The sequence below is a fragment of the Saccopteryx leptura genome, chromosome 4, assembly GCF_036850995.1.
Source record: "Saccopteryx leptura isolate mSacLep1 chromosome 4, mSacLep1_pri_phased_curated, whole genome shotgun sequence".
In the NCBI taxonomy this organism is placed as follows: domain Eukaryota; kingdom Metazoa; phylum Chordata; class Mammalia; order Chiroptera; family Emballonuridae; genus Saccopteryx; species Saccopteryx leptura.
Window position 1 is genome coordinate 23,026,440 of NC_089506.1, and position 71,191 is coordinate 23,097,630.

General features: G+C 43.3%; 3 protein-coding genes across 4 annotated transcripts; 2 read left to right on the forward strand and 1 right to left on the reverse strand.

Annotated features, from left to right (window-relative positions):
* The first annotated feature begins 2,226 nt into the window (after positions 1-2,226).
* On the forward strand, positions 2,227-15,282 carry LEPROTL1 (leptin receptor overlapping transcript like 1). The gene is made up of 4 exons (XM_066380273.1): positions 2,227-2,691; positions 8,223-8,298; positions 11,929-12,115; positions 12,949-15,282. Exons 1-4 carry the CDS (start codon positions 2,676-2,678, stop codon positions 13,063-13,065), a joined length of 396 nt encoding a protein of 131 aa, XP_066236370.1. The 5' UTR covers positions 2,227-2,675; the 3' UTR covers positions 13,066-15,282.
* A 9,517-nt stretch (positions 15,283-24,799) lies between these two features.
* Positions 24,800-48,993, reverse strand: MBOAT4 (membrane bound O-acyltransferase domain containing 4). 2 transcript variants are annotated; one of them, XM_066380275.1, is made up of 3 exons: positions 48,940-48,993; positions 27,936-28,160; positions 24,800-25,778 (listed from the first exon to the last, which is right to left on the reverse strand). In XM_066380275.1, exons 1-3 carry the CDS (start codon positions 48,942-48,944, stop codon positions 24,815-24,817), a joined length of 1,194 nt encoding a protein of 397 aa, XP_066236372.1. In that variant the 5' UTR covers positions 48,945-48,993; the 3' UTR covers positions 24,800-24,814. The 2 variants fall into 2 exon arrangements, with proteins under 2 accessions (XP_066236372.1, XP_066236371.1); XM_066380274.1 differs by lacking the exon at positions 48,940-48,993 and adding an exon at positions 30,998-31,152.
* On the forward strand, positions 35,986-56,535 carry DCTN6 (dynactin subunit 6). The gene is made up of 7 exons (XM_066380282.1): positions 35,986-36,101; positions 39,342-39,406; positions 48,656-48,761; positions 50,081-50,169; positions 52,079-52,126; positions 53,664-53,806; positions 55,996-56,535. Exons 1-7 carry the CDS (start codon positions 36,079-36,081, stop codon positions 56,092-56,094), a joined length of 573 nt encoding a protein of 190 aa, XP_066236379.1. The 5' UTR covers positions 35,986-36,078; the 3' UTR covers positions 56,095-56,535.
* The last annotated feature ends 14,656 nt before the right edge of the window (positions 56,536-71,191 follow it).

Sequence of the window (71,191 nt, forward strand, 5' to 3'; positions counted from 1 at the left end):
CTTCCCACAAAAGTTCTGATTTAGAAAGTCTGACGTGGGATCCAGAAGTTTGCATTTTTTAAGAAGCATCACATGCCCTGGCCGGTTGGCTCGGCGGTAGAGCGTCGGCCTGGCAGGCGGGGGACCCGGGTTCGATTCCCGGCCAGGGCACATAGGAGAAGCGCCCATTTGCTTCTCCACCCCCTCCCTCCTTCCTCTCTGTCTCTCTCTTCCCCTCCCGCAGCCAAGGCTCCATTGGAGCAAAGATGGCCCAGGCGCTGGGGATGGCTCCTTGGCCTCTGTCCCAGGCGCTAGAGTGGCTCTGGTCTCCGCAGAGCGACGCCCCAGAGGGGCAGAGCTTTGCCCCTGGTGGGCGTGCCAGGTGGATCCTGGTCGGGCGCATGCGGGAGTCTGTCTGACTGTTTCTCCCCCTTTCCAGCTTCAGAAAAATACAAAAAAAAAAAAAAAAAAAAAGAAGCATCATAAAGAATTCTGTTATAAGTGGTCTTTGAAATACATTTGGACACACTGTTCCTCAGGTCTCAAGTAACTCTAGACAACATCTGTAGACCAACAATAGTCCTTAAGGTAGTGAGTGTTTTCTTCCTAGAAATACTGTTTCTCATGGAAAAGCCAAAGGAGCACAAACTCATAGGATTCAGTGACCATGGAACTATCTTCAGCAACCTAAAGAACTATCCTATTTGCCCATAAATGTCATTAAGGACGAATGTCCGTGATGCCCAACCCATTATATTCACAAGAGGAAACAAGGGGACTAGCACTTAACTCTGCCACTGGGGCTTTTAGGATACTCCAAAATGCTTCCTAAAATGTGTTTTTCCTCAGGAGCCAAGCCATGAGCCAATGAGATGAGAACCTATCACTTCCCAACACACCACCGCTGATCAGCTATCTATCTCCTCTGTGTCCTCAAGCACCACACTTCTAGGCTGGACTACTGTGGAACAAAACAAAAGGTGTCGGTGGCAGTGACTGTTTGGGATGGAATGATTTACCCATCCCTTTCAAGAATGGTTGGAGAGCAGGATGCATGTCTGCTTCAGTTTAGAAAAGAGCTAGCTAAGTGGTTCACAGACTGTCTACACAGCAACATCTCTCCACAACACAGGTTCAAGTGAGCCTTGTGGTTTTGCTACCACAGTCCTTAAATGGAAACTTCCTTCATGGTACAGAAGATGGAAGAACTTTTTGCTCTGACTTGAATGGAAAAAAAAATTCTCCTGCACAAACACCTATTTGAGGTGTGTGCAGTAAACCTCAAGAAGAGACCTGTTTTAAATTTTATTTTTTTAAACGTAACAATGGCAAAAGAAATTTCGACAATGCAAGTAGCACAGAGAAGCAAGTGGACAATACCTTTAGTTCCCCAGTAGCTCTCATTTTAAAGCATGTTGTAAGTATCTCCTTTATTCACTCAACGTTTCATATGCCAGTTTATCTTAGTCTTAGGACTGAAAAGATCTAAATTCAAATCTTACACCCACCTCCATTAATATCATTTAAAAACCCTTCAAAAAGATTCTCACTGCTGGGGTGGGAGGGAGGGACCTCCTTCTATAGGACCCTGCTGTATAACCATACTGCCCATCCCAAACCCCAGCAATCCCACTGGCCTTCCTCCTCTCCAGTGGACCAAGCTCCAGGCTCCCAGTTTGCCACCCAAGCTCATTACCGCCACCGCCTACACAAACACGCAGTCCTCTCCCGGCTTTTCCCTCTTCTCTAGTTACACACCTGTTCATCCCTCCGTTGTCCTTCCCTCGGGAAAATCTTTTCACTGATCTAAATCCGAAGCTTTCATGGGACTAGTTATATCATTTCCTAACGATTATCACTGTTGCAATTTCACGCTTTTTAATGTCACTCTCACTAACTTGCAAGCTCCGGAAGGAGGCTTACCCAGAAACCGTACCCAGTTTTGCTGACCTCAGTGCCTAACCCTGTTCCTAACACTGTAAATGATGAATAAATTTCTACGATGACTTAAATGAATGTATTTTTTACCTCTGCTTTCTCCCTTTCTTTCTAGCCCTATTAGTATTCAGAAAAACCAGCGATACTCAGTTTGCCAAAAGATCGGGGTAGTGTTAAACCCACCCTTTCCCGGGCCCCGCTACTCCTATCCCTGGAGGTGGGTCTCAGCAGAACCCTAGTTCTGTGTCGGAAACCGAGGAGTCAAGTGCGGACCAGCCTTACTTCTTTATTACAGGCTGGGAGGAGAGAGAAATCGATGCGCTTTGAAGATCGCAGAATTCTCCCCCGAAGCCATCACACCGTGCCTCCCAGAGGTCGGCGGCTGCGGGCGCTCCCTCCTGTCATCAAAGACGACGGGACGGAGCAGGATCCCGGAGAACAGAGCTTCCGCCAGCCGGAGAAGCCTCTGAGGCCGGCGCCGGCACGCCCCGGAAGCGCGGCGGGGGAGGAAAGCCTCCGAGGGCGGCGATCTGCCGAGGAGCCGAGCGCGGAAGGAAGGGGTCGGCTGCCGAGTCCCAGGCCCGCGTGTCCCCGGCCCCTGCGCCCCCCGCGCCCCTGCGCGAGCGCGAGCCGCCGGCGGAAGTGCTGCGCAGCGCACTTCCGGGTGTTGTCTGGTCGCCGCCGCCGCGCGTCTCTGGTCTCCCGGCCGCCGCCGCCGCCGCCACTTGGGTCCTGGGGCCAGGAGCGACGTCACCGCCATGGCCGGCATCAAAGGTGGGCCCGGGGCGCAGAGCGTGGGAGGGCTGGGTGGCCGCCCGGAACCGGGGGTAGGCGCCCCGCGCAGGCCCTGCACGCCGCCCCCCGCCGGATCGCGCGCCGCGGGGTCCCTGCGCCGGAGGCCGACCCCCGACCCCCGCCTCGGCGCTCGCTGCCTGGGCGCGGAGGTGGGCTCGGCGCCCTTCCCGAAAGGATGGCCGGGACCGCGGCTTCTCCGTCAGCCCCCGCTTTCAGCTGATCTCGGCGGCCTCTCGCTCTCCTCCCGTCGACCCCCGTCCAGCCGAATGAAGAGGTCTGTCTGCGCGCTCTGTTAAAAGTCCCGCAGCAACTCGTTTTGCAGGAGTTTGCATCCGAGATGGGGCGGGGGCTGAGCGTGGGTTTCAGGGGGTTGAGCCCACTGGAAATGTCAGTTACGGGAAATCAGTGTCGTTTCCCACTTAAAGGCGCGAATGCGATCCTCGGGTGCTGAGCCCCACCGAGTCGCTCAGGAACGCTCTGGAAGGGTTTAGGAACGGTTCTTGCCAAAAGCTCAGCGATCACAGCCACTCTCAGGACCCGTGATCACAGCCACTCTCAGGACCCGTGCTCGAAGCTTCCCACGCTCCTGAAACTGATGCGTTCTGATTTATGGCTTTTTTCCCTTGGGCTAGACGACCACGGTGTTCCTGCTCTCTGCCAGGTCCACACTTGCACGTCGAGGCTTTTCTACATTTCAAAGTTTTTATTTAGTTAAGGTTTTTAAGATAAAATAGTGTTAAACTAAATGAAAAGTAGGTCGTTTGATTGTATATGTAGGAATAGAAACGTCGCGTTCTTTCCAATGGGTAGTTTTGTTCGTGTGCTTTGAAGCAGGTACCATTAACAGCGTTTTCAACTTGACAAGGAACTTCATTGATTTCCTGACCTGCGGTTTTGTAAACGGGACAGCAAAGTAGGAAGTGAAGAACTTGGATAGTAGTGTTTTTCTGTGTATTTTATTTCCTTTAAGAAAAACTTTTGAGCTTCTTTCCCAGAGTCACAATTTTTTTTTACTGTTTCTTGTTTATTTTTAATTTCTGAAAACATTGTGTTTCCCACTTAAAACGTTGTCCTCTGAGCAACTAGAGACTTAATAATCTCCTTTTGAACCACAATAGACCTTTTTAAATCCTTGTGTGAAAGGCAGTTATGGTGGAATGCTGTGGTTTTTAGGTTGTTGCCAGGTTCCCTGTTCTTCTCCATTTCTTCAGTGACATTAATGCAGGAGTCATTTTTTTTTTTAAATAATTAATTTCTGTAGTCTTAGGTAAATATTAACCAGGTGAAAGTGTCTCTGATGGGATTGTGCTTAACACTTTTGGTTTCAGTAAAAGTATCTGATTGTTATGATGATGATTGTTTATCAGGATCTTTTCTTCCTGTTGGCTTATTTATATTTATATTAAGGAGTGTTGCTGTTATTAGAGTCCATTACTTATTTCTTGAATTTACTGCCTTTTGCTTTATCACATATTGGGTTTTTCTGGTAACACTTAGGTTAAGGGAACTGGTCCCCTTTCCTCTAATTTCTTTGTAATCACAGAAACAGCACCCTGCCTTAGAGAGTAGATAATTGGGCTGCTCCATCCCTAATCTGTAGCATAGGGGTTTTAGGAAGAAAAACCAGACTCAACTAAGGTTTGCTTCCAAATGTTGCATCACTCAATTACAGTATAAATTCTTGTCTTACTGATGTGTCATGTAGGACAAGCATTTATACGCAAATGATGAAATTTGTATATAAATTAGCCTAATTGCTGATTTCATAAGACTGGAGAAACTTGCAGGTTTTGGGAACACTTTTAAACAATTTATTTAACCCCATTGGCTTTTATCTTATATGAATGGGAAGTAAGATGATGTCACGTAAAATTATTTTTTGATATCTGAATCTTATCTCATTTTAGTTCCTTGATTTTTAAAAGAGATTGTATTTTATTAAGTATACTCAAAGATTGTAGAGTTTCTTTTTTTTAATGATAAGAATATAAATAATTGTTCTCTGTCATAGAACAGAACAGAGTTGCCCTCAGAGACTGAGTCCTAAGGCTACTTGCTTCTTGGCCAAGACTGTCAAAAACTGATAGTCTTTATCAGAATTTTCCTGCCTGAATTAAATTTTTTTTTTAGTTTCCTCCTTTCTGTTAGAGGGCAGTTCTTGTTTATATGCAATTCTACCTCCTCTTTCTCATTTGAGTCAATATGGGGAACAAGATAATCAAACTTACAAAATTTTATGTCAAATGATACAGGTTACTCATTTTTTTCTGAGAGTGGAAGTTACAGTTCACTTAATTTTGTTCTGGGTACATGAATTGCTATTGAAAAAATATATATAATTGAGCAAAGATGATTCTTTAAAATAAAAGTATTTTATTCTGCTGAAATTCAGACAATACAATTGTATTACAAAACAGGAATAAATAACCACTGAATAAGAGCCTAAGGGTCTGTTTATAAAGAATGTTAGCTTTGGTGTATGGACTTTCTGGCATCTTTTGTCTCTTTAATGATTCTAAGCTATATTCTGGGAAATAGCTTCTGAATAAATAAGGTGTTACTATATAGTGTTTATAGTGGTGAATTTAGCTATTTGGCAACTACATTCAAAAAGTAGAGATAGTTTTTTTACTTCTTCAGCACATCTTATAACAGATATCTTTAGCACTCAGAGGATTATTTGAGTTTCAGATCTAGTTCATCTCTCATAGAAGAAAGATCTGACACTCAAATAGAATTCTGTAGACAGCTAGTAGGAGGCTGGTAGGGGATAGGACCCAGCATCTTCTGACTTGCAGTGAAGTGCTGTTATCTACAGCAGGCACACTATCTTCCCCTGCCCTCCCCCATCCCTTCCCTTTCCCCCTTCTCTCCCCTCCATTTCTTCTTTCCACTCCTTTGTTGTTATTGTTTTTCATTAATTCTACAGATATTTATTACTGAGTGTTTAAGAGCTGGGGCATGAGCATCAACAAGAGAGCAAAACTTGTTCCCTGTGGAGCCATCAGTTTAAAAGGAAAGACGTCAATATAAATTACAGTGGTTATAACTGACCAAAGAGCAGGTGCACAGTGTAAGGAGAGCCTGTGCACGTGCATGTCCATCTCCAGAATCAAGAACAGTGAGTGTGTGACACACCTTAGGTGCTCTTAGAGATTTGTTGAATGAATGAATGGAAGGATGGATGAATGGATGAGTGAGTGAGTGAATGAATGAATGAATATAATAAGGGGAATTTTTCTAGTTAGGAGGTTTGAAAAAAACTTTACTGAAGAAGAATTGATTGAGATGAGATCTGAAGAAGTAGAAGTTAACTTGAGGAAAGAGGACAGGAGTAGGACAAGAATGCAGGCTCCCTGAATGTGAAAGGGCCTTATCTCCTGTATTAACATATCCCTGGCACCTGTTACATATTTGGTGCATGGAAGATTTTTTTTTTCTTTTTGTGAGAGAGAGAGACAGGAAGGGGATGGGGATGAGCAGCATCCACTCATAGTTGCATCACTTCAGTTGTTCATAGATTGCTTCTCAGGTGTACCTTGGCGGGAGGTGAGGGGCTCCTCAAGGCGAGCCACTGACTCCTTGCTCAAGCCAGTGACCTTGAGATCATGTTGATGATCTTGCACTCAAGCCAATGACCTTGGGGTTTCGAACCTGGGACCTCAGTGTCCCAGGTGGACGCTTTATCCTCTGTAAAACCACTGGTCAGGGAGTAAATATTTTTTGAATGAAATGAATGACTGAAGAAGTGTCTGAGGTAGAAGAGACAACATGTGCGACCACCACGTGGGTGAAGGAATCTGCTTATTTCCAGAATAGGAAAGAGGGTCATTGTCACGGGAGTGTAGAGAGCAAGGGTGAAGAGCCTGCTGGGATTGGTAAGTGTCAGGGGAAGTAAACAGGGCAGATGATGTGGACCTATTTTGAACTGACCAAACCAGGTTGCAAACTCAGTATTTTCATCATCGTTTACATTGCATTCCTTGTGGACTTCCTCATTTTCTGTAAAATAAAAGTGCAATTTTTTTTTCTTTCTGTAACTGAAAATATGGCAATAAGGATTAAGTAGCCTGAACAGGCGGTGGCACAGTGGATAGAGTGTCAAACTGGGACACGGAGGACACAGGTTCAAGGCCCCAAGGTCGCTGGCTTGAGCGCAGGCTCATCTGGTTTGAGTAAAGCTCACCAGCTTGGACCCAAGGTTGCTGGCTTGAGCAAGGGGTTACTCGGTCTGCTGTAGCCCCCCAGTCAAGGCACATATGAGAAAGCAATCAATGAACAACTAAGGAGCCACAACAAAGAATTGATGCTTCTCATCTTTCTCCCTTCCTGTCTGTCTGTCCCTATCTGCCCCTCTCTCTGTCTCTGTCACACACAAAAAAAGGACTAAGTAAATGTGTTCAGGGTTGACATGACCTACATAAGTGATCTAAATAAAAACTAAATCTGCCATGCTACCATGTCACTGGAATTCCTTGATTATATCCATTTTAATTCAGAGAAGTATATCAGTATTACTTGGCAGCATTTAACCCTTTACGGTTAATTTTGGTTTGTATGTATATATGTTAGATTTTATCTTGGTAACTTTTAGACCTACAAATCTTTGGAATTTTAATTACATCACTATTAAAAAGGACATAAGTTATTCTCTTAGGCATGTAGCTGCAGAAATACAGGTTATATAGAACTCAAAATTATTTTTTTTTTTTTTTTTTTGCTTAATTCTAGGCCATTGATTATGTCTATTCAAGAAAAGTTGTTTCTATTCACTTACATATGTGAAAATACTTTGGAAAATATGCTTTGTGTGCATGTGACTTTATAAACTATACCTCACCTGTAGAGTGCATCGATTGTGATAATGTCTTTAAATAGTGTTACCACAGAAAGATGTGCACATTATCCTGCACATTTTCTAATGTGGAGGAGATTAGGGGAGGAAACCCAGTCAGCTTTGTCAACTGTTTAATGACCTGTAACAAAATTAACTGATTAAAATTATTCACTGCCTAGGTCCTTGGATACTTTTTTCTTATCAGGTTTTGCACAGTGGGGTGCCCATGTGTACCAGAAGCTAAAGCTGAGCGGGAAAGGTTTTCCCAAAGGGCGAGGCTTCTGACGTCCAGCAAAGCTGACAGTGCGGAGTTGTCCACACTGCTTTTCAGAACTGTAATGATCTGTGGAGTAAATATAGTGCCGATGTCTGCAGGAGCATCGATCTTGCAGATTGAGAGTCTCATCAGAAGTGGATCCAGTAATTAGGGAACGCTGTGGTGTGCTAGCAATGGGTCAGGCTTTGAAAATCAATGTTGCTTCCTTTTGCCTTGAGGATGCTGCAGAAGACTGAGCCTGAGCCTAGGTACCTTACACTTCGGAAGATAACGCACTTTTAACACATTTGGTGTTTTGTGTATTGCTTTGCTTTTTGCTTCGGGATTACAAGTCATGTTCAGACTAATAATAATATTAATTTAGTTTAATTAATATGTCTACTTTTTATTTTGCAGCTTTGATTAGTTTGTCCTTTGGAGGAGCAATTGGGCTGATGTTTTTGATGCTTGGATGTGCCCTTCCCATATACAAGTATGTAAAATTTTTGTCATTTGGCGTATATAAGGATAAAATGTTTCTACTTTTAAAGCTTAAAATTTTTTTTTTACTATGTTTATTTACTTTAGACAAATCGTTTTTTAACGTCTTCACTTAAAATTTGTTTGTAGCCTGACCAGGTGGTGGCACAGTGGCTAGAGCATTGGACTGGGATGCGGAGGACCCAGGTTCGAGACCCCAAGGTCGCCAGCTTGAGCGCAGGCTCATCTGGTTTGAGCAAAGCTCACCAGCATGGACCCAAGGTCACTGGCTCAAGCAAGGGGTTACTCGATCTGCTGAAGGCCCATAGTCAAGGCACATATGAGAAAGCAACTAATGAACAACTAAGGTGTCGCAATGTGCAACGAAAAACTGATTGATGCTTCTCATCTCTCTCCGTTCCTGTCTGTCTGTCCCTATCTATCCTTCTTTCTGACTCTCTCTCTCTCTGTCCCCCCCCAAAAAAAAAAATTGTTTGTAAATATTGTAGGACACCCCTGACCAGGCGGTGGCGCAGTGAATAGAGCATCGACTGGGATGCGGAAGGACCCAGGTTCAAGACCCCGAGGTCGCCAGCTTGAGCGTGGGCTCATCTGGTTTGAGCAAAAGCTCACCAGCTTGGACTTAAGGTCGCTGGCTTGGTCTGCTGAAGGCCCGTGGTTAAGGCACATATGAGAAAGCAATCAATGAACAACTAAGGTGTCGCAACGAAAAACTGATGAATGATGCTTCTCATCTCTCTCCGTTCCTGTCTGTCTGTCCCTATCTATCCTTCTTTCTGACTCTCTCTCTCTGTCCTCCCCCCAAAAAAAGAAAGAAAGAAAAAATATTGTAGGACACCAAGATGCCAGAAAGATTTCTGGCTGTTTCTCCTAGACTCCAGCTAAGTCTGTTAACAGCAAGCTGGCAACCAGGAGCGCGCACTGCTGCTCACTTTTGAGTACCTACTGATAAAATTAAATACAAGAAAATTAAAAGTGTCTTTTCAGCAGATAATACCAGAAAGCGAGTCAAGGGTCAGTTAACTAAGGAAAAAAGTTATGTAAGCAATTACTTTCCTTAGGTTAGAATAAATTAGTAAAAAAAATGTAGGCAACTGAATAGAAAAATTAAACAAATATGGAAAATGAAAATGTATTTTCAAGCGATATGTAAAAGGACTGCACATTGCTTTTAAGCCCAAGAAAATATACTCAGCCTCACTCAAAATTAAATGAAATTCATGGGCAAAAAGAAAAGATAGAGGCAAACAGGCATTGTCCTGGACTGTGAGTGGAAGTATAAAGTATACATAAATAAGAGCAGTCCTTTCTCAACATGTCTACACTCTTTAAACTGGCCCTGCCGCTTCTTAGAGTTTCTCACGGAAATCTGCTTGCAGCTGTTTACAAAGATATGTGTAGTTGGGGGAGAGAATGGATGTTCATGGCGACCTTGTTTATAAGAACAAAACAGCTGGAAGCATCCTAAAGTTCTGTCAGAAGAAAACTGGTTAATTCATCGCACATCCATCAATGGAAATATGAGGCAGTCTTAAAAAGAATGAGGAAGAGCTGTAATTCCTAGTATGTAAAGTTCCAGATATACTTACTGTTAAATGAAAAAGGGCAGTGGTTCATATTTTTAAAGTCTGGCTCTATGGAAATGTGGAAGGATCTCCAAAGAGCTCAATGGGAGGGTCAGAACGAGAGAGAGGAGATGGGGGCCACTCATCTTTTTGTGCTTTTGTATTGTTTGAATATTTGTTTATGCATATGTTCATTTGTAATTTTTTTCTATTCTCAAAATATTTATGAAGAGATATTTAGTATAAACATAGGTTTATACTAAACTTGTTATAAGTCTGTAAGTATAAGCAAATCTCTACTCTGCTATGTATTTTATTTTATGAAAGTTTTAAAGGCTTTATTTTTATTTTGAAATAATTTTGGACTTTCAAGAATTTACAAAAATAGTACTGTTGTAAAGTAACATTCCGCTGAGTTTACCTAGAGACACCGAGTCAAATGAATTTTTAAGGAGTTTTATTAAAGGAGATTTATTAATATGCCCGCCGCATATGACAAACACAGGGCACAGCTGACCCAAATCCTGCCGTGCTGATTATAGCCCTGAGACAGGTTATATACCTCTGATCACACACAGGTTGGCGGGGAAAGGAGGAGGAGGGGAAGATAACACAATTCATTAGCAAGCTTATAACATTCGTCTATAGGATTTATAAAAAATAAAACATTTCGACATGTTAAGACTTATAAGGTAATACAATAGCGAAAAATGTTGCTTTTCATATTAAAAGACATTTCCAAATCTTTCAGTGTTTATTTGCTATTTCTTTGTTTAGAGGTATATACATTAATTATACGCCTTCAAGATGGGACGGGGAGCCCATATGGCGCCAGGGGATAAGCGTTTGTAAATGGCCCATTAAAGAAGGAGAGGAAGAGGGAAGGCCTGCCTAATCCTCCCTTCCCCTCTTCCTCCACAGTACAGTGCCCTGGGCCATCCTGACCTGGTGTGACTCACACACAAGTACAAAGTCGTATTTATAAAATCTCTCTGTATGTTTAGCCTAAATTATAAAATATCCTTTAAGCTTCCTAGTAAAAGGGGGTTTTCTACACCGTATGTCTCTGCAAGCCTGGAAATTCCCACATTCCTTTTCCCTCATTCCCTACAGAAAGGAGGGGACAAGAAACCTGACTTTTTCTCCTAAAATATTAATATTAATTTTTCAATTCTTTGGTACTTTACTACAGTACAGAGCAGTCTTCTATACCCTTCACAGTTACCCTTAGCAGTACTATCTTACAGAACTATAGGTGTGTGTGTGTGTGTGTGTGTGTGCGCGCGCGCACGCAGAAAATGACTACGATAGCCAGACTGTGGACTAAAAACCATCTATTTTTATTGTAATAAATTCTATATTCTGGCTGAAAGTTTTCAATATTACTTTCAGTCATTTTCTCTACTTTGATTTCAGTATTTTGGGAGTTCCTAGTGACCTAAGAAGCTTGGAGGTGTTCTAGCTTTATGCTAAAGCAGGGTATCATTGATGTCAAGGGCATGAATTTTTAATTTTATAAATCACTGCAACTACATTCCCATTTTATATATGCCTCCTTATTTATAACCTAAAATAATAAGTATTTTAAATTTTGGGCCTTGGTTCCAACTGTTAGAATTTTATCAAACATTCTCTTTTAAAGTAAGAAATGTTTTCTAATTGTATCATAATTGACATTAGGAACACTGTGACTCTAAAGCAGGCTTCCCCAAACTACGGCCCGCAGGCTGCAATGCGGCCCCCTGAGGCCATTTATCCAGCCCCCACTGCACTTCTGGAAGGGGCACCTCTTTCATTGGTGGTCAGTGAGAGGACCACTGTATTTGGCAGCCCTCCAATGGTCTGAGGGACAGTGAACTGGCCCCCTGTGTAAAAAGTTTGGAGACCCCTGCTCTAAAGGTTACTCTTTTTAGTTGTCAGGTTATAGTTTATTTTTAAGCTGTATCATGTTTTGTACATGACAGTATTCCTTTGGTCCTTGTTTTTAAAAAACATTTAATGTGTAGGGAAATGACATGGGTAAGAAAACCGACATTAACTTGTTTTTCTTTTTCCAGCCGCTACTGGCCCCTCTTTGTGCTGTTTTTTTACATCCTTTCACCTATTCCATACTGCATAGCCAGAAGATTAGTGGACGACTCAGATGCCATGAGTAACGCTTGTAAGGAACTTGCCATATTTCTTACAACAGGCATCGTGGTCTCAGCTTTTGGACTCCCGATTGTATTTGCCAGAGCGCAGCTGGTAAGTGCGTTCTTCACTAATGGAAAGTGTTCCTCAGGAGAAAGTTTTTGTTGAAATGACATGAAAAAGAGATCAGCGATATGGGAGCCTGGAGGATAGAGATAAAAAACTTACTTTTGTTGTTAACTGATGAAAATGATTTGGGAGAGCATGGCCGAGGTTTGCAGCCGGAATGGCTTCCCACTACTTTGCTGTCAGAATTGGGCACAACCACTTATCGACCCGGTGCTGCCCTGTCCAGCTTGAAGCATGGAAGGCCCAAGTAGAGTGTGGAAGACTCTACGAGTGGGAGAGTACAGAAGAGGAGAAGGCTGGGGCACGTGTACTCCGGTCTTCCTCCCAAACTCCCCAGTCAGACTCACTCTCCATCTCGGGGGAAGTCGAGAAGGCAGAAAAGACAAGGCCTGGCCGCCCTTCTATACAGACAGGGCACTTATTCCTCCTGCCCCTTTAAGAGAATGGAAATGAGTGTTTTCACCTCTGATACTTTAAATTTAATCTGCTCTCTAGATACGATTTTAGATTCACTACAGAAGAGTTGGAGCAATATTCTTTATAAACAAAGCTGTAGGATTCTATGCTGCCTCCTTGTAGCCCAAAACCAGGCTGCTTTTGAATAATCATCTTTCCATGACTGTCTTTTTAAAGCTTCCAAAGGTAAATACAAATAATGACACAGAAGTACCATTAAGTGTTCAGTAGTGTGAAAGCCATTATTACACATCTTGTTTTATGTCATGATTGGCAATACGACTATAGCCTTGATTTGCTTTTCACTTTCTTTTTGTTTTCGTACGTCTATTAACTGAAAGTTTATTATCTTATTTCCATAGATTGCATGGGGATCTTGTGCACTTGTTCTCACAGGAAACACAGTCATCTTTGCAACTATACTGGGCTTTTTCTTGGTCTTTGGAAACAATGACGACTTCAGCTGGCAGCAGTGGTGAAAGAAATGTCTGAACTATTGTCAAATGGACTTCTTGTCATGTATCGGCCATCCGTGCACACAGGAGATGGGGCAGTAACGCTGAACCATATAAAGCCTCTTGGGGGTATTGTAGGTGCTCCCTTCTCACTCTTATTGTAAGCATACTGTCTTCACAGAGACTTGCTAAAGGATTAAAAGGATTTTCTCTTTTGGAAAAGCTTGACTGATTTCACACTTATCTATAGTATGCTTTCTGTGATGTCCTGCTGAATTTAAATATTTATGTGTTTTCCTTGTTTAGTGTTTTTTTTAATCGGTATGCAATGTTAAACATTTTTTAAATGTAATAACCATTCACATTGGTTAGGAATTAGATTTCTTCTGGCTATTACTGGGCTAAAGTATATCTTTTCTCTTAAAATTATGTAACCTTCATTATTACAAAAAGTTATAAAAGTAAGTTTTCAATCAGTCAAGATAACATCACTCCCAATTTTATGCAGACATTCAGACTGTTGGCATACCATATCGACTGCAGACTCAGTGCAAATAGAGCTGCGTTTATACCTCAGAAGGGCCCAGTACTAACGCCCATGCCCTCCGTAAGGGTTGCTGGGTTTTCCAGTAAGCAGGTGTTTTGTGAATTGAAAATTATTTTATGTAACTGCTACAAAGGAGTGCTTTTCTTCTCAATTGTTTGAAGAATTTGTTGTTCAAATTTAAGGTAAGGGTATAAAAACAGATTTTTGAGATATGGTTTTTATTTATGTTTATGAGAGTTAACGAGTTGCATTGTGGGAGGAAACGCTGTTGAAATTTCATTTTTTGAGTCCTGTTTCTATTTATAAAGGAACGTTTTGATCTTCCATCCGCCTTTCATGTTTTGCATAAGTGAGGTGGACATTCATGGAACTACTACTGATTAGGGAAAGTTGTATGTTTGCATCATATATACCAGAAAACTTTTCCCTGTTCCCTCCTTTTAACTTATTTTATACAATGTATATATTAAGTAAAACAACTTTTCAAATATAGTTTAATAATACTTTAAATTAGAGATGTTAAAGTCACCTGGACAGTAATTGCTATTTAAATGTAATAACCATTCAGAGTGCCCCCTGCCCCACAAAGGCCTTGACATGATTAACGAGTGACTTGTTAGTCTTGCAGATAAATCATGCATTAACCATTTAAGATTTAGACTGTGGTAATTGTAGTTCTTACTCTCTAAGATTATATCACATGTAATTTGAAACTATTTAAGACAGGTTTCCTGTATACCTCTCAGTTGTTTTCATTTTTATTTCATCATGCTAGAGCTGCTGTGTCCTTTTTAATGGCATTTATTGTGTGAATTAATGCAAAGTAGCCCAACCCAGCTGTGCAGCAGCTTCTGACACAAACCCGACCCAGGAATTCCCAGTAGCCAGGCCTGATCACATCATAGTGGTTATTCGCAGCTCACAATTATCAGTACTTTCTTCAGGAGCTAGTTATGAAAATGTTCAAATTGGTTTGACAGTGTTTTTTTAAGGACATTTGTGTGTATGTTTATTCAATACACTTACGTAAAAAATTGGTTTGGTTCTGCCTTCAGACAAAACTGAGCAATCATGACAGCTATCTTTGTTATTTTATGAAGTTTGTTTTTCAAGAAAATGGGAACACATTTTAGATATGGTCACCTTTTTACTAACGACGGCTAAAGGCCACCGGTTTTAGAGCTGAACCCAAGTTGTTACTTTTAGCTGTGAGATGGGAAGCAGAATGAAACACGTGCATGTGGCCGTCCCATTTACCCATCAGGCTGAAGATGGCTTGCAGTGTACAACTCGGAGGAGCTGGGACTCAGAGGAAAGTTCAGGATCCCATGTGTTAGATGGTGAAACCTTTGAGGACTCAGTGCCTGTGATCTACTTGATTTTTTTGGCAAGACGTATATTCTCTGGTCTTTCCCCATTTTCTGTTCTAGAGTGTCATTGCAGTATACTGCAACTGTTTTATTCACTTGGCCATAGACTCTTTTTCTAACAACTGCACATTCTTTCTGTATTCTAACTGCATTGGCAGCATTGTGTCTTTGATCTTGCACATAGCTTGACATAGTGCTGTCTCTGATTTCTAGGCTAGTTACTTGAGGTGTTGAATTTTCCATAGAATATGCACTGATACTTCACTGTCATTCTTCTATGGAAAGAAAACTTTTGATGATGAAACAATAAAGATTTTAAATATCTGTTTTTAGTTTGTGGGTGTTTTTGAAATGAAAATGTATTACACGCTTCAGTTTCTGAAGTGCATTATCCATTTTAATAGTGTGAGATAAAGAGAGTATGGCATTAGTTATAACGTTGTATTTACAGAGGTTTCACTTCCAAAATAAAATTGAAACCACAGTAATAAATATTAGAATGAAGCCCTGTGATTTTGAGCTGTCGTAAAAGGATTGGTAATCTGGGGAAGTAGGCTTTCTACCCAACCTTTTACAAAAACAGCCATAAGAGTGTTTTTTTTTTTATTTTTTTAATTTATTACTTTTTAATTTTTTTTTATTTTTTTTTTGTATTTTTCTGAAGCTGGAAACGGGGAGAGACAGTCAGACAGACTCCCGCATGCGCCCGACCGGGATCCACCCGGCACGCCCACCAGGGGCGACGCTCTGCCCACCAGGGGGCGATACTCTGCCCCTCGGGGCGTCGCTCTGCCGCAACCAGAGCCACTCCAGCGCCTGGGGCAGAGGCCAAGGAGCCTCGGATGCGGGAGGGGAAGAGAGAGACAGAGAGGAAGGAGGGGGTGGGGGTGGAGAAGCAAACGGGCGCCTCTCCTATGCGCCCTGGCCGGGAATCGAACCCGGGTCCCCCGCACGCCAGGCCGACACTCAACCGCTGAGCCAACTGGCCAGGGCCTAATTTATTACTTTTTAATTTATTGTGTTTACATGGATTCAAGTGTCCAACTGAATATAACTGCCTCACCCCCACCTGAGTCCCTTTTTATACCCCCTTTGCCTTCCTCCCCTAACTACTTCCCCCCTTCCCTCTAGGATTTGCTGTCCAGTTAGCTTTAGCTCTGTGTTACGTATATATAGTTTCACTAATCCCTTTACCTTCTCTCATCCCATCCCTTGTTCCCCTTCCCTCTGACTGCTGTCCCTCTGGTCCCTGTGACCCCGCCTCTGCCTCTATTCCATTTCTCAGTTTACTTTGTTCATTAGATTCCACATATATATGAGATCATATGATATTTTTCTTTTCTCTGCCTGGCTTATTTCACTTAGCATAATAATCTCCAGGTCCATCCATGCTGTCACAAAAGGTAAGATTTCAAATCTTCTTTTTCAGAGCCACATAGTATTATATGTACCACAGCTTTCTAATCCATTCGTCCACTGACGGACACTTGGGCTGTTTCCAGATCTTGGCTATTGTAAACAATGCTGCAGTAAACATGGGGGTGCATATCTTCTTTTGAAACAGTGATTTGTTATTCTTAGGATATATTCCTAGAAGTGGGATAGCTGGGTCAAAAGGCAGTTCGATTTTTAATTTTTTGAGGAATCTCCATACTGTTCTCCACAGTGGCTGCACCAGTCTGCATTCCCACCAGCAGTGCAGGAGGGTTCCCTTTTCTCCACATCCTCGCCAGCACTTATTCTGTGGTGTTTTGTGCCATTCTGACAGGTGTGAGGTGGTATCTCATTGTGGTTTTAATTTCCATTTCTCTGATGATTAGTGATGTTGAGCATTTCTTCATATGCCCATTAGCCATCTGTATGTCCTCTCTGGAGAAGTGTCTATTCAGTTCTTTCCCATTTTTTAATTGGATTGTTTATCTTCCTGGTGTTCAGTTTTACAAGTTCTTTATAAATTTTGGTTATTAACTAACCCCTTATCAGATGTATTGGAGAATATGTTCTCCCATTGTGTGGGTTTTTATTTTTTTAACAGTGTCTTTTGCTATGCAAAAGCTTTTTAGTTTGATGTAGTCCCATTTGTTTATTTTGTCCTTTATTTTACTTGCCCATGGAGATAAATCGGCAAAAATATTGCTAGAAGAGATATCGGAGAGTTTACTGCCTATGTTTTCTTCCAAGATAAGAAGTTTTGTTGATATAAGATTACTGACAATCTAAAGGTTGTCCCGGTTCTTAAGTTTTCAGAACTTCTATATGACTACATATTTTAATATCTTTATTAGTACAATGGTACCTTCACACATGAGTTTAATTTGTTTTATGGCCAAGCTCATGATTTAAAGTTCTCATGTGTTAAGGTACCACTGTATTTATTATTAGAGTACTTTGCTTTATGCAAACATTTCTAACAGTTAAAAGTAAAAAAATTAATCTGTGCAGTACAATGTTAACAGAAAAAGTACTGTTCTCTTTTACCAAAATGAATCTTGTCCCAACTTATCTCAATTATAGTCTCATTATATACCTTACATACAAAGTTCAGATTATAGGTTCTTAGTGTCTACTTTAATGTGATTTGGGGGGCATTGTCTGAATGATCCACATTTCTAGAGTAACTAGAACATTTACATAAAATATGAATACAGTGATAAGTTTCAGTTAACTTTCAGTCAACATATCAAATATAGTAAGCGGCCATGCAACATTACTGTTAAGCGATATGTATGTTTTAGATCTCAGGATGCTCTAGTCTATAATGAATAAAACTGGTGGGAAATGCAAATCCATATTTCTTCCATATAAACCTGGATTGTCCTCCCTCTCGGTAAAGATTAGGAAGCTCTTACTCTATTACAAGCACCCTAATCTTCGGTCATTTCCAGGAACAGAATATTTATAAAATAAATATTCCAGATAACTGAAGCGTAACTAAAAAAGAACTACCCTTTGCTAATTGTAAACCAGAATGAAACAAAGATGTTCATCATCTCTGAGCAGTGGTTTGCAGGCTTTCGGGTGTGAGTTTTGGGGGCAGACAAGATTGTGCATTCCACTTTTAACCAGACTCAGGAGATCTGTGACTTTGGCAGTGATTTCCTGACCTCTGGGCTACATCCTGGGGCACCTCCAGTGGAGAGCTCTTTAACTTTTACTCCCCCAAGCATTCCAATGATTTCATTGTTCTTATCTTTAAAAAGAAATCAGCGTTAGGTGCCAAGACAATTCAATGGAGAAGAACAGTATTTTCAACAAATGGTGCTGAGACTACTGGATATCCACATGCAAAAATATGAAATTAGACCTTTATTTCACACTCTGCTCAAAAATTAACTTAAAATGTATCATAGATCTACATGTAAAAGCTAAACTGAAAATCTGAGATTTACATCAGTGTAAATCTTCGTGACTTTCGGTTAGACTATGGTTTCTTAGATGCAACAAGCAAACAAATGAAAACTATATAAATTGTGCTTCATCAAAAATGTAAATGTTTTGTGCTTCAAAGGACACACTGTCAAGTGAAAAAACAACCTACAGAATAGAAGGTATTTGCAAGTTATATATCTGATAAGAATTAAGTATCTAAAAATATATAAATAACTCAGGAGTAGAAAAACAATCCAATTAAGAAATGGGCAAAGCTTCCAAATCGCCATGTCTCCAAAGAAGATACAAATACCAGTAAGCACATGAACAGATGCTCAACATTATTAGTCACTGGAGAAATTCAGATGCAAACCACAGTGAAATACCACTTCACACCCCCTAGATGGCTAGAATGAAAAAGACATAATAAGTTGGCAAGGATGCAGATGCAGAAAAATTGGAAACCATACATTACTGGTGGGGATTTAAAACGGTGCAGCTGTTGTAGGAAACATTTTGCAGTTCCTCAAAAAGTTAAATGCAGTTACCATATGACTCAGCAATTCCTCTCCTGCATATGTACGCAAGAGAATAGAAAATAGCTACACAAAAGCTTGTACATGAATATTTATAATGGCTAAAAAGTGAAGTGTGGTTTTTTTTGTGAAGTGTGTGTTCAAAGTTTTTGCACATCGTTATTGTATGGCCTCTTATGGAGTTGTAAAGTTCTATGTTGGATATGTGTGTTATGTTTTTTTACTGCCGTGTTGGGGTTTGTGCTTTGCTTTCATAATGTATTTCAAAAAGCAGATATTCTTTATTTTGATAAATCAGATATCAACTTTTTCTTTTAAAAATGGTTTCTGCTTTTTCTGAGTTTTAAGCATTTCTTGACTCCCTCTAAGTTCATGAAGATTCTTCTGTTTCATTCTAGAAGTTTTATAGTCTTATGTCTTATATTAAGGCCTGTGGTTCATTGCAAGTTATATGTTTGTGTGTGGTATGACATAAGAATTGAGGTTCATTTTTTCTTCCCACATGAGGATTGACTTCCATCCCTGTTTGTTAAGACTATCCTTTCCCCTTTCAAGTACGTTGGCACTTTGATAAGAAAACTTAATTGACCAAAGAAATGAATCCACTGGAGCTCTGCAGGAAGCCATCCTACTCTTTCTTTTCTTCACAATTGTCTATGCTGAGTTCTTAGTACAGTCATATACATTTTAGAATTAGCCTGTCAATTTCTTTTTTTAAAAATGTTTATTGATTTTAGCAAGATAGGAAGAAAGAGAGAGAGACACACACACACATGAACATTGTGATCTGTTCCTGTATGTGCCCTGACCAGGGATCGAACCACCAACCCCTGTGCTTTGGGATGATGCTCTGACCAACTGAGCTATCTGGCCAGGGCAGCCTGTCAATTGCTATTTTTAAAAAGCCAATGGGATTTTGATAGATCAATGTGTAGGAGAATTGAAATCTCAACAAGTTACCTATTGCTTAAACTCACCATTTCTCTAGTTCACAGGTCTGCAGTTCCGGCAAGGCTTAACGGTGAAGGTTCACTTCTGCCATACGTGGTGCCGGCTGAGTTGACGGCCTGGGCCTGTGGGTCGTCTCCCTAGATGGGTTACCTGCATGGCTGGCAAGTTGGTGCTGGTTGTCAGCTGGGAGTTCAGCCAGGATGAGGGCCAAGGGGCTCTGTTTCTCTTTCCATGTGGACCTCTGCCTCTCCATGGACATTTGGCTTCCTCACAACATGATGACCGGACTCTGAAGAGCAAGTGTCCCAAGAAAATTAGTCATAAGTCCATGGCAATTTTATGACATACCTTGGAAGTCACATAGCATCACTTCTGCCACAATCTGGTCAAGCTAGTCAAAAAGTTACTATCCCCTCACCCAGATTCAAGGGAAACAGCCATATACCACTCAATGGGGAAAGTGTCCATGTTATTTTGTAAAAGAGCCTATGGAAAGGAATATTGTGGTGTCCATCTTTAGGAAATGTAATTTGCCACAATCTTGAATGATTCAATAGATGAGCACAGGTATATCTCTATTTTTATTTTTAATTTTTCTCAGCAAATGTTTTATACTTTTTACTGTACAGGCTTTATAATAATTTTATTCTAAGCAAGAGAGACAGAGGGACAGACAGGAAGGGAGAGAGATGAGAAGCATCAACGTTGCGGCAGCTTAGTTGTTCATTGATTGCTTTCTCATGTGTGCCTTGACTGGGGGGCTCCAGCCAAGCCAGTGACCCCTTGCTCAAGCCAGAGACCTTGGGCTCAAGTCAGTGACCATGGGGTCATGTCTATGCTCCCACGCTAGCCAGCGATCCCACACTCAAGATGGTGCACCGTACTCAAGCCGGATGAGCCCGCTTTTAAGCTGGTGACTTTGGGGTTTTGAACCTGGGTCCTCTGCATCCCAGGCCAATGCCCTCTCCACTGTGCAACCCCCTGGTCAGTCAGGCCTAATACTCATTTTACTACATCCCTAAATATTTCAGGTTTTCTGATGTCAGACTAGCATATTCTCTCTCAGACCTGAAGTACTAAGTATGTTCGCATGGTTACCATGGCTTTCCCTGTTCCTGGTTAGGAAACTCTACCCAGGCCTTTATTTAACTACAGAGAAGCAATGTCATTTCAATTCATGGAAAGTAGTATGAAGCAAACAAAACAAGGCAAGGAGAAAAAGATGATGAGGTGGAAGTGGGGTTATTTTAGACAAGGTGGTTCTCCCTGGAGAGATGTCATTTGAGCAGAGACATGAGTGATGTGAAGGAGCAGTCATATGTAAAGCTGAGTAATGACATTCTAGATGGAAGAAGCAGCAATTTCAAAAGCTCAGAAACATGCTGTCTCAGGGAGATAGAAAGTAGGTCAGAGGTGTGTGGCTGGAACTCCAGAGAAGAAGAAAATGCCAAAAGGTGAAGTTGCTGAGATGAGCAGGTAAGCTGCGCTGTCTTTTGTAACCTTAAAGGTGACATGCCTCACTTCTGTCATGTATATAATATTTGTCACACAGACCAACCTTGGCTGAATGTGGGAGAATGTCAATACCAGAAAGAGGAGAGGGACCATTGAGGGGTGTCTTAGAGGATACTTACCAGTGATTTTTAGTTTTTATTCTTTTCCTAAGACATTGAGAAAGGGGATTCTCTAATTTGGCTCGGCCTTCTGTAACCAGTACTCTTTTGCATACTTCTTTCCATGTGAATTTTCCTGTTTCTTTTTTTTAAGCTTTTCTTAATGATTTTAGAGAGAGGAGATTGAGAGGACGGCAGTGAAGGAGGAGCAGGAATCTTCAGCCCACAGGGCCCTGCTTCTCCTAGGTGCCTTGACCGGGCAAGCCCGACATTTCAAACCTATGGCCTCAACATTCCAGGTCAATGCTTTATCCACTGTGCCACCGCAGGTCAGGCACATGTGAATTTTTAAACCTACACAAAATTAGAATATATTGAACTCCCATGTCCCCACCGTTCAGCGTCAACAATTTTGAACACGTCCTGTCTTTCACCTGTGTGTCCTCACTTGCCGTACCCACATTATTTTCATGCAAATACAAGATATCTCGTTTCATCTGTAAGCATCTCTAAAACAAGACCCTTTTTTAACAGACACAATATTATAACTGTAAACATTTAAAATAATGCTATAGTATTCAATTAGTATTCGAATTTCCCCTGTGTGTCCTTTTACATTTGGCTCATTTGAATCAGAATCTAAACCACCGATTACCTAACTATGTATAATATAAATAGAAAAAAATTACAAAGTAAAATGTCCCTAGGTTCCGTTATAAAATGAGGAAATTATGTTTGTTCTTTCCTTCTATCCTAAATAACATGACCTTGAATTCAGATCATTATGAGAGTCACCCAGCAGGAGTCCACATAACGTTCTTGCTATAGAAAGTGAACTCTAAAATAAATAAATAAAAATTTTAAAAATAAAAAACAAGCAAAATACAATGCAATCTAAGTTACAAACAATTTAGAAGTAAAGTTGTATAAAAATAGCCCATTAGTACGCTGAGGGTGCCAGGAAACGCCACCCATGTTTGTACACACTAGTGGATTTATCTAAGTCATTTGACTTAACATACCAGGTTGACCATGCAATTCTCAACCAAGGTAACACCTGTGTTACACAAACTGTGCAAATTCCCCACAAGGAAAAATACATAAATATATAACTCTCAATTGTTGTTGCTTAACAAGTGTTTCTAAAAAAAAAATAAGTGCAGCAAAAACCAAGCATGACAAAGATATTTCCTTAGAAATAATCTGGCACCTCTAACTGTTCTTACAAATTGGACCAGGACATGAGGCCCAAAGCAGATTAGTATTATTGGTGTTTGACAATTATCAGCTGCCAAATATAGATGGAGAAATTAGAACTATCATTCAGGAAAGGGAGAGTCAGAGTAGTTAATGGTGTTTTATTTCTCAAAACTAAAGAAATAATGTTTCTCTCAGTTGTTTAATGAGCCACAAAGATATCACTTTGTTCTTTTTACATGGTGGGAAATAAGTGTAAGAAAAATAATATGCCAGTTTATAAATAACTCGAGGCACTCAGCAGATTTATTTCTTCCTTCAACATTCTTGCTGGATAAACAGATCGAGGTTGGGAGAAAGAGGCTTTACTTTTTCCTGTGTTGAAAGGTTGATAAAGTACTCATACAACCAATGCCTTCAGGTTTGAAAGTGAAGGCTACTTTATCCGCCTCTTGTTTTGGCAAACTGGGAGACTGGGCTGGAGAAGGAATGGCTGGGGACACCCAGCTGGCAGTGCTAGCGTGGGACTAAGCCAGCCCCTCTGCCTCCTGGATAGGTCAACAGTGATGAGGAATCAAGTACTAAAGTAGAAATACAGTACCCCTTCGACTAGGCCAGACCTTTTGAAATGCTTGGGAAATAGGCGCAGTGGAGGAAGGTCATGTAAGATACCTAATCACTACCCCTTTACCTCTTAGTGCCAAACCCTGAAATGATAGGGAACCAAGTTCTCCGCACCATCTGCTATGTTACAGACCTGTGAAGAAGAGTCTGTTTGTTGGAAGTGACTTGACTACATAGTCTAGTACAGGGGTCGGGAACCTTTTTGGATGAGAGAGCCATGAACACCACATATTTTAAAATGTAATTCCGTGAGAGCCATACAACGACCCGTGTATGTTATGTATTATCCAGTAAAAATTTGGTGTTGTCCAGGAGGACAGCTGTGAATGGCTCCAGCCACCCGCAACCATGAACATGAGCAGTAGGAAATGAATGGATTGTAATACATGAGAATGTTTTATATTTTTAACATTATTTTTTTTTAATTTTTTTAAAGATTTTATTTATTCATTTTTATTGGTGAGAGAGAGTAAAGAGCAAGAGAGAACAGGGAGGGGAGCAGGAAGCATCAACTCCCATATGTGCCCTGACCAGGCAAGCCCGGGGTTTCGAACCGGCAACCTCAGCGTACCAGGTCGACGCTTTATCCACTGCGCCACCACAGGTCAGGCTATTTTTTTTATTAAAGATTTGTCTGCAAGCCAGATGCAGCCATCAAAAGAGCCACATCTGGCTCGTGAGCCATAGGTTCCCAACCCCTGGTCTAGTAACTGGCATCTTAATCAGGATAATTGGCATGGTTGGGCCAACAAATGAGCCGAAACAAGAACTCTAGTTCACGTTACAAGCCAATATAACATGACTTAGGTTTTGTTTGGTTGTTGTTGTCTTGCTGCTCTCACATTCGAGGATCAAACGGATCAGTCAGACACCTAGTGTTTGGATGTCCATGTAGGTACCATTTGCCATTTGGTTCACAGTGCCTTGTGTTTTTATGTGTTGCTTTACTTTAACTTTGCTTCCATGCCAAATCTGTAAACCCTAACGGAAGAAACCATGTCTTTTTTTTTTTTTTTTTTTTTTACAGAGACAGAGAGAGTCAGAGAGAGAGGGGTAGATAGGGACGGACAGACAGGAATGGAGAGAGATGAGAAGCATCAATCATCAGTTTTTTGTTGCAACACCTTAGTTGTTCATTGATTGCTTTCTCATATGTGCCTTGACCACGGGCCTTCAGCAGACTGAGTGACCCCTTGCTCAAGTCAACGACCTTGAGTCCAAGCTGGTGAGCTTTGCTCAAACCAGGTGAGCCCGCACTTAAGCTGGCGACCTCGGGGTCTCGAACCTGGTTCCTTTGCATCCCAGTCCGACAGACACTCTACCCACTGCGCCACCGCCTGGTCAGGCAGAAACCATGTCTTTTTCTCTTGTGGATTCTCAGTACCAGAATAATAGCTTTTTAAAGTAGACACACAAATTTCTATAGCAAGACGTCAGGTATATTCATCCAATACTTTAAAAAAAGCTTTTATTATGGAAAAGTTAAAATATTTGCATCATCAAAATACCATCCGGCACCTTCTAAGTCATTTCATGGATGTATAAGATGAAGGCTGGGTAAAGATGTCAGTTAAATTTACGCTTTCTCTTTGCTAGTAGGAAAAGCAAAATACAGTACACCATGGGGAAAACACTGTTGTAGGAATTACAGAGCAGCCGGAGAGAGGAGAGGCTCCTGGCCTCCACGGCCAGCATTATATAGGCGATGATGAGCTGGGTGTGGGCCCACGTCAGAGTTCTGTAGAGCAGCCACACCGGCCAGGATCTGATAAACAGACTGGCAGAGGTGTGAATCAGGTAGTCAGCTTCCACCATCACAGCCCAGCAAAGGAAACCGAACACCTGTCCTGGGTGGAGCCCGTGCCACCAGGCGGAGAAGGCGAATGTCTGCAACAACGGCCAGGCCCTGCTTTGCTGGAAGACCAGGCGTCGGAGCCACCGGGCTGTGCTGTGATTCCACTTTCTCGTGAACACGGATATCCTGTGCGTTGTCTCCAGGGACCAAATGTTCGCATCAGGGGTGTATCCCTCCTCGCCGGGGCTCTGGCCAAACTCGGATCCGAAGCCCGCTGCGCAGAGGAGGAAGTCATCCAGGAGCCAGCGGGAGTAGTAGGTGAGTTTGAAGAGCCCGGCCGTGGACCACATGACGTAGACGCACTGGAGCTGCCGGCAGTCGGCCAGCCCGGCTCCTGCACTCACCACCCTCCTCACGGCCACCGTCAGGTACTCTAGTCCCAGAATCTGCAGACCCCTCCAGACAAGAGCCCAGAAAGGGTACCGGGGACACAAAGAGCTGGACCTTTGAACACGAGCTTGAAATCTCTGGAAAGAGCACAGAGAGCCTCCTAGAAGAGCAGGAAAAAAGAGCAAGTAGCTGAAATAGGGCAGCGCCTGACGCAGATGCTCAGACAAAGAGCTCCTGTTCCTGGTGCCTCCTGGTGCTGCCTCCACTTTCCCCTCACAAATGTCCAGAGAGAGGGATGTGACCCTCTGGGTCAAGAGCATGAGGGAAGAAAGAGTGATGTAGAACCTGAAAAAGATATACTTTTTTATAATGTAGAAAATATTCCATATTTATTTGATCCCATTCCTGTCCCCCTGCACATGACCCCACAGCAAACGGGGAGTTCTGAACAATGACGATCAATCTCATGGCCTACAATGCCCCCATCAAGACTCTTGGGTAAATCCAAAATCACGCACTACCCCAGGCAAGATCAAAAGGTAAATGGGGATATTAATCAGAGAGCAGCAAATAAAAGAATGGCAAGGAATATTGAAGGGAAATATTGATTGAAATATTTCTAAGAACGGCTTATAAAGATTAGGATCAGGGACCTGGGAGAAATTTGCCATAGAAGAAACAAAAACTTAGTAGCGAAGAGATTATTGGAAGTTGCAGATCCTACAATGAACTGATCCCTGACTCCTGTCAGGGCCTTGTGCTGAGGAACGGTGGATCGAGCTAGTGGTTCAGGGTGTGTGCTGAGTCATTAGCAATGTGAGGGGTGTTCTTAACCAGTCACCTGAACTGTCCCTGCTCCACCGTCACAAAGTGGAGAAGATGCCATTGGCAAGATGACTGTGGAGAGAGTGCCAATTTCAGCGATGCACTGTGCAATCAGGAATGCTCTCCAATGAGGAAAAAGAGCACGCTTCCCATCACTGCTGTTTCTATCCGTGTGTCAGGGGGTTTAAGGCTTCCTTGGATTTATCCTAACAGCAAGCAAAGTAGCCTCCAAATGCCACCAACCCCTGTTCACTCAGCTTCTTTTAAGGGAAGAATGTGTCCCCTATAAATTCATATGTTGAAGTCCTAACTGCCCCTACCTCAGTATTTGGAGATAGGGTCTTTAAGGAGGTGATTAAGTTAAAATGAGGCCATTCGTTGTACCCTAATCCAATACGACTGGTGTCCTCATAAAAAGAGGAGATTAGGACACAGACACCCTCAGAAGAAAGTCCATGTGAAGACACAGGAAGAGGATGGCCATCTACAAGCCAAGGAGAGAGGCCTCAGAAGAAGCTACACCTGCCAACACCTTGATCTTCCACTGCCAGCCTCCAGAGGAAGTGCATTGCTCTTATTTAAGCCGCCCGGTCTGTGGCACTTGGTTAGGACAGAGAACACTAGTACATCTTCCCATTTCGGCTCTGTTCAGCCTTCCTCCGTCCAGCCAGATCCTGCCCAACTTGTTCCTCCTACTGACATCTAATCCATCACATCCCCGTCAGCACGCCCCACCCCTATCCACCTGCCATCTTGCCTTTTCTTCAAGAAGCAAGCCAGAACGCTTTGGTGAAACAGAATAGAGAAAAGGATTCTGGATTTAGTAGGGATGACACAGTGAGTGATGGCAGACTAGAATCCAAGAGGTGACCCGCCTCGCCAGGTCAAAGCCTCAGCTCTCCATGGGACCAAGGGTCCATATCAATTGTGATAATAGAGGGAGCCTGAAACACGGACCTCGAGCTCGCCGAGATCTGTTTCCCTCTCATCTTGGTGATGTCACTGGTGACTCATGAAAACACTTCTCTAGACTGTAATTAGCACCGATCTTTTTTTCTTTCCTAGATTGGGTGACTTGCCTTCTGGGAGGATGGAACAGCTGAGTCTCAGTTACCAAGCAACTCTTGCACAGCAGGTGCCCTAGGAAGGCAGCAAAGGTTTACAGTGGATTTGCATCTTCCTTGTGCTGGGAAAGGGGAGGGCGGTGTGGCTGTGTGTCTAACCCACCCACACACCGTCAGCAAGCTGTGCTTAGTCTCTTCCAGGCAGGCCCCATCTGTCGGCCCTGGGACTCCTGGGTCAACCCCCTTCACTGGTACAATGATAATTACGGCTAAGTGCTGGACTGTCCTTTGTAGGTAACACATGGTAGTTAATAGCAGCCATATAATTACATTCAATTCATTATCTCTAACACAAGAGTCTTGCAACATAAGTATTGTTATACCCCCCTACACACACACACACACACACACACACACACACACACACACACTTTTTTTTTTTTTTCAAAAAAAGAAACTGAGGCCAGGAGAGGCTAAATGACTTGCTCGAGGTCCCACTGCTCAAATATGGAAGAATTCGGATTCAAACTCAGTACCCAGTCCTCACCCCTGCAGCCACAGTGCAAACAAACCCTTGGTCAGCTCAGGACGCCAAAGGAACAGACTGCTTTACCTTGTGGAAGAAGGTTCCTGAAGATAATACTCAGTGTAGTGCAGACCCAGGTGACACAGCGTCTGCCAGCTCATCTGGAAAAAGAAAGTCCACGTGTGGACTTGGGGTGGGCGGAGCGAGGAGAGCAGAACCACGGAGCACAGAGCAGGGATGAAGACCAGCACAGCAAAGGAGCCCATAGCAGCCAGCGCCAGGGCGCCCCCTACAGCCAGGAGGAAGAGGTGCCTGGAAGGAAAAGGACAGCCCGTGAGACCGAGTGAGAACAGTCACTTCAGATGTCACTCTGGGTAACCCAAGCAGGCCTCACATAACGCCTGAAGAAGTAATATTGTTATCACTCCAAAATCTTCCGTTTGTTCCCCTGAAAGAACCAGGGGAGAAAGAGCCAGAGTCAATTTGTGAGGGACTGCCTCAAGAGGCGAATCTTGATCCTTGCCGTCGTGACCCTGGGAGCCTTCACCTTCCTTTAACGTTCGCCATTCAAGTAGAAACAGCACCTGCCCCTAACAATCCTGCGGGTGACAGGTCCAGGTTTCCTCCTAGGAACATCTTCAAAATCGAGCAGTATGAAAGCGATGTCAATCCCGAGTCCAGGATGTGGGAAATCTCTCTGGACATCGTCTCATCCAGATGAATCTCCTTCCTTTTCACAGGGTTGCAGCGCCCTGAACCATTCCGGAGAGGCGGTGGGGGTGGGGAGTGACTCAATGCCTTCCTTTGATGTTTGAAAACTCAGAATATCTTTATATCTGCCCTAATCCTCTCTACTGCAACTTTAAGATATCACGAGTTGGTGTCTTTTAATGTTGTCAAGACCCACATCAATGAACTGAGCTGTGAAGCGTGCCTCCCTCGGAAGCTAGAAGACGCCCTGAGGATCTGCAGGGCCCTGGCAGATCACAGAATAGGGAGCCTTGTTTGTTTTTATTGGTGCCAGATTAATAGATCTGAACGAAGAGGTCAGGGAAGCTGCGAAGCAGTGACCGACTGGCCACGGACAGGGAAACTGAGTCAAGGAGGACTACATTTTCTCTCCGTCACCAGGCATATATTAGGGCACGTGGTGCAGTGACGTGCACGCCATAAAGAAAGTTACTTTCTTTCTTGTGTTAGACTGGTAGTTGCCTCAGTGTGAGAAGCTCTACTACCCAGGCCCTGGGCTATTCTTTCCCTTTGAGCCTATGTCGGGGTGACTCCCCTCCACAATCACCCCTATTTACACTGTGGTTCCAGACTTCATTTCCTTGTCATGGGGAAACAAGGGGACCACTTATTCCTTACACAGCAGAGTGGAAGCCTGAAGCAATGCTCTGCCCAGAAGCACCTGCCCTGGAGATCTGTGAACATTAAAATGTCTATACAGGCCCTGGCCGGTTGGCTCAGTCGTAGAGGGTCGGCCTAGCGTGCAGGAGTCCTGGGTTCGATTCCCGGCCAGGGCACACAGGAGAAGTGCCCATCTGCTTCTCCAACCCTCCCCCTCTCCTTCCTCTCTGTCTCTCTCTTCCCCTCCCGCAGCCAAAGCTCCATTGGAGCAAAGTTGGCCCGAGTGCTGAGGATGGCTCTGTGGCCTCTGCCTCAGGCGCTGGAATGGCTCTGGTTGCAACAGAGCAATACCCCAGATGGACAGAGCATCGCCCCCTGGTGGGCAGGCCGGGTGGATCCCGGTCGGGCTCATGCGGGAGTCTGTCCCACTGCCTCCTCGTTTCCAACTTCAGATAAATACAAAAAAAAAAAAAAATGTCTATACATGTGCAACTAGGATGCATGGTCTTTTGAGTGCTTTTTTTATTTGAGGCATGGTGCTAATAATCCCTTTCTAAGAAATATCTTTATTTAATCCTTAAAATAACTCCATAAGGTAGGTGTAATTATTTCCACTTTACAGATAAACTCCCGAGAGTTCATTCACACACACCAGACGCCCAGCAAGTGAGGGGCGAGGACGCTTTAGGCTGAATCCAAAGGCAGCAGTCTTTTTTTTTTTTTTATTTTTATTTTTTAATTATTTATTCATTTTAGAGGAGAGAGAGAGAGAGAGAGAGAAGGGGGGAGGAGCAGGAAGCTTCAACTCCCATATGTGCCTTGACCGAGCAAGCCCAGGGTTTTGAACCGGCGACCTCAGCATTCCAGGTCAACGCTTTTATCCACTGCGCCACCACAGGTCAGGCAGCAGTCTTAATCCTAGGAAATTAACTCTGATTTTGCACACATTTTGCTTTATTGTGATTCTTTCTCAATAGAAAACTTTTTTACAACTGCCTCCTCATCTCTTAAAGAAAGGTAAGGGCCTTCAACCTGTCGTGAACATGTAATATTAACACACCATAGTTTAATCAAGCTCAGCAATCCTAACTAATTGTTAGATTCAGCTAGATCTTACTTAAGTACCCCTATATGGAAAATCCTAATTTCCAACATGAGTGAATTACTAGGCAGTGGCCCTTTGGCAATGGATTTTCACTTTAAAAAGGACATTCCACTAAACTTCCTAAAAATAGAAACTGTCTCTAAGTATTGGGTTTCTTACCTATAAAAAATCATTTCAATCTCTAGTGAAAATGATTTTTGAACTCGAGTGAGATATAGTTAATCTAACAAAATTTGTTTTGACATTCTATTTTTCTAAAAAATCATACAAAGGCATTTTAAAAATCACATTTAGTTATTTAAAAATACAATTTAATTGTATTGAAAATGATTGAATTCCAGACATTAGGACTATGCAAGACTATTTGGGTATATGATTGGTATATAGATGCGTCCATTTGGGGCATTCCTGTACCACCTCAATATCTATCTCTCCCAATTCCTTTTCATCCATTTCTCACTTAATGTGAAACTGTCAAACTTTGGCTGAGTCAGTGCAGGCATAATGTCAGTTTCCAGTTCCGTTTTACTCTGTTAGATACAGTCATGACTAAATGATCAATAGTTGGTGGCAGCGATAACTTAAAAAACAACCAGTGCAATTAAATTTAGTGTTCACATCTGGAGTCCAACCTGTGCTTCTGACCTACTACGACATTCATAGATGTAAGCACAGAAGCGGCCATCACACCTACCTGGCAGGAGTGGAAAACGAGTCCAGGGTGCAGAGATAACTAAACAGGAGAGCCAAAGGAAAAGCAGCCCCTTGGTAAAGTGAGATGGGCTGGAGGAAACACAGCTGAAGCCAGCCCATTACGGACTGGGACGAGACGCTGTCCTTTTGAGTCCTTCACCGGCGCCTTCCTCCCGCGGAGTCCTCCGCCAGGCTCTCTTTGACCTTTTTATACGGCTCTGGAAGGCCGGGGGAGCAAATGGCAAACAAAACCGCTGGCTTTGGCAGCATAAAAGTTGGCTTTCTGATAAAGGGGACTGCACTATAGAAACCAAAACGTATTTGCGGTTATATTACTTAATAATGACATGTGCTAAAAACATGGCTTTCAAAAGTTCTGGTTTTGTTTAGTTTACACACCACAGTGTTTGTTTTTCCAACCATCTGAGTGTCATATTTTCTTCACTAAGTTAAAGAAAAATCTTACTTTCCAGTTGTGGACAGACAATTCCACGCACTACAGGAAGGGGACCAAGAGTGCCATCATGACGAAGCAACTCCCACTGTCTTCCTTACGCTATTTTGCTTTGTTTTTCATAGTATCGGTCACCACCCCTTACAAATCTATTTCTCAATTAATCCCCCTGCTACAAATGTGAGCTCTACAAGGAAAGGCCTTTGTTTTGTGTATTGCTGTATATAGAACAGTGCTAGGCACATGCTGTACACTCAGTAAATACTTGTTAAAGTTAAAAAGGTTTTAAGGAAGCAAAAGTATGGAGAGGAAATACTTAAAGAGAAGCTTCTCTTTGGGGTGAGGGCAGATATACAGGAAACACGCTAGAGGCAAGCCGAGAACAACGATCCATCTCTTGGCTACTTGAGTCATCTACATTACAGCGCTGACCCTGATTGGCCATTTTTCATCTCTGAGGACCCATGTGAGACTTACATAAGGAACAGTGGAGTGTAACCTGATACAAAAGCATCTTTTTTTAAAAAAGATTTTATTTATTTATTTTAGAGAGAAGAGAGAGAGAGAAGGTGGGGAGGAGCAGAAAGCATCAACTCCCATATGTGCCTTGACCAAGCAAGCCCAGGGGTTTGAACCGGTGACCTCAGCTTTCCAGGTTGACACTTTATCCATTGCACCACCGCAGGTCAGGACTGCAAAAGCATCTTAAGGGCAAGAAACACATCTTACTAAGAGACCTGTGCTAAACAGTAGGAATACAGTATAAGGACGAATAAGACATGGTCCCTGCCCTCACATAGCTCTCAATCTACAAGGGAGACAGAAATGGCAACAAACACATCCACTGAAGAACTAACCAGCGGTGCAGTATGCCACTATCATGGATAAATCAAGAAGAAATCATCAACAGGGATAGGGAATTTTTCAAAAGCAAGTGAAGTGAAAATCCTTTTAAACTGACTCTGGAAGGATGTTTTCAAGCAGATGGATAGCTTATTCCAGGTCACAGATGGCACAAAGACCTAGACAAACAGTAGAACAATTAATGAAGGGAGAGGGCTTCCTGAGCCGTGAGTAAGCTCACATCATATTGGACATATGAAAATGAAACCACATCTCCCATTAAATAAAATTGCTAGGTACAGAAGATTGAGTTGCAGTTAATGTGTTAGGGAAAAAAAGTTATGCTTTGTCATTGAATTAAATATTTATTAATTCCAACTTGTACTTTGCTTTTTGTGTTTTGGAATCAGTACATTTTATTTTCAGGTCTCGGACACTGTATAGGTCCCTGAAAGGTTTATAAGCCCTAGACACTGTACCAAAGGTTGATAAAATGGTTTGTATAAACATGCTGTGATGGTTCACGTTGTGTCAACTCAGTCAGACTACGCTGCTGTCTAGTTGTTCGGGTAAACAATGTTAAGATGAGATTACCATTTAAATCAGAAGACTGAGTAAAAACAGTGGGTGGGCCTCATCAAATCAGTTAGAGGCCTGAAGAGCAAAGACAGGTTTCCCAAAGAAAAAGCAATTCTGCCTCAAGATTGTAACATAGACACCTTTTCTGAGTTTCCAGTTTATAGATTTTGAACTTGAGATTGCAACATTAACTCTTTCCTGAATTTCTAGCTCGTGGGTCTACTTCTACATGTTTCAGACTTGCCAGCCTCATTATGTATATGTATGTCTATATGTATATATATCTACCATCTATCTTCTATCTATCTATCTATCTATCTATCTATCTATCTATCTATCTATCATCTCCAACAGTTCTGTTTCTCTGGAGAACCCTGACTAATACACATACCATGGAAGTCTTTCATGGTATTAATTTAGGCAGATATTTCTTGAAAATGAATAGCTGTTTCTATACTTGGAGACAAAAGAATGTTCTAAATTCATTCTGTGAAATAATAGAAAATATATATATTGGTCTCTGCCCTTGTGCCCCCTCCCCCAGTTCCCGACACAGGATTCAGAAAACCCTTGTAAATTCTTAAATGATAAGAGCACTAGGAGCACCTTTTATTCTATGAGGCACCTCTGGGTGACTCCCGGAAGGCTCTTGGGTGGGGGTGGTCACCAGAAAGACCAAGCTATGATTAGAAGCATGGAACTTTTACTACCTTCTTGGTAACTAGAGGCCTTGGAGGTACTTTCTGTGGTGTTGGCATAATTTTTCCCCTTGTGGGCAGTTTTGAGGCTAGCAGCTGATGGCTAGTAGCTGATTGACCCAAATCTGAATTTGATCAGGCATCAAGTTCTGACCCGTGTATTCTTTCATTTTAGCTATTACACATAAAAATAACCAAGGGATTGTATATTTAACGTGCTTCTTATTATTTGTATGTCCTTGTGTATCCAATTAGCCGTCTCCTCAGGAGTTGTGTTTACCCCCATCTCTGAATTGTCTGGGTAACTTTTACCTTTAGTAACTGATCACAGCACAGATGCTGTGTTTCATACTATGGGTGACTAGGTAGCTATCAGGGATCAAAACTCCCTTATCCTCCACCCTTTTTATACTTTCCTGTCTCAAATGACATGTTTCTGCGAGCTAGGGCCGTTCTAGCAAATCCCATTTCATTGACACCAACACTAGTGAAAAAACTGATATACTGATCATGTGACATCTGAGACTTAGAGGGTCAAAGTGGGGCACAGGACATGTGGAAGCTAGCTGTCTGGGGCAGAGAGTCAGTGTGGCTTCTTGGAGAATAAAAGCGTGATTAGAAAAAGAGGAAGAGGAACATGAAATTAGAGAAGGAAGAAGTAGGCAGAGGTTGGATCTAACACAGAAATAGGTTATAAAAAGGAGTTTGAATTTTAAAAGGAATTGGAGGCTTTGTGGGGGTTTTAATTTTTTTTAAATTTATGTATTTTAGAGAGGGAGGAAGGGAGAAAGAGACAGGAGAGGGAGAAGCATCAACTCGCAGGTGCTTCACTTTTAGTTGTACACGGATTACTTCTCCTATGTCAGGGGTCCCCAAACTACGGCGCAGGGACCACATGCGGCCCCCTGAGGCCATTTATCCGCCCCCGCCACACTTCCGGAAAGGGCACCTCTTTCATTGGTGGTCAGTGAGAGGAGCATAGTTCCCACTGAAATACTGGTCAGTTTGTTGATTTAAATTTACTTGTTCTTTATTTTAAATATTGTATTCGTTCCCATTTTGTTTTTTTACTTTAAAATAAGATATGTGCAGTGTGCATAGTGATTTGTTCATAGTTTTTTTTTTTAGTCCGGCCCTCCAATGGTCTGAGGGACAGTGAACTGGCCCCCTGTGTAAAAAGTTTGGGGACCCCTGTCCTATGTGCCCTGACAGGGCAGCTCAAGCGGAGCTAGTGACCCCTTGCTCAAATCTGCGACTTCAGGTTCCCATCCCACGACCTCAGCGTTCAAAGTGGAACTCTATCCACTGCGCCACCACCGGTCAGTCGGAAGATTTTTTTTTTTTAAGTGAGAGAAAGCGAGATAGGCTCGGCCTGCGCCCTGACCACAATCCACCAGGCAACTCCCAGTCCAGATGCCAGAATCAACCCAGCTAGTTTCAGCGCCCTGGCCGACGCTTGACCCAACTGAGCCACTGGCTTCAGGAGAGAAAGAGACGGAGAGGAGTGGAAGAGAAGCAGATGGTCGCTTCTTATGTGTGCCCTGACCAGGGATCCAACTGTCAGCATGAGGGCTGAGGGATGCTCTATCCACTGAGCCAACAGCCAGGGGCTAATATTTGTTTTTTAAGAAAGATTTTAACTACAGGCTTGGGTGAGGTGGGAGGGCAGGGATGGAGGCATGACTTTAGAGGTCAAGGCTGGAAGGAGTGGGCAACAGAGGAGAAATGGCTGAGATTAGAGAGGTGATAGAATAAATGATGCAAAGTGTTAAAATGATAGACTCCAGATGTAGGCACTTGCCAGTAAATTACATATGGAAAAGCGAGGAGTGCGTAGAAGGACTCGAGTTTGTGGCTTGAGCATCTGGGTCAATCCAAGGTGAACTCCCTTGCTGAGATGGAGAGCCAAGGACCAACTGGCTGGAGAAGGCAAGGGCGTAAATCGAAAACTCCCTTCCGATGGTTTTAGGAAGACTTGGAGGCAGTAGGAAATCGAATAATCAGGTGTGAAGCTCGGCAAAGAGAACAGAACTGTAGGTATTAAACCGAGAAAGCCAGTAGGCAGAGGTACTTAATTCATGGGAACGACGAGCTCATCCAGGAATAAACTCACCTAACAGGGGAAAGGTCCAGGGTTTAGCAGGAAGAACCTTAAGGAATAGAGATCGCAAAGAAGACTGAAAATGAACGACGGGGTATAAGAAGGTCCTAGTGATGTGCGTTGGATTGGACTAAAACGACTGTTTTAAACTCGAGCTTATGGATCCCTGGACTGCGTTAAAATCAGCAGAGGGCCACGTACTTCCACGAACCAATCCTCATCGCTAAGCAGAGGTGGGGCCGCGAGCCCGAGCCTGCCCCGCCCCCACGGGCAGGCCCCGCCCCGGATCGGCCCGCTAGCTCCGCCCCCTTCCCGTCCTGCCAGGCTATCCAAGCGCTTATCGAGATCATCGCTTTACCCAGGCGCGGGTGTCGATCTCGGCTCCAACTGGAGACCCGGGCCAAACTATGGCAGAGAAAGCTCAGAAGAGGTGGGTGTGCTATCTGAGAAAAGCCTGTTCTCCGCTCCCTGCAGAGGTGGACCGTGTTCCTGGTCGCTGATGGTGGGGACTGAGATGGTGTCTTATCCCTGGCACTCGGCCTGGATGGTTGCTAAAGCCCAAGCCTGGCTCTCGCTGAGGGAGGAGGCGACCATAAGGGCGCCGGGAGGCCTGGGAAGGCCCGCGGGAGCGGTGCCGGGAAGGCTTTTGATCCTGCATCCTGTGCCCCCCGCGCCGTCCCTCCTCAGCGCGCCTGCGCGGAAGGGGCCCGGGGCTGGGGGGCGGCGATGGGCGAGTGGCATCGCCCCTTGCGTTCTGCGCTTGGCGCGGCTGTTCCACGGCGGCGCGTAGCTGCAGCCCCGGCCCTGTGTCCCCAGACACCCACGTTAGTGCCGGCCGCACCCCCGTGCCCTCCTCCCGGTCGTGGGCGCTGTGGGTTTGTGTCAACGGATTCTCGGTCGCTGGTCGGAAAGGGCGCCGCGCCCGGACCGGAGCTGAGACGTTCTGCCCGGCGGGGGCAGGCCCCTTTGTAACCGTGTGAGGACGAGCGCTGTGGCTGCTTCTCCAGCCGTCTCCGCTGCTAGGAACAGCTGTTGGTGGAGAGGAACGGCTTGTGTGAGGGAAATGCTTAAGTCAAACCATTCCCAAAAGCAGCAGCAGTGTTAAGCAGCCTCTGCTGACTCTTCTAGAAAAAGGACAAACATTGTTTCTGGTGCCATAAATTTAAAATTTAGGGTTTCCTTCTACTTCGGCAGGTAACTGTCATTTCCCTCCCATAAGTTACAGAGGAACGGGTCTGCTATGAATATTATGTACAGTGTACAGTATTGTATAATGGAGATTAAGGTGTTGATGTGTTGTTTTGATAGATTTGGCCAAGCCTACCCCCCAGCTGCTTGCTACCCCCTCCGCCCCACCACTCCGGGGTGCAGTGGGTCTACGTGGAGATGTCTGAACTACGATCACGATTTAGTGGATATAATGGTGAATTTAGTTATTTCCTGCCGCACGGAGAAGTATGCCGATTGTGAGACACAAACTCTACCTGGGTCCTCTCCCTTAGGCATGAAACCGAAAACAGGGGCACTTGTGAATCGCTCCTATCCTCACTTGTACAGGACAAGATAAATATTAGATAATGCTCTTTTCATAAAAAAGCATAGTGACAGGGAGGCCAAGGGAATGGAAAGTTGGAATGGGAAATAAGGTCTAAGAAGAGGCATTTGTAAAGCCCAAGTTATCTGACCAAGGCCTAATCACTTACATGTTTTAAAACACAAACCCACTCTAAATGAAAGGCATTAGAAAGTTACAATTTACAAATGGTGATACATTCAGGGATTTCGTCCTTCAGCTCTCACAGGAAAAATATCCAAAATGACAGGTGGTTTCCAGAAAACTGAACAGAAAAGAGGTGATTGTTGTTAGGATAAAGATGCCTGGCAGTGAAGTTTGCTTCAATAAATTTCTAACCTGTGGGCTTTAGTTTCCTCATTTGTGAAATGAGAGGTTGGATTATTTTCTGCTTCATGTTACTGAAGTTTCTCTTTATTCTCCTCCTCAGTAGAAAGGTTATATATTTTCTGTGATTTCAGCAGAGGTCAGGTGGCTCATAGTTACCCAGATGGGTCATTTTTCAGGTTTCATTAACTTGAGCCTTGTGGAAGGTCAGTGCATGTCAGAATGATGGAAACACACATAGCTGTGTCTAACCTCACAAACATTTCTTGAAATCAGGCCCAGGGATTATTAGTTTTTTGTTTGATATGTATTCTTCTTGCTTAGCATTTTAAAAATTCTTTGTAGTGGGAAGTTTTATTCACTGAAATTTATGAAAGAAAAATTTGTGTCTTTCTTTAGTTTTTCATATCAATAGGGAAGTTGATGTGATTTAAATCCAGTTGGTGTTACTTTGCACTTCTGTTGGAATATTTGGGGGGATTCTGGAATATGAACGAGGAGACACATGTCAAAGAGTTTGTACCCAGCTGGCTCTCAGAACTACGGTATATATTTCTGGTCTAAAGCTAGGTCTCTCTCGTGAGCTCCAGATTTGTGTTTTCAATTGCTTGCTGAGTCTTTTTCTGGAATTTTCATGAACATCTCAAAGTGAATTTATCTAAAATTTAACAAAATAACTTCATTTTTAAAATTTCCTTACTTTTCAATGTACTGATGTTTTTCAGATCTTCCAACAGATATGTCAAATGTATAGTAATTTTTTTTTTCAGCTGCTTCTCACATTTTCTTTCTTTTTTTTTTCTTTTCCCTTGGAGATTTTCCCCTTGAAGCTTCTATCATCTCTGCTGCAACTGTTGTCCTAATGTTTCCCGATGTTTCCTGCTGTCCTCGGAAGCTGGAGCATCTGTTTCTGAAGTCTGTCTTGTCGGTTTACTTTTATTGAGCTAGATACATCTTTCAGCAGCTTCCTAATAAAGAATGCATAGGAGTTCTTTTTTTTCCCCAAGTCCTTGCAAATCCAATAATATCTTAATTCTCCTTCCATACTTGATTGCTAGTTTGGCTGGGTAAATAGCTCTAGTTTGAACATAGTTTTTGCTCAGAATTCTGTAGGGATTGTCTTCTAGCATCCAGTATTGCCATTGAGAAATCTGATACCATTCTGATTTTTTTTCCCCTTTAGTGTGTGCCTTTTTGGGGAAGGAGGGAGTCTGAAACTTTAAGAATCTTTTCCACAGTGTTCATAAATTTTTAAGCCTGACCTGTGGTGGCGCAGTAGATAAAGCGTCAGCCTGGAATGTTGAGGTCTCTGGTTCAAAACCCTAGGCTAGCCCTGTCAAGGCACATAATGGGAAGCAACTACTACGAGTGGATGCTTCTCACTTCTCCCCTCTCCTCTAAAAATCAATAAATAAAAAATTTTAAAAATAAATTTTAAGGTGATACTACTTGGCATGGGTCTTTAGCCTTCACTGAACTGTTTCCGAGTTAAGATCAGTATCTTTTATTCTTGGGAGAAAATTGTCTTGCATTTTAAAAATAGTTTTCTCCATAAATATTTCTTTTCTCCTTTTGACATTTATTTGAATTCTAAACCTCAGCTGAGAAGTTTATAATATATTAAACCTTACCCTCTTACAATGTACTGTGCATTTTTCCATTCATTTTTTTTTTATTAGCTTTTTTTCGCCACAGTGTCAGGATAGCTTCTACAATATAACAATATTTTTAAACCTTATGCATGATAAATGTTACTTTCTTTTCCTGCAGTGTGAAGATCGCTCCTGGAGCAGTGGTGTGTGTAGAAAGTGAAATCAGGGGTGATGTAACTATCGGTAAGAAAACATGTAACTACTGGTGTTTTTTCTCAAGAATTGTTGTGATTTAGTTTCAGTGCTTTGCAGTAGTTAAGTATTATATTTGTCTGTTTCACGATGCTTTATTGACAAAACAATGTATTTTCTCCCAAAAGTGTTTCATATTTCTAAAGAATGTAATGTGATGGAGTCTCTATTTAAACTTCTATCTGATAAACTAGTGAAGCAATCTAATACATCATTCATTGATTTGAGGGACATGTATTGTGTACCTACTATGTGCCAGGCACTGCTATGAATACAGAAAGACGCACTTCCTTTGGGAGCTTACATTCTGCTGGGTAATTACCAAGAGTGTGAATCATGAATTATGACAAGACTTTGGTTAGCATCCTAGCACTTTACCTTCTGGTTACCTTGGACGTATTACTTAACCTCTGTGACCTTCCTCTTCCCCAGCCGTGTAAACGTGTGTCATAGGAATAGGTTCAGCTGTATGTAGGGGCGGCTTAAACATGCAAAGGTTCATTCTCTCACACAAAAACTATAGAGATAGGCAGTTCAGGGCTGGTCAGTTGATTGTCCGGGAGTTCCAGCCTTGGCTGCCAGGATGTGATGGCTAAAGCACCACTTGTAACTTTGATTAACAAAGGGGAGGAGTGGAGACAAAGGCGTGTACCTCTCAGTTGAGTCAGCTCCCTTTAAACAGTCATCCTGAAAGTTCTACACGGCCCTTCGTTGAGGTCTAATGCCTTGGACTTAGTCTTATGTGCACATGTAGCTGCCAGGAAGGTTGGGAGATGTAGTCTTAACTCGTCCCATTGCTGCCCTTTAATAAAAAATGATTCTGTTACAAGGAAAAGGGAAGAAGGGATATCCAGTGGCAATTAGCAGTTGCCGTCACATGTAGGCAAAATAGGAATGCCTGCCTCCTAGGTGTTTGAAAGATTGAGTAAGAGAATATTTGTACAAGACATTGCCCAAAACTTAACACATAGTAAGCACTCAGTAAAAGTTAGCTAAGCACACTGTTAAATCTTACCTGTGTGGCCTTGCTAGAGGTCAAGTCCAGCCTTTAAAACAAATAAACAGTTCGACATGTGACAATTTTCTTACGTGAACATGATTAAGTTCCCCCAATTGCTTTGATATGTTTTTACTGAGTATGCTCCCGTTGCTTTATTAACGTAAGTAAAGCTGTCCTTCCCAGAAGATGCATGTTACCAGAGTCAGGCTTCCAGGGGAAAAATACTCCTCATTCCCTTATATGCTGTGTCCGTAAAGTCATGGTGCACTTTTGACCGGTCACAGGAAAGCAACAAAAGACGATTGAAATGTGAAATCTGCACCAAATAAAAGGAGAACTCTCCCAGTTTCATACCTATTCAGTGCAGTTCGATGTGGACTCACACACAGATTTTTCAGGGCTCCTTAGGTAGCTATCCCGTATAGCCTCTACAGACTCGTCACTGACTGATGGCCTACCAGACAGGGTTTCTCCACCAAACTGCCGGTTTCCTTCAACTGCTTATCCCACCGAGTAATGTGATTCCTATGTGGTGGCGCTTCGTTATAAATGCGCCGATAATTCACGTTGCACTTTGGTCACGGATTCGAATTTAGTGAGCCACAAAACACACTCTGTACCATCTGTACCGTCCACATCTTTCCTCTGTACCGTCCACCTCTCGACTGGCATGGCCGTGGGCTGCTCCGCTGTATACACGGTGTTACATCATCATCTGCACATGCGCACATGCTGCCACATCATCCTACAGAAACTGGGAGGGGTTTCCTTTTATTTGGTGCAGATTTCACATTTCTGTCGTCTTTTGTTGCTTTCCTGTGACGGGTCAAAAGTGCACCATGACTTTACGGACACACTGTAGTAACAATAACGTTCTTTAATAGAAAAAAATATGATAAAAGTTTAGTAAGTCTAAGCTTTTAACCAATTTAAGCATCATGTCTTATAAAACCAATGAAGACTGTGCCAGTATTAAGGAACATCTTTAGGAATTGCCAGGTTGGATGTATTTTAAATTAATAAAGTTTCAAAGTTTAGGAAATGACCCGGTTTCTTTTCAGTGCTGTGGTAACTCTGTGTTAACTCTTAACCTTTTCCAAACATTTTATGAACAGAAATTATGAGGCCATCTATTCATCAAAATGCCCTTCTGTGTTATTTCTGTGCTGGTATTTTTTTTTTTTTTTTTTTTTTTTTATTTCAGAGACAGAGCGAGAGTCAGAGAGAGGGATAGACAGGGACAGACAGACAGGAATGGAGAGAGATGAGAAGCATCAATCATTAATTTTTTATTGCGCGTTGCAACACCTTAGTTGTTCATTGATTGCTTTCTCATATGTGCCTTGACCGTGGGCCTTCAGCAGACCAAGTAGCCCCTTGCTGGAGCCAGCGACCTTGGGTTCAAGCTGGTGGGCTTTTTGCTCAAACCAGATGAGCCCGCGCTCAAGTTGGCGACCTCGGGGTCTCGAACCTGGGTCCTCTGCATCCCAGTCCGATGCTCTATCCACTGCGCCACCGCCTGGTCAGGCTGTGCTGGTATTTTTATGGTTTTCATCATGACTCAAGGAATAACATCTAACATTAGTCCACCAGATATTCTATAATTAGAAAGAAAGTAATACTAAAAAAGTATAGTTAATTATATAAACTTTTTGTTTCAGTTCTTGTCCATTTTGAATAAGTATACAATATCTACTGTAGACAGCATAGATATCTCTCCAGGCATAAAAGACACACAGGAATACCTATACGTGTCTATGTGTGTATTTCAGACCCTGTTACTGGCAGAGGCTTATCTGGAGTAGCAGTAAAGGCTTTATCCTGCGAAAAGGAGAGGCTGACCACTAGACCACTGCGCAGGGTCGGGGCAGGCGGGGGCGGGAGTCAGCACTCTCCTGTTTCTCTGACTTTCACTGCTTCGTGCTCCTCCCTTTCTTTATCTCTGTTGTCCTCCTCCTTTCACTAAATAGCGAAATTTTGTGAGTCAATGCAGTGATTAAATCTTCCCATACTGACTACTATCTGATAGGGTACATATATGATGCTTAAAATTTAAAATGACAGTTCACAGGGTTTCAGTAATGGATTATAACCAAAGAAGTAATAATTTTAAAAAAATCAATCATTAAAGCTTTCTTCTTTATTTTATTTTATTTAAAAATTTTTCCATTGACTTGAGAAGGGGGGAAGGAGAGAGAGAGAGAAGGAAGCATCCATTCATTTCACTTAGTTCCATTTAGTTGTGCACTCATTGATTGCTTCTGGTACATGCCGTGACTGGGGTCGAACCCACGACCTCTGGTGCACCAAGTCGATGCTTTACCCACTGAGGTACCTGGCCAGGGCAAGAAGTAATAATTTTTTAAAAAAATGGATTTAAGTTGCCTGACCTGTGGTGGCTCAGCAGATAAAGCATCAACCTGGACCACTGAGGCCGCCGGTTCAAAACCCTGGGCTTGCCCGGTCAAAGCACATACAAGAACAACTACTACGAGTTGATGCTTCTGGTTCCTCTCCCCTCTTTCTCTTCCCTCTTTCTCTGTCTCCTCTCTCTAAAAAGCAATAAATTTAAAAAATGGATCTAAGTTAATACTTGTTATGTTTATTTTTGATCCATATTTTTAAAACAAGAAAATTTGCTCAAATATTTTACAGAAATGTTTCAACTTTAAAAATTAGGGAAAAGATTCAGTGATGTAGTTACCCACTGCCCTGTCTTCCACAATTCTTATCTCATTTTCCTTCAACGTGTCTTATCTCCAGTTGTATATATAAATAGGAATTCTCCAGAATCGGTATTTAGTCATTTCTAGCATTGCTTATTTGGTATAAAATAGCTCTCATCCTTTGGCTACTATTAATTCATTTTTCTCATATAACACATCAGATTAGAAAACTCCTGGGAGATATAAATTAAATCAAAACACAGAATAGAGATAAGTTACCTAATTAAAATTCTCTCTCCCTGCCATGTTTTATTTTTTACTTTATGCCTTTTATTTTTGTTTTTTATTAATTTTCCAGAAGAATTCATTCAAGTCTTTTCTGTTATGCTATGAAGGTAGAGATTTGAACACTTAATAAGCTGTTTTCTGGGTTAAGTAGCAATAAACTTAAGTGTAGTTTAATTAATAGATATTTTAGAATGTTATATACATAACTTTTCATCTCCTAATTGGTTATACTCTTACCATATTATTTCATTTTGAATTTTAGGAATAAAGTAATTTTTTCCTTCACTGTTGTGGTATAGTAGAACTTTAAACCCAATCTTCTGTTTTCCCAGAACATCAGGTATTTGGTTAAATACAGAACCTAGTTGGAAGCTTTGAAGGATTTTCCTTAACCAGTGTGACTTGAGGTTCTGCTGGAGCTCCTTCATTAGAAGCTAAGAAACAGACCTTGGGGGAAGTAACAGCTCTCTTGTTAATTATATTTGGGTAAATAAGGTTTCATAGTATCAAGCCTGTTTTTAATTAGGCTACCTTCATTCCTAGGCCATGTATTGTTTTCTATAAGTTTTATTGTGAATGTTGAAAACATTTCAGGAAGGCACCGTTAAGCACGGTCTGGTGGTGCCATAACAAAGTGGAAGGCCGTGTCCTGGTGTCAGGACCCGCTTGGTTTGGGACATCATTGTGAGAAGGTAGAACTTGGCCCAGAGGAAACGCTCTGTGATGAAAGCACTTTGTCCCACTTAACTCTGTCTTTCTCTTCATTAGATTTTAATATAGATCAAAAGCTTCCCTTTTATTGTGGAAATCTTTTCAATAAGGCAGAACAATGGCTTTGACTTGGGAAATTCGTGGACTCTAAAGCAGTTCTTGCAGGTACTTCAGCTTACAGGTCCAAGGAATCGTTTTAATTTTCAAAAGAAACCTTGTGGCTTTTGAACTATTTATTGACATATGAAAACGAACTCAAAGATTGCTTTCTGTGGCAAAGATAGAGAGGAAAAATGTCCTTTACCAAATGAGGGGAATGGAAATTTGATGCAAGGAATGTCTTTCTGGCTATGCTGCATCAAGCCCAGCCAGCCATTTAGAAAAATATTTCATCAGGCAGTAAGGCAACTCCAACTCAGACACATTTATCCAAACAAGGAGATAAGCCAAATAGGGTTTCACCACATGTGGTGAGAAAATACACAAACCACCCTGCCAGAAGGAGCCCCAGCAAGGTTCACAACAGCCTTTTTAAAAACTTTCCATGGTGACAGATTTTATTTTTAAAGCATTTTAACCTCAAGACCCTTAAACTTGGTTTGAGTTCAGACCCAGTCCAGGTGCAAGTGCCCTTGCGCTCAGAAAAGCAGAGCATAGCCACCGCTTTCATTGTGAGCTCCAGCACAAACCGGGCCGAGACAAGCTGGCTGGCGCTTCCCTCACCTGTCACATGTTCTTTCAAGAAGGTCACCGATCCAACACGTCACCGGTTCACATGTACTGCAGTCATTGATACCGTGTTTAAGTCGGTTTCTCGGCTGGAGTGGAAACGGCCCAGGAGCGAGAGCGGGGTTTGGAGAGTGAGAGGAAACCCCGTCTTACACGTTGGGCAACAGTAAATCTGTGCTGGGGTTTGTGACCCTGCCCCCGGCTGGCGGGGCGGAGTCAGAACCAGAGCCCTGCTCCGTGGGCCCGGCTCTGTGCCGTGGGCCCGGCTCTGTGCCGGACAGACGCGGACTGGCCCACGGTTCCGGAACACAGAGACCGTCATTCAGGGGGCACAGGCCGCAGGGCCGTGTGGGCCACCGGAGTGCTACCAGTGCCTGCATATTGCAGGGGAGGGGGGTTCCCCTGTAAATTATGTTGTATGTGGGCAAATTTGGACTTTTTCAAACAGGAGAGACTATTTAAACTTGTTTCCCAAATAGAATAATAAATGTAAACAGCCAATTTAAAAAGAAAAAAATAGTTCACCAATCCAAAATTTTAGCCACGTTTACTGAAGTACATGTATTCTAACTTCTCTCGTTTCTGCCCAGAAAAGACAAGAAGTTTAGAGGAAGTATTCAGTTTATGGTCGCCCATGACATTTGCTGTTACTTCACAAGTCCAAATTGGTAGTTCGATCTTCTACGTTATTTCAGCTCGGAAGCACCAGGATTTGTAGTTTGGCAGTGCTGCCGCTAGGTGGAGGTAGTGTCTTAAGCACAAATCTTATCTACGTGGATACGATTCTACCTCCCAGGACAAGGCTCTCAGATTTAAAACCAGCCTTCCAGTTATTTACTACCTAACTTATTAATAATGGTTTTTAAAAAGAATACGAAGAGAACATCTGGTTAAAATAACTCAGGCATTATTTTTGTATATTGTATAAGAGGACATGAGATGGGATTTTTAAACTTTTGTGTTATCTGTTTGGTTTGTTGTGTAATTAGCATATATTTATCATCTTTGCCAGGGGAAAGAGCAACTTTTAAAGAAGCATAGGTCCCAGTGGTACCTCTGTCTTGTTAGTCCGTTCTCAGGTATCTTCTCACAAGTCTGCTTGTCGTCAGAGCTGCCTCTTGGGGACTAGCAGACTACCTAGCGTCTGTGGCTCCTTATCTAGCAGTGCGAGGGGTCTGCTTTCTGTCACGGCCACGACGAGCTCTTCATCCTCAGATTTTTAATGCTAGTATGGAAGATACCTGTATTAATTTTTTTATTATCTTAAAATTAGGGGCAGAAATTTCTCTTCTGATTAAACGGAGATATTCAGCTCATGACCTGAGTGAGTTAAGGAGTAAGGGAGGCCCTTTTCGTCTGTGTCTCAGACCAGGGCTTATTTTACTGACTGTGATACAGCTTTCTGTTGGCTCTTAGTGTCAGACAGTGATAAGCCTCAGTTTTTTAAGCACTATGGGCTAGACGCCATGATCTCTCTTTCAAACATTATTTCCTATAGTTCACACTCCAGCCCACTGATGTAGTTATAGATCTCATCATTTTATAGATGAGAAAACAGGCTTTTGAGAGATTAACCACATAGCCTTTAAGTGCTGGAAGCAGTCTAGGCTTTATAGACAAGGGGTTGGGCATTGACTGGGGCTTTAATTACAGAGAACTCAAAATACATTGTGTCCCTTTATTATAGAACATTTTGAAACAAAATGTAAATCTAGGATTTTGCAAACTACCTATTTAAATTGGTTCACACAGCTAGAAGACCTGTAAGAAAGATCTCATTTCAAAGGAATCCAATGTTGTCCTAACTGGATAGAGCTTTGTCCCAAAGTGCACAGACTGGGGATCGAACCAGCAACCTCTGCACTTCGGTACAATGCTCTAACCAACCGAGCTAGCTGAACAGCACACGTGTGTTGTTGTTGTTTTTTAACAAAGAAAAAAAGGCACGTGTGTTCACGACCATGGTCAAGTTGAGAAGCTTCCCAAGGACCTGAGAGATCCCGTCTTCTATCCTGAAATCTCCTATCCTGAATAGGCAAGGGAACTTTTACTTCAGCAGCTGAGGACTTGGAGAGCTAGAGGTGACAGAAATAACAAAGCCACTCTCTGGCTGTTTCCTACCAGAGTGTGTGTACCTTGTGCGTCCTGTTTCAGCTCCCCCAGCCCGTTATCAATCTCCAGCTCTTCGTTATTTAGTAAAAAACAAGCTTCACTGAGGTTCGTTCCCATTCTTTGGGTACAAGGGACACCTCCTTATTTATTTTAATACACTCGTGTGTGAAGTATTCCCCGTTTTTGTTTGTTTGTTTGTTTAAGTGAGAGGAGGTGAGACAGACTCCTGCATGCACCCCAACTGGGATCCACCTGGCAACTCCTGTCTGGGGCTGATGCTCGAACCAACCGAGCTCTCGCCAGTGCCTGAGGCTGACACTAGGACCAACCAAGCCATCCTCAGCACCTGGAGTCCATGCTCGAACCAGTTGAGCCACTGGCTGTGGGATGGGAATAGGGAGAGGAGGGGGAGAGGGAAGGGGGGGAAAGCAGATGGTCACCTCTCCTGTGTGCCCTGAAGGGAGGTCAACCCCGGGTGTTCACACAGGGCCAGTGCTCTATCCACCGAGCAACTGGCCAGGGCCACGTATTCCCAGTTTTTAAGAAGACAGGCTCAAAGGACAAAAATAGAATGTGTCTTTTTGTTTTTCCATAACATACAGCGCTAAATCTTGCCTCTCAAAAATAGATGATTATTGAATGAATTTGCAATTTATGCAATTGAATCTCATGGTCAGTGTCTTCTTCCTGACTCCCTCTCCTCCTTCTGTCAACGCTCTGCCTCCCTCTCTTACTCCCAGAGTCAGTTACTTTCTGTCTGCTAGTGTACCAATACAAATAGCTTTAGAATTGAGGATGGGTCCAGTGGGTGTGGGAGGGAGAGGCTAAAACCAAGTTCTGTTTTCGCATCCGTGGTTTCATTATCAGCACATGCTAGGACTGTGGGTTAGTAAAACCCGGGAGAGAGAACGTGTCAGCATTACGAATCTGTGCTTAGGCATGCGACTCCGCCAGCCTGGAGGGGAAGGGGCTTCACGAGGCCCCTTTCCTGCTCCCTTTGACCTGAGACTCGAGTCACTGCCTTCGGTTTCCCTGTCAGAGTCTCAGGACCCCAGTAATCACAGTGGGCTCCTTGCACTGTCCCCCTTTAACTGGTTAAAAATCACATGCTAGGCCAGACAACAGAAGCTCTGCAGGCTCGCATAGAGTGACAAAGTAGCAGACCTAAGGTCAGTTTCCATATTTTCTGACTCCCATCCCTCCCATAATCCTCCTTAATCGTTTACTGAAAAGACGGACCCTGTAGTACAATAGCATATGAAAGTGCTAGGTGGTTCACCTTTATGCAGGAAAGGAAGGAAGAGAATTCATTTTTATTGCCAACTATGCCCCAGAATACTGGGTCTACAAACATTTCAGCTAATCCTTACAACAACCCTGCAAGACGAGTATTATCACCACTTCCATTTCACCGCTGAGATAACAAGTGTGAGCCAGGGCTGTCTGGCTCCAAGGCCCTGTGCTGTCTCCACTCACCTTGGTCTGAGATTTGGCACTAACTGCTAACGATAGCAGCTGGGGAGATAACGTTTGTTAAGTGCCTTGTGTGGTGCCTGGCACATATTTTAGTAAATGTTCCTCCCAACAGCCTCATGTGCACACGCGCGTGCGCGCGCACACACACAAACACACACACACACACACACACACACACACACACACACGTGAACGACCTGTGCTTCTGTTTGGAGCATAGACTTCCCTAATAATTTCTTGTCCCCGTACTTCTAACAGGACCGAGGACAGTGATCCACCCCAAAGCACGAATCATTGCGGAGGCCGGACCCATAGTGATTGGGGAAGGTAACCTAATAGAGGAGCAGGCGCTGATCATAAACGCGTGAGTAAGCCTCTTACAGATACGCTGCCCCGAGGACCACAGATTGGGTTTTTATTCATTTCCTCTAACTGTAGGAACCTTTTGTAACTGACATCTGGAAAGCCCGCTGTTTCAGAACAAGAGAAACATTAAGGATCATTTTCTATACAAGTAATTAGTAAATGAGGAAACTACAGACCTCATGATGAGTGAAGAGGCTTGTCCCAGGTGAGGTAGCTCGTGGGGGGGTTGGTAGCCGACTGGACTCCGACTCTCGGTCTGCTCATCTCCCCCCCACACCAGTACCTCCCCCTTCCGTAAGCGCACGGCTCCTGAGAACCCCCCACTGCGGCGCTGTGTGGCCACCCGGAAGAGCCTGTTTGCTTTCTGGGTTCTGGCTGAAATGTTACTAGTCTGGCTCAGGCTCGTGAGCTTTACTTTGACATATACCTTTACATGCTTTGTGGGGGCAATACCCCGAATTTATTTGAAAAATTTTGAGTCCTAGAGGCAATTGTTAAACTTTAAAGATTAAAAATATAATAACATATTAGAACCATGTACATGATCAGAGTGAACCACATAGACACTAATACCTATGAAATTTTTATAAGCATTTGTAAAGCTTTCTAGCTATAATCTTGGCAGGAAATCCAAGCTTATACCTAATTTATAGCAACAATGTGTGGAATTTGTAACAAAGACCTTGGGAAAATATTTAACTGATAAAGAGATTTTTTGTCTTAAAGCTTACTTAAGATTGGGGAGTTTCTTACTATATTAAGCAGTTTCTTTTTAAAATATATTTGGCACCTTAAGTGTAAGTCAGTTAACAACAGCTATATTCTGAAGTAACTCAGCTGTCCGGGATAAATCACCAGTCGTTTTTAAATGACTTCCTCCTCTTAGACCACAAACATTTTATGTTCCAAATATTTCAACTAACAGCATAACATAATTATTTTATGTGAATATCTGTTTATGATTGATTATTAAGAATGGAAAATTTTCAACTTAGACATGATTTTGACTCCAATTCAATAAGCTAAAAGTCAGAGCCATTCTCTTTTTTTACTTGTCCTGGAGAAGTCTCTCTGAGCTTTGAGTTTAAAAAATAAAAGGAAGGCTGTTCTCTATCTACCTGTGACTTCTTTACGTTTTAGTGGTTCTTTTTAAACTTTGAATCAAGTATAAGGGATACATAATTCATTTGCAGTAAGAATGACTACATATTTTAAGCTCGATGTAGGTAAAATAGAGAGAATGAACCCATGTTCTAAAACAGGAGAATTGTATATTACATTATTGACTTTTTGATGCTTTGTTTCTTCTTTTTATAGTTACCCCGATAATATCACCCCTGACACTGAGGATCCAGAACCCAAACCCATGATCATTGGCACCAATAATGTATTTGAAGTTGGCTGTTGTATCCTTTACTATAATTTAAGATAAATCATTCCCAGGTGTCTTTTATTATAGTACCTAAGACCGTTCATAGAAATTGTCATAATTTATCAAGTACATTTATTATAGATATATATATTTTTTTCTTTTTGTATTTTTCTGAAATGAGAAGCATGGAGGCAGAGAGACAGACTCCCACATGCGCCCCACTGGGATCCACCCAGCATGCCCACCAGGGGGCGATGCTCTGCCCATCTGGGCCATCGTTCCATTGCACTGGAGCCATTCTAGTGCCTCAGATGGAGGCCATGGAGCCATCCTCAGTGCCTGGGCCAACTTTGCTCCAATGGAGCCTTGGCTGCTGGAGGGGAAGAGAGAGACAGAGAGGAAGGAGAGGGGGAGGGGCAGAAGCAGATGGGCGCTTCTCCTGTGTGCCCTGACCGGGAATCAAACCCAGGACTTCCACATACCAGGCTAGGGGTTGGGAACCATTTTAGCTGAGAGAGCCATGAACGCCCCATATTTTAAAATGTAATTCCATGAGAGCCAGACAATGACCCGTGTACCTTATGCATTATCCAATAAAAATTTGGTTTCTCCCGGAGGACAGCTGTGATTGGCTCCAGCCACCCACAACCATGAACATGAGCAGTAGGAAATGAATAGATTGTAATACATGAGAATGTTTTATATTTTTAACATTATTTTTTTTATTAAAGATTTTTCTGCGAGCCAGATGCAGCCATCAAAGAGCCACATGTGGCTCGCAAGCCATAGGTTCCTGACCCCTGTACCAGGCCAACACTCTACCGCTGAGCCAATTGGCCAGGGCCTATTATAGATATATTAATTATATTTTGGGGGCAGGGCCATCCTGTTATTTGAGAAGATTTAGTTGTAGTATATGAAAAAAATTATCCCATCTCTTCCACTAAAAAACCCAGTAAAGGAGTAAGCTATTTTCAGACACGCTTGCACACATGTGTACACACATGGACACACCTTTAGCTCAGCATTTTGAAGGCACTCAAAATGTAATTTTGAGCTCAGATCATGTTCCTGTTGTTACAGCTTGTTGTCGGGTAGTAATGACTAAGTGACAGTAGACAGGAACAGTAACCCAGGCTTCTGTCCTGGGTTAAGAACCACAGCTATGGCCACGTGATTCCTATATAGATTTAGGTTGACAGCACATTGTCTGATGCAAGGAGATGGTGGATGGGGATGAAAGTATTTTATTCTTTGTTTTTTTTTCCCCAGAGTGTCACCAATTCTTTTGCTTGATTGTGTACTCTAAAAAGATAGTAAAATCTTTGTATGGTATCAGTAAGACATTGTTTTATAATATAAAATACTTGGAGGGGTAACAAATCTAAAAATGTGTAACAATAGCAAAATATTTAAATAAAACATAACATGTACTATTACAACCTTTAAGCAGTCATTTAAAATTATGTTTTTAACAATTTTAATGATACATAATAATGCTTAGAAATGTAAAGGAACCAAATAAAGTGGGCTACAAAAGTTGATACAGTTTGACTTTGCAGTTTGAGTCCCAGTTATATAAAGGGAAATATATATAATTACATAAGGATGTATCAAACCATTAACATGTTATGATTAAGTCATTGAGTGATAGATACTTTTAACTTTATTAAAACAATTGTGGAAATATGTTACTCTCAGAATTGAGATATAGGTGCTCATTTCTTTTAAAAGATAGAAGTCATTTATTTATACTTGGAGATATTTCTATTTAAAGATTAGAACTTTACGTCCAGACTCCCCTGAGCAAGGAGCTCTGGCTGGGCCGAGCCTGCTGGCCCTTCCCACGCCTCCGTCCTCTGTCCCGGGGCAGGATGAGGTCAGAGCGAAGTAGTCGGGAAAGAGGAACATACTTGCAGTGTTTACTTAACTCTGGCTTACAGATTCCCAAGCCATGAAAATGGGAGATAATAATGTTATCGAATCAAAAGGTAAGCCATGTTGGGAGTTTTCTCGTGACAAGGGATCCCTTCCTTTCTCCTGTGGGGTCTGGGATACAACCTTGCTGAGAGCTCAATGATGGTTAGCAATTTTAGCAATAAAGTCTCTTTTGTTTGTTTAGTGTTAGGAGGGGAGGCAGAGAGAGACTCCTGCATGCGCCCGACTGGGTTCTACCCGGCAAGCCCACTAGGGGGCAATGCTCTGCCCATCTGGGGCCCTTGCTCCATTGCAACCCAAGGGGAGGGGACGAGAGAAAGAGGGAAAAGTGAGAGGGGGAGGGGTGGAGAAGCAGATGGGCGCCTCTCCTGTGTGCCCTGACCCGTAATTGAACCTGGGACATCCACACGTGGGCCGATGCTCTATCACTGAGCCAACTGGTAAGGGCCAATTAAGTCTTTTTTTTTTTAAGATATGTACATTGTTTTGTTAGACATAACGCTATTGCACACTTAATAGACAGACTACAGTGTAGTGTAAACATAACTTTTTTGCAGTGGGAAACCAAGAATTTCTTGTGACTCATTTTATTGCATTGCATTCGCTTTTCTGTTGTTCTCTGGGGCTGAGCCTGCCGTGTTTCCGAGGTGTGCCTGCTCAGACTGCGGCACAGTGGCGTGCGTGGAGGGAGGGTACGCTTGGAAGTGGACTCGTGTAGCTGGGAGACTAATTCTTTGCCTTTAAGGAACCCCATGGGTAATACACTTAATACATTAAATTCAAATTTCTGCTGTGTATATATACTTAAATCAGAACTGAACTTTATGAAAAATTCAAATGAAAGTTTGAAAAAAGACTTCTACTAAACACTAGTATCAATGATAAGTTAGTTGATAACATCATTGTGGAGTTAAAGAAAAAATCAGTTTTGATAGCCATTTGCTTTTTTTAATTTCAGGTCTACTGCCCTGGCCAATCAGAAGCAAACCTAAGCTACTTATAAACAGTTCCAGGCAGGGGGTCATATAAAGTCACCACCACAGCTGGGGAGCAGCTCCAAGGGCTTGTCCCACAAAGGTCCCAAGGGACCTAACCATTGGGACCTCTTTAGAATAATGCTTTCTCTTTCTTGGTTCTGATTGGCATGAAAGAAAATGCTTCTCTTTTTAAATAATAAGACTTTTTGTGACTCAGCTTCATGCTTTTATTTTAATGTGGATTACCAATTGTTATTACCATCATTATTGTCATTTTCTATTTATTAAATACTTGCTATGCGTCGAACCTGTGCTGAGCACTATATGGTTGCTATCCATTTATTTCTTACAGCACACTGTGCAGTAGGGTGGCCTCTTTATTTATCAAGAAAGTTGCTCAGAGAACGTATAGTGACTTGACCAAGGTCACACAACTAATCAACAGCAGAGCTCTGAAAACTAGTCTGGTACCTATGCTATACAAATTCTGAAATGAAGTATTTCCTTTCTTTCTTAAACCAGTTTGCGTTTTTTACCTAAATCATCTTAGAAAAAATAGTGTTCTAATCATTTGATGTCTTAAATTGTAATTCTTCCCATGTTTTTACTGCAGCATATGTAGGCAGAAATGTAATATTGACAAGTGGTTGCATCATTGGGGCTTGCTGCAACTTAAATACATTTGAAGTCATTCCCGAGAACACGGTGATCTATGGTGTAGACTGCCTTCGTCGGGTGCAGACTGAGCGACCACAGGTACTAGAAGCTCTAATGAAAGAGTTCTAGGGCTGCTGATTTCCCCAAAATACCCCCCCCCTCTAAATCAATCAATCAATCAATAAAGTCAATTCACAATACATTTTCAAAACTAAAAATAAGTAAAAAGAAATTATTAAAATAAAATATCACAGAAATATTCCTAAAGTGGTCTGTAAGTTACATAAAAAATACTTGCAAAGATGACAAATCAAATAGGTACAATCAATGACAAATTGATTATGGAAACAAAAACTCAGAGATATTATTCTTGGTCTTATGCATTTCCACTGAACATTTATTACAGAATCTGAAAATGTATTGATTCCACATGAAATATCAGTCTTCAAGGGTTAGGAGTGACCCTACCAAATTTATACTGGACAGCCAGTTGGGGGTCTATCAGTTAGTTACTGACACAGTCAGGTTGAGAATAAGTACAGCTGTGAATATGCAAGTATGTTTGGATAACTTCCTGGCCTATGAGAAATGACCGTCTCCCAAGAACTAAGAGTCACGAAGAGGAGGGATCTGGAGTTTCCTGTCAGGGTAGCAGCCGAGTAAGAAAGGGTTGGGACTTCCCGCTGACGGAAGACGTTCGGACTGAGATCTGGAGCCCCTGTCGGCACCCTCAGTTTCCGTCCTTAGTTCCGCCTCTGAAAGAAAGTGTTTTTCATGACATTTATCACTTTGCCTCTGCTTCTTAGCCAATTTCATCAGAAATTTAAACTCCAGTTCTTTCGGGTTATTCTATTTCTGTAACGTTTGGGCTTATATTATTGCTGTTATTCTAAGCAAGTATTTCTTCTGTAGACTGAAAAGAAAATAGGAACCGGTCCAGTATTTTTCACTATCTGTCTACATAACAGCAAACGTGATTCCAGAGGGAGAAATGAAGCTGGGGCGGGGGAGGGAGGCCAGAATTAAGTGAGCAAGGGTATCTGAACCTCAGTACACACTGGCAGGCGGCAGTTCTCCATGTTTCAGGGCTCAGGAAGGTCGTGCAGAAGTCCTCATTCAAAAAGGACTCCCCAGACTTCGTGAATCAGGGTCGAGGGCTAAAAGTTCATCTTTTTCCCAAGTACCCGGGGGGAGTTTTATACTGAGGGAAGTTTGGGCAAAGCTAGTGTGTGAAGAGTGAAGATCAGATGAGTACTGCAGATGTGTGCTCTGTGGGTCTTGTGAAGAGCAATGTACTCTGGGTATTTTACCATGTTGACTTCTGTAATTGGAACTTTTTAACATTTTTGAGGCCAAGGTAAAATCTATAAAAGCAATGTTGAAAACTGAATCATATATATCTATATATTTTATTGATTTTTTTTTTTTTTTTTTTTTAGAGGAGAGAGAAAAAGAGAGAAGTGGGGGTGGTGAGGAGAGGGAAGCACCAACTCATAGTAGTTGTTTCTCATATGTGCCTTAACTGAGCAAGCCCGGGGTTTGAACTGGCGACCTCAGTGTTCCAGATCAACACTTTATCCACTGTGCCACCACAAATTGGCTCATATGGTTTATATATATATATGTATCTTTTGACTTTTTTTTGAAAGATTCTCCTACGTGAGTACTGATATCATATATCAGAAAAATCCATGATTGACTTTTCTTTTAACCAAACTTAATATGTATGTTTATTGTAAATTGAAAAAAAAAAAGAAGATGGGTAAGCAATAATAATTCAGTGATAATCGCCTGTAATTCCATGACCTAGTGATAATCACTTCTACATGTACTCTTTTTTTGTTTTTGTTTTTATTAAGTGAGAAGTGGGGAGGCAGACATACAGACTTCTGCAGGTACCCGACCGGGATCCACTGGCAAACACCCTATGGGGTGATGCTCTGCCCATCTGGGGCTATTGCTAGACAAATGAGCTATTTTAGAACCTGAGGTGAGGCCATGGTGCCATCCTCAGCACCCAGGGCTAACTTGCTCAAATGAGCCATGGCTATAGGAGAGGAAGAGAGAGAGAGAGGGAGAGAGGGAGAAGGAGAGGGAGGGAGAGAGGGAGAGAAAAGGGGGAGGAGTGGAGAAACAGATGGTCGCTTCTCCTGTGTGCCCTGACAGGGAATCAAATGCGGGACTTCTACATACCGGCTGACACTCTATCACTGAGCCAGCAGGACAGGGCCTTTTACTTGTACTCTGAACTTTTGTCTCTATAGTCAGTTCTTTATCTTCCATTTCAGCCCCAGACACTACAGCTGGATTTCCTGATGAAGATCTTGCCCAACTACCACCACTTGAAGAAGACTATGAAAGGAAGCTCAACTCCGGTGAAGAACTAAGAACAAGTTATGACATCAAGATAACATTTGTCTTTGACCACTGTCTTCTGGAAGGGCCACATAGTCTATGCCCTCTTAGTAGGACACAGCATAATACAAGTTGACTTTATTTTGTAAAACTGAGTGAAAAAGTAAAGTGAAAGATTTTCATTGTACCTTTCTCTATAATTTATATAAAATGTATTCTTTTCCTATGTCCTTGTTCCTCTTCTGATAATTTACAGATCTATCAATAGTTTTCTTTTGTTATATATAATGTATTATTTTCCTATGTCCTTGTTTCTTTTCTGATAATTTACAGATTTAGTTTTCTTTTGTTATATAAAATGTTGGCCACAAAGGTCAGTTACACAGAAGACTACCCATGACAAGAAAGGGCATGTTGTTATATATTTATATTCTGCCATATACTACTAAACTAAATAAAGATGTCCATGACAGGACTTTCAGTGAGCATACTTTAATCAGATGATCTACTTACATTAGCTTGCCCAAAAATAACTCTTAATTTCTATTATGTACTAGTTGTACTAGAGCTAATGTGTTTGCCTTTTTCTTTGGTGGATTTATAGCTTTTTAAAATTTCAGGTGAAATTTTAGCAGCTATTTTTGTTCCCAAGAAAAAAAATATTTTTTTTTCTTTTTGGTAGAACAGAAAGGTCAAGAAAAGATATATTCAGTAGAGTACAAAGTCAGAAAGAATGGCGTCGGCCCTGGCCAGGCGGCTCAGGTGGTGGGAGCGCCGTCCCGACATGCTGGGGTCGCAGGTTCCATCCCTGGTCAGGGCGCGGAGAAGGTCAGCCAGGGACGGTGTGGGTGGCTGCAACAGCGGATCATGTCATCTGTTTTCTCTCTCTGTCCCTCTCCCTCTCTCTCTACAGGGAAAGAATCAATAAAAAAAAATTTTAAGTTTAAAAAAAAAAAGAATGGTGTCTAATGAAAATGACAAGTGACCATTGCGTGGTTTTCCTGGATTTCTGAGGACCAAGATACTAAAAGATTGTGATATTTATGTATTTATGACACCCGTTCCTACAGCAAGTAGTGGTGTTTGTTTTCCTTTCAGTGGGGTGAGAACTCAGGGTACTTGTGGAGCAAAGTGAGGGCATAATTCTGGATTCTGACAACCCTTTCGTCCACCCAAACTTTCGCATTTGTCTTACACCTAATTCTACAGCTTTCCTCCTTGACAAAGACCTGATAAAGACCCGTCTCTCTCACATTTCCCCCAAGCATTCAACTTCTTTTCATAGAGATTGCCACCCTCTACACTCATAAGTGTATGGTTTGGGTAATACTGAATTAAACTATATAATCACTCAGTACAACTTGCATAAACGAGTTTGGGAGCAAGTGACTGACTTTCAGAACGCGCACAGCTCATTTAGGGAGAGAAGGGATGAACCTGTCAGGGACGGACCTATTTCCTAGTCGTAGACGTTGGGTGGGCCTCAAGCTACAGACATATTATTCACACAGAACAGAAACTGGTTCCAGGGTCTGAGCCATAGGAAAGCGGAATTCAGTTAAACAAAAAATCTAATTCAGAAACTTAGCCCTCAAACTCACATGAAAGTAGCGCTGAAATTCTTTAGAGAGAAACGCTAACAACAAGATCTGAACCACCCTTACTCTGCCAGATCTCCAGTAGGACCAGCGACGCTTCTCCGTGGGAGGGTGTCACGCCTGAGCCTCCATGTGGATGTGGTTAGTGTCATTGGCTCCACTCCTGGTAAATGCTCTAAAATATTAACATATATCTCCCTTTGAAGGAGGCAGGAAAGGAACTGTTCCTAGTTTGTGTTTAATAAAACACCGAAGCCTAAAGTAGCCTTAATATGGGTCAGATTACTAAGGATAATAAATTCTCCGAAGAACCCATTTGCTAACCAATAGGGGGAAAGCTATTCTGTGTCCGGGTGCTCTCCGTGATAAAAACAGCAGGTCTCCCCTGGGGATTAGAAAGCTGTAAGATTAAAGTATTTGAAAGAGATCTTCACTTACCTTTATTAATGGTTGGATTGCACACCAAGAATTAGCCACCAAAATGACAAAAGTGGTGGCGCTTGAGGGTGGGCCATGGAATTAGAAGTACTTCCTCTCCACCCCCTAAATTGTCTAAAATGAAACTATATTACTTTTATTACTGAAAACAGCAAAAGCCCACCATAATCGCCCACCACAGTTAATTAATAATAACACACAGAACCAGTTTAATGTTTTAGGTAGAAAGACCTGAAGATTCAACAGAGAAGTAATTCTTATTGAATTCAGTGGGAACTCCAAACAATTCTTTTACAATTTTCCTATTGTTTCAATGTTTAGAGGCCAGATGGGAAGACTGACTTTGTGTTTACCTCTGTGGTTAGTGAACCTCCGTCATCATGCTCAATGTATTTTTGAATTGGAAAAAGAATGACCCACACCTAATCCTATTTAATAGTCTTTTTCATTTTAACTGTATCATAGTGCAAGAAGAAAAGTTGGAAAGCTCTTTACTGAGTTATAGATAAATTATTAAATTTTGCTTGTGTTAGATGACAGAAAATCAAGTGCATTTGAGTTTTTAATATTGAAATACGAAGGGGGAACAATCATGCTGTAAATGATATTTTATAAAGTTACCTTCCTTCTTTGACAATACATGAGGTCCCCTTTCTTATAGTTCAAGCTTTGCATAAAAGAAGAGCCACATTGCCTGGCCTGTGGTGGCTCAGGGGATGAAGCGTTGACCTGGAACGCTGAGGTTGCTGGTTCGAAGCTCTGGGCTTGCCCGGTCACAGCACATATGACAAGGGGGGGGGGTGATATGTAAAACTAGTAAATAAAATGAAGAAGAAGAAGAAGAGGAGGAGGAGGAGGAGAAGAAGATAGAAAAAAATAGGTGATTGAAGACGTGGCTGAGTTCAACCTTAGAGCCTACCTAACTGTCTAAACATGTTAGTTGAATTAATACTTTTTCTCACTATGTCAGCAAGTGTGAGTGGGATTTTCTGTTGAAGGAATTTTGTATCCTAACTGATACAAAATATCAAAAATTACCAAGAAATTTAGCCTCAGTTTTTTGGTGTCCTACTCTGTTGATGTAGTGAGCATGTGCCTGGTCTGTCTATTGAGCAATCCAGCACTACCAGCCACTGCATGAATGGCAAATTAAAGAGGGACAAGAGTGTATCGATCAGGAGGCCAGGTAAAAAGCCTTGTTACCAAGAGATGATGGTGGCTTTGGGATGTAGCAACAAAAATATAGACAAATGAGAAAATTAAAGATATTTAGGAAGTTAAATTGATAAGATTAAGGGTTGGACTAAATATTGGAAGAACGGATAGACAAGATGCCAAGTATAACCCAAGGGTTTCTATTTTGTGTAACTGAATGGTGGTCTACTCACTAAGCTCTAGAGAGCACAGGAAGAGGATCAAGTCTGATATTGAAGAACAAGAATTCAATATTGGGCCCTGGCCGGTTGGCTCAATGGTAGAGTCTTGGCCCAGCACGTGGATGTCCCGGATTTGATTTATGGTCAGGGCACACAGGAGAAGCAACCGTCTGCTTCTCCCCCCCCCCCCACTCGCTTCTCTCTGTCTCCTCTCTCTCTTTCTCTCTTCCTCTCCTGTACCCGTGGCTTGATGGGAGCGAGTTGGCCCCAGGTGCTGAGGATGGCTCCATGGCCTCCCCCTCAGGTGCTAAGAAAAGTTTGGTTGCTGAGTAATGGGGCAACGCCCCAGATAGATAGAGCATCGCCCCCTAGTGGGCTTGCTGGTTGGATCCCAGTCAGGGCTCATGTGGGAGTCTCTCTCTCTGCCTCACTTCTCTCACTGAATGAAAAAAAAAGGATTTGATATTGGACACATTGATATTGAAGTACCTTTGCATATCCAGTTTAGATTTTCTATAGCAGCTTGAGACATAATTTGTTCTTTTAAAGTACACAGTTCTGTAGGTTTTAATACATTCAAGTTATGCAATCATCATTATTACTTTTAAACATCTTAATCACTCCAAAAAGAAAGCCCCGGGCCCATTAGCAGTCATTCCTCATTCCTCCTTCCTCCTAAACCCTGACAATCACTAATTTAATTTCATTTTCTGCGGATTTTCCACTTCTGGACATTTTATATAAATGGACTCATACAATGTAGTCTTTTGTGACTGTTCAAATTTCCTGTTTTTGTAAAGACCAGTCATTGGATTAGGGCCTCATGGCTCTATTTAAACTTTATTACCTCTCACATTTGACCTATGGTGATGCAGTGGCTGGTGTGTCGACCTGGAACTCAGGGGTTGCTGGTTCAAAAGCTGGTTGCTGGTTGATGCTTCTTGCTCCTTCCCCCCTCTTTCTCTCTCGCTCTCTCTCCTCTAAAATGAATAAATAAAATATTTTTTCAAAAATAAAGTAAAATAAACCTTACTGCCTCTGTAAAGAGCCTAGTTCCACTTAGAATAGTGTTTTCAAGGTTCATGTTTTAGCAGGCATTGGTACTTCACTTTAATGGCTAAATTATATTCTATTATACAAATAACCTCATTTCATTTGTCCATTCATCAGTGGATGGGCATCTGGGTTGTTTACATTTCTTTTACTATTATGAATAATGCTGGTTTGAATATTCAATCCATTACCTAATCCAAGGCCACAAAGATTAACATTTTCTTCTAAAGATTTTACAGTTTTAACCTTACATTTAGGTCTGTGATTCATTTTGAATTAACTTTTATATATGGTGTAAAGTAGGAATTCGACTTCATTCTTTTTCATGTGGACATCTAGTTGTCTCCGTACCTGAGTTGAAAATATTATTCTTTCCCTGTGGAGTGATCTTGGCACCACTGTCAGAAGCCAACTGATCCCTGGCCAGATAGCTCAGTTGGTTAAAGCATCATTCCGATATTAGAGGATGCCAGTTGGATCCCCAACCAGGCACGTACAGAAACAGATCGATTTCCTGTCTCTCTCTCTCTCCCTTCTTCTCTCTCTTTAAAATTACACCAAAGTTGTAGGTTTGATACCCGGTCAGGGCACATATAAGAATCAACCGATGAATGCATAAATAAGTGGAACAACAAATTAATGTCTCTCTCTCTCTCTCTCTCTCTTTCTAGAATCAATAAATAAAAATTTTTAAAGTATTTTAATAATAAAAATATTTTACACATTATTTTTTTTTAGTTTTATTTTATATATTCATTTTAGAGAGGAGAGAGAAAGGAAGAGAGAGAAACAGAGAGGGAGAGAGAGAAGGTGGGGAGGAGCTAGAAGCATCAACTCCCATATGTGCCTTGACCAGGCAAGCCCAGGGTTTCGAACCGGCGACCTCAGCATTTCCAGGTTGACACTTTATCCACTGCGCCACCACAGGTCAGGCCTACACATTATTTTTAAAGTATTTTGATAAAATATATATCACATAATTTAACAGATAATAACATCATTGAATATCATAATTGAACCATCAGGTAAAGGAATTAAAGTAAATTTACAGAGAAACATGACCTTATCCTTTAGGAAGAACTTTTTAATCTAAATGGGAGTATAATGAGAATAACAGGTATCTATGTATATTTATTAAAGCTGAATCAAAACACTAATTACCTAAGTACTTACTGGTGGTCCATAGTTAGATGCAAAATATGATCTTTAACAATTTTGTTTGCATAAAATACCACTGTTTACAAAGTAAACATTAGCAGAATAACTTAACAAGAATGGCTATTGTCTTTCTTCATTCTAATTTTTTAGAATTAGAAACTAAAGCCTTCATAATTAATCATTTCTAATAAAATCATTCTAAAAAATGTATTTCATGTCATCAGAATGCTGCCTCTTTCTAAGAGAAATTTGAAGTGGGTTCAGATGAAGAATGTATATATGCATTAAGAGTAATAAAGTAGACAGGAATACAGCAAGCAGGAAAATGGGGAGAATCAGACGTGCCGACCCCGAGAATGTGCTAACCACTGTAGTGAGCCTCAGCTTTGGCGTCAGGAGCAGGTATAAAAAGCAGCTAGAGCCTGCCCTGTGGTGGCGCAGTGGATAAAGCGTTGACCTGGAAATGCTGAGGTCGCCAGTTCAAAACCCTGGGCTTGCCTGGTCAAGGCACATATGGGAGTTGATGCTTCCAGCTCCTCCCCCCTTCTCTCTCTCTGTCTCTCTCTCCTCTCTCTCCCTCTCTGTCTCTCTCTCTCCTCTCTAAAAATGAATAAATAAATTAAAAAAAAAAAAAGCAGCTAGACATCTTGGAACATGGTAAGACTACCACATGGTGGTTAATATTATTATCATTCATAATCCCTATTACATCTCTCGTCTGGCATACCCATGTTATTTTACCACATGAAGTTGCCGCTACATCCACTTTTAAAGTTTTAAAGTAACTGTGGAACTAGAAGCCATCAAGTGGGAATCTTCTGGTGGAGTCCAGCACCAAGCCCTACTGGGCTGTGTGAACTCACTTAGGATCAGTTGAGTCTTGTGTTTCAGGAAATAAAAAAAGAATGATTAAAATGGCAATGTGCTTTGGCCATATGTTTAGCTCTTTCATCTCTGACTGCAAAATGTGGAGGCAATAAAGCCCCCCCCCCCCCCATATTTTGGTCTGAAACACATCTCCGTGACTCTTGGTGGCCATGACAAATAAGGAAAAAAGGGTAAGTTAATATTGTTCTCATCACATATAATGGAAGATTTCAACTAGAAGGCTCAAACAGTATTTCCAGTGAGGGTCAGAGAGACAGAAGAATCCAACCGAACAGGGTTTTCTTCTTACCTTTCATCTGGATCTGAGACGGAAGCCCTCAAGTGCCAGCTGGTAGAGTCGAAGGCTGGTGCAGTCTGAGTCTCCAAGAAACTCCCCAAGCGTGGGGGTCTGGAGTGGGCGTCCCCTGCTCAGAACAGACAATGGCAGGTACCAGTGGCCCAATAGCTGATCTTAGAAAATATAGCAGATTCCATCCCGGCACAAAGACCAACTCGCTTCTTATAGTCCCTCCTTTAGCTCTTCCTTTTTGCCTTCTGCAAAATCCTTAGATATTTACTTGAAATAATACCAGAAGGCAGTTTATAAAATCATTACCTCCCCTCAGGTACCCTAGCACAGTAAGCAAATGAATCAGAACCAAAAAGCATCTGAAAGAAGAATGACCCTAATGGTTCAAGTTAAAGACAGAAAATATCTCTTTTGAAGAGGGAAGTGGGTTGTGAATTCTGAAAATGAGATCCTGTCGATTTCCCCATACACAGCCTCCTCCTATTGGCAGTCTCCCCTCAATCTCTACGATTATCCAATTCTTATCAAAAATGACCATTAACTATTACTGTTTAGCATTTCTGTCTTAAAGAGATTAAGAAGATTTGAGGATAGGAGAAGAACAGCAGATGGAATATATTCTATTTTCTCAGTCGATAAGGAGGGAATGTAGACATGATTAATTTCCACCATTAATCAAATAGAAAATACTAATTTGTGGGTTAAATGTGTCTTTACTTTTTCTTGAAAAATCTGCATTTGGTCTCAAACCATCAAAAAGAAAGTAATTTTGTTGGATTTATCTTGGGCTGATTAGTACCCTATCCTGCTTCACTCATTCATAGTTAAGAACCTCTAAAACTACCTCCCATCCATTGAAATTTCTGTTTAAACAAAGAAATAATTAGCATTATTACTAATATAGGTATCTTTACACTGCGACTATGAAAAGTAGAAAAAGTGAGAGAACAGTCTGACCCGTAGAGCCTTTCACATCCCTGGTGAATTCTCCAGCTCTGCCCCATCACATTCTCCTATTAAAAACTTCGGATGATTATAAAACTTCATGCATGTATTAAAAAGTCGATTTGTCTGCACGCAGGATAGACATGGTTCTGCTTGTTATGTGAACATAGGCACACATACTTTTTATGGCACTGTTACAGATTGTTGCTTAGTTCTTTGGTTACGTAAAATTTCCAGCTGACACATGGTAGTTGTTAGAGGTGCTTAACCATGAAGATAGCAGCTGGCTTGCCAGGATTAGAACATGCCAGGCGGTTCTTCTGATAGTGAGAGGGGTGCTCTCTTCCCCTAACTGCCGAGTGTCATGACCTTCATCAATCAGCCCAACACCCAATCTCTCAGCACCAGGGTCTTAAGAAGCTTTTTTTCTTATTTTTCTCCTGGAATGTTCCTACCCAAGATCAAAGCCATGTGCAGAAATATCTCTGCATGGTATCGACGCTGCTATTTTTTCTCGGTGCAGAGCAAGAAAGAACAGTGTTGGCCCCATGGTCCAGAAGATCTTATCCCGGAGATGAGTGAAGGGAGGTTATAAGACCCTTCTGGCTTTACCTCTGATCCCAGTGGTCTGAGCCCCCAAAGGTCAAGACAGCGGCCTTCCTGAGAGCCACGAATTACGGGCCAACAGCAAAGTGAGCTGGGCCTGGGTTGAGAGAAGCGAGTACACAGGAGCACAGCAGTCCAGCTGTGCCTGCCGCCCACGCGTGTGCCCCAGCATCACTGAGGCCGACACACACCTCCTCCTCGCCCTGCCCGGCTCCTCTGCCCTCTGTGCTTGTTTTTCCCTCGGCGTTGACTGGCTTCCCTTGCGTTTAAGCAGCCTGATCCATCACACACGGATCCCCGCCTCTGCTCTCTCCTTGTCCTCTTCAGACTTCATTTTCCACTGCCGGCCATCCTCAGCTGCTCCCTAAATTCTCCGTTCCTTGGATGTTTGTCCTGGGCCCTCCTTGGGTGATTTCGCCTCAGCTCGTAGCTTCAACTGTCTCCGGTATGCTCCTTATTTGCAGCTCAGCTTTCCAGCCCCGCTGTCTCCTGACTTCCGAGCCCCAGCCGCCTTCCAGAGAGTCACCCCCTTGACGTCCTGGCACGGCGCTCAGCGTGTGCTTCCGCCCAGTGAGTCTCCCGGAAAATGCCTCCTGCGTGGACGACTGCAGTGGGAGTCCCACGGCACATGGCAGACAGCGGTTGGCACCCACGGCACATGGCAGACAGCGGTTGGCACCCATGGCACGATGGCAGACCTTAGAAAGGCAAGCAGACTGTGGACACAGAGACCAAGTCTCTCTTCAGATGCCCTCCTTCAGCCCCTCCTCTCTGCCGTCTGTCCAGTCGGTAAGTGATTCCACCCTTCGGTGCACTGAGCTGACAGCAGAAGGCAGTTTGTAAGTGTTACCTCTGCAGGTATATCAGTACAGTGCATGGTAGACACTTATTTTTCCAAACTACCCAACTTTCTGTACTGTGTTCCTCCTTCCTGTACCCGTTCAGCACAGTGTGACATCCCGAATATCTCCCAACCCCATCCCTTTCTCTGTATCTCACTGCCAAAAGCAAGCTGCAGCATCTTATCCTATAACAGCGCCCAGATTCTTTTTTTTAATTGTATTCTTCTGAAGTGAAAAGCGGGGAGGCAGAGAGACAGACTCCTGCATGCGCCCGACCAAGATCCACCTAGCATGCCCACCAGGGGGCGATGATCTGCCCATCTGGGGTGTCGCTCTGTTGCATCCAGAGCCATTCTAGCGCCTGAGGTGGAGGCCATGGAGCCATCCTCAGTGCCTGGGTCAACTTTGCTCCAATGGAGCCTTGGCTGCAGGAGGGGAAGAGAGAGATAGAGAGGAAGGAGAGGGGGAAGGGTGGAGGAGCAGATGGATGTTTTCTCCTGTGTGCCCTGAACAGGAATCGAACCCGGAACTCCTGCATGCCAGGCTGATGCTCTACCACTGAGCCAACCAGCCAGAGCTCAGATTCATTTTTATACTACCCCCCCACCCCCGCAGACTACCTAGTTATTTTCCAAAACCACAAAATGCATCTGCCTATCTATAGTTTCTGACTTCCAGTGGCTTGTAAGCAAAGCGTGACTCTATCAGGGCCTTTGCAGTCAGCCCTCGGGTGACACCACTCTGCCTCTGCGAGCTCTCCCCAACACCCCGCCCTCCAGCCACACCCGACCCCTCCCTCCCCGCCCAGCACTCTCCCCGACACCCCGCCCTCCGGCCACACCCGACCCCTCCCTCCCCGCCCAGCACTCTCCCCGACACCCCGCCCTCCGGCCACACCCGACCCCTCCCTCCCCGCCCAGCACACCCGCAGGCCACTGGCCAGGCTGTCTCCCCTGCCTGGAATGCTTGCTTTTGTGTGTCAAGCCCGCACTTAACACTTAAACATCCAGTTCAGGCACAAGCACCGCTGACTCCCTCGGGCAGAGGGAGTTCTACCGTCACCGCGGACCTACCTCCTGGAGGTCAGGACTGGGCTTTCTGACCTCATCCGCACACCATCCCCTCCCTGGTGTGACGCAGCGATAGGGCAGGTGCTCAGAAATGCCTGTTGGTTTTGAGTTCACCAGAATAAGAAAGCTGCGAAGTCACAGATCTGATGCCTAACAGTCTCATTACATTTTAATTATCTCCTCCCCCTACAATAGATACGATTTAAAGGCAGACATAACCTGAAGGATATGTAGTTGAATGACATCTAAAAGCAGAGAGAAGGCCCTTACATACAAGGAAACTGTCCTAGTGGAAGCCTGTTTAAGGACAGAAATTTCCCCTCCAGTTGACCCGGGGGTCTTCACCTGGACTGAGAGGGTGGGGGGAGGTGGGGGAGGAGGGAGGAGGAGAACTTGTTTTCATTAAAAGGAAGAGCGGAGCCCTGGCCGGTTGGCTCAGTGGTAGAGTGTCGGCCTGGCGTGCAGAAGTCCCGGGTTCGATTCCCGGCCAGGGCACACAGGAGAGGCGCCCATCTGCTTCTCCACCCCTCCCCCTCTCCTTCCTCTCTGTCTCTCTCTTCCCCTCCCGCAGCCGGGGCTCCATTGGAGCGGGGATGGCCCGGGCGCTGGGGATGGCTCCTTGGCCTCTGCCCCAGGCGCTAGAGTGGCTCTGGTCGCGGCAGAGCGACGCCCCGGAGGGGCAGAGCATCGCCCCCTGGTGGGCAGGGCAGAGCTTCGCCCCTGGTGGGCGTGCCGGGTGGATCCCGGTCGGGCGCATGCGGGAGTCTGTCTGACTGTCTCTCCCCGTTTCCAGCTTCAGAAAAATACAAAAAAAAAAAAAAAAAAAAAAGGAAGAGCGGAACAGTGCTGTAAAACCTCCAAACGTTAGAACCCCACCCCCTAACAGCATAACAACCCCCTCCTATGGGCTGAAATGTACAATTCAGTTCAGCTGATTGAGAAAATAGGACTTAATAAATGGCAAACAGCAAACAAAACTCCAGGGTGATTTGAGAGAATGCTTGGAATGGGGCGGCCCTGGCAGGCTGTTTCTGCCAGCCGTCTGGTGTGGTCTCCTCCCCTCCCAGACGCCTCCTCCCCGGCGGCTTAAGGAGGGCCTTCAGAAGGCCAGGGTAGGCCCTGGTCAGTTGGCTCAGTGGTAGAGTGTCCACCCGGCATGTGTATGTCCCAGGTTCAATTCCTGGTTAGGAGAAGTGACTATCTGCTTCTCCACCCCTCCCCCACCCTCTTCTCCCTCCCTCCCTCCCTCTCTCTCTCTCTCTCTCTCTCTCTCTCCCTCCCTTTTTCCCTCCTGCAGCCATGACTTGATTGACTCACGTGGGCCCCAGGTGCTAACAATGGCTTTGTAGAGCCTCTATCTCAGGCACTAAAAATAGCACTTTTGCGAGCAAGGCCTCAGACAGGGATTTGCTGGGTGGATCCCGGTCAGGGCACATGCAGGAGTCTGTGTCTCTGTCTCCCCTCCTCTCGCTTGGAAAAGAAGGGGAAAAAAAATAAAAGGAAGGCCAGGGCCTCTGGAAGGCTGGGGGCTGCTGGCAGGAGCCTGGCAAGGGGCGGAGAGAAGAGAGACGGTGAGGAGCAGCTGGACATGTCGGTGGTCTGGGAAGCAGGATGGTGTGGAACCTTCTCTGTCCTACTGGCTTCTCTCTGCCTGGAATGCAGGAAAGAGGAAAGGTGCCTCTTTCCTGCACCGCTGTCCCTGGTAACTGACCGCCTCCCTGCACCGCTGTCCCTGGTAACTGACCGCCTCCTTGCACCGCTGTCCCCGGTAACCGACCGCCTCCCTGCACCGCTGTCCCCGGTAACCGACCGCCTCCCTGCACCGCTGTCCCCGGTAACCGACCGCCTCCCTGCACCGCTGTCCCCGGTAACCGGCCGCCTCCCTGCACCGCTGTCCCCGGTAACCGACCGCCTCCCTGCACCGCTGTCCCCGGTAACCGACCGCCTCCCTGCACCGCTGTCCCTGGTAACCGACCATCTCCCTGCACCGCTGTCCCTGGTAACTGACCGCCTCCCTGCACCGCTGTCCCTGGTAACTGACCGCCGCGTCCCGCCGCCACCACCATGCCCGCCATCAGTCTGGTCTGCAGGCTGCTGCCAGGGCACTGTCTCCAAACAGCTGATCTGACCGCATCCTTCCCTGCTCCCCAGGGCCCGGTGCTCTCACAGGAGGAACCCAAGTGCCTCAGCCAGCACCCTGCGCTCCAGGCCTGACCCCGCCCGGCCTGCTTCCACAGCCTGGTCTCCTGGCCTCCCCACCTCACAGCCCAGTTCACGGCCGCGTCCTCAGTTGATCCGTGCACTGGTTCACGCCTTCTTTTTGCTTGGAATCTCCTTTCAAGATTTAGGTCAGGTGTCTTGTTTTCAAAGAAGCTATACACGCTGACACACTCAGACACACACAGGTACTCACACACACGTGTAGCCACATGCCGATAGACACACGTGTACACACACACACACACACACACACACACACACACACACACCACAGCACACTCCAACCCTGGGCTAAATCCCTTCCCTGGGCGCTCCCAGTACCTGACCTGGCTCTCTGCCACTGAATCGACCAGGCTTTCCTGACAAATCTGTCCCATCTCCTCAAGAAATTCTTCAAGGTCAGAGACCACGCCCTCTGCAACTTGAAACACCCTACCTCCGCTCACCACGAGAATTATTAAAACATGCAATACCTGACTATGTAATCAGGGGCACTGCCCTCTTTTCCCTTAGATTATCCCATTAAAAAAAATGACAACAGCCAACACGACAAGAGCTTCCTGGTGTGAATGAATCAAAACTAGACCTACTTTTTATCCGATCAGCAAGGACTGTAAAATAGTTTTTGGTGTGCTGCAGAATTTTAGTAATTAGTTGATGTGTGCCATGAGATGAGAAAGGTTGACAATCACGGCTTTCGTTCATAGTGGCCTAGCAGTAAACGTCTGCTAGACTGAATCCAACCGTAAGTCCAAGGCAGGCCAGAAGGCCTGGGAAATGGGACGGCTTCCACAGTGACCAAATCAAACATTTGTTCTCCTCTCCGAATTCTGGGGCAGGGACAGATGGCAGCCTTCCCTGGCAATAGCAGTCACAGCGTCACCCCGCCCTTCAAGTCTTGGCCTTGCCCCTGAAACACACTCACAAAAGTTGTGCTCCTAAAACGTAGCCACTGGCTGTTCATCTCAAGGCCTGTCTCCAGCTTGAGAGAGTCAGCAGAATAAACCGAGCGGAGGCCACTTCTGGACGGCCGGAAGGAACCGGCAGAGACGCATGCTTACGGCCTCATTCGGCGCTTACTTCATCGCCCGTTGATCTCCTGTGTGAAAGCCCTTCGAAGCCAGAAGGGAAGCCATGTCTAATTATTATTATTATTTTTTATTTCCCACAGCTCCTAGCGGAACACTTGCAGCATGGACAGCAAAGCACTGGAGAAGGAGATGGGATTTTCCAGAAGAAAAAAAAAAATCCCATGGAACTTGGAGTTGGAACAATACCTTCAAAAGGACGTGAGGCTCCTTTATGACATTTGTGTATAGTTTCCCCGAGGTGATTCAGCATCGATTGGGGCGTCACAGTAATGTATTGAATAGTTAGCCTTTTTCTCACTTTTAATCACTTCGTTCTGTGTTCATTTTCTTCTTTCTCTATTTTAACAATTTCATTTCATTTTCATTGTTTATGCATTCATTTCCGTGTTAAGCGGTAAGTGTGGGCTTTACCTAATGTAAGTGGTGGGGGGAGGGGAGCTCAGCTGCCAGTCTTTGTTTTCCCGAAGCAGCAGCTGTGTCCTCCTCTCACCTGGGTCACATTATAGTCGGAAACACAGGCTTTAGGACCAGACAGCTCTGGCCAGAATCCCAATTTTGTTACCCACCAGGTGTCCACCCTGGGTTAGCCTCTGGAATCTCAGTGTCCTCACCTGTACAGAGGAAAACGGCCCAGACCTCACAGGCAGGGCGTGGAGCACTGAGGGTACTCCGGTGCTGAGCACACAGATCGTGCTCTAGAAGCAATGCCTATTTTATTGTTGTTGTTATTGCTGTGTGGGCCCTTGGGAAATTTGAAATGAAAGCAGAGAGTCTAAATTAGAGCAGAACACTACTAAAATATTGGTGGGTTTGGCCATTTGGGGAGGTATAATGGGGGAGATCATGTCTGCATGTACGAATAGACAACATGAATTCGTAAAGCCACTTGTTGAAACCGAAGTCAGGCACGTCGGCAGGGCATTTCCTCGGCAAAACAGGGCAGGTGGTCAGTTAGGGGTCTCAGCCTCCCCTGCCTGCCTGCCCACCCAGTTTGACTTGGTTCTGTTTCAGCTTCTGTTTCAGCAGTTGGCCCCTTGGTCCATCAAGAGTAGCCCGGGCCTTCACTCCCAGGATTCTAAAACCTAATGGCAAGTTCCAGGCTGCTCTCCCCAGCACCCGTGCTCCCGCCCACCTTTGTGGCTACTCTACAGGTCTGAAGCACGCGTCCTCATTCCTCCCATCTGGACAATTTATTCCATCAGAACACTTAATTTGGGTTTTCAAGGTTAAATAGAAGTTTGCCAGTCCTAACTGAAAGATTGCTTTCTCTGGAAATTAGAGCCATTTATCCCATTTTATGGACACTAATACATGTGCCCTGACATTTTAATCCTGGACCAAAAGCTAGGGTATCATACTGGCTCTAGTATGTCAAAGCCTTATGGGACCAGTGCCCTGGGACTCACGTGTGATCCACAATCTTAGCTTCAGTGTAACATCTGCCAAAGCAATTAAAAATACTTTACTCACAGACTGACACTGAATTCCCTTCTCTGCACCCTATTAAAAATATAATAATAAGAGCCTTATTAGCTCTAACATAATCCCTGAATAG

Coding starts and splice junctions, on each gene's coding strand:
- DCTN6 (XM_066380282.1), top strand. CDS start 36,079: ATGGCAGAGAAAGCTCAGAAGAG. Junction 48,762..50,080: donor CAGGCGCTGATCATAAACGC/GTGAGTAAGCCT, acceptor TTCTTTTTATAG/TTACCCCGATAATATCACCC. Junction 52,127..53,663: donor TAATGTTATCGAATCAAAAG/GTAAGCCATGTT, acceptor TTTTTACTGCAG/CATATGTAGGCAGAAATGTA.
- LEPROTL1 (XM_066380273.1), top strand. Junction 8,299..11,928: donor TGTGCCCTTCCCATATACAA/GTATGTAAAATT, acceptor TTCTTTTTCCAG/CCGCTACTGGCCCCTCTTTG. Junction 12,116..12,948: donor TATTTGCCAGAGCGCAGCTG/GTAAGTGCGTTC, acceptor TTATTTCCATAG/ATTGCATGGGGATCTTGTGC.
- MBOAT4 (XM_066380274.1), bottom strand. CDS start 31,116: ATGGGCTGGCTTCAGCTGTGTTTCCTCCAGCCCATCTCACTTTACCAA. Junction 28,161..30,997: donor TCGTTTTCCACTCCTGCCAG/GTAGGTGTGATG, acceptor TTTTCCTTCCAG/GCACCTCTTCCTCCTGGCTG. Junction 25,779..27,935: donor CAGGAACCTTCTTCCACAAG/GTAAAGCAGTCT, acceptor TATCTTTTTCAG/GTTCTACATCACTCTTTCTT.